Below are 72,089 nucleotides of genomic sequence, written 5' to 3'. Positions count from 1 at the left end.
CCTATCAGACAATCTAAATGGGGGTTGTGAGGATTTATACAACATATGAGACAGATTAACCAGATTGTAGATGCAGAGTTTCCTCTAGGTCCTAATCCAGCAATGATACTATGCAACATCCCGGTGGAAGCTTGATATTTCACTGTGATTGATTTAAAAAATGCATTTTTCTCGATCCTGTTTCACAAAGACTCACAAGACTTGACTTCCATTACGTTCCGCCAAACTCAACTAAAACATACTATGCTGCCCCAGGGATACTGCGAGTCACCATTGATCTTTAACATAGTCCTACAGATGGATTTAGGCAATATTGATCTTAAGAGTGCAGTGATACAATACGTCAATGACATTTTAATTTGTAGAACCACGGAAGATGAGTGCAGACATGATTCTATTCAGTTGATGACTATTCTAGCAGCATAAGGTAGACAAGGAGAAGTTACAATATTGCAAAAAAGAGGTGTTGTACATAGGACAGCTGATTTCACATGTAGAAAAGAAGGTGACACCTGAAAGACATGAGGTGATTATGGAAACCTCAAAGCCAAATACAGTGAAACAGATGCAACAGTTTTTGTGGTTATGCAACTATGTTAGAGCCTGGGTGTTTGATTACAATACATTCACAAGACTCCTTTTGCAAGATTTAAAGAAAGCACAAGTGGGTAAAGTAAAAATAAAATGGACTGAAGAAATGGCGGAAGGGTTTGAGGACCTGAAAAGAACCATTTGTACAGAATTTAGGAATTCCCCATTATGCTGAGCAATTCCATTTGTTTTCGCACACAAATGGGACAGTCATGACAGCAGTCCTTATGCAGAGAACTACATTGGGGTAAAAGCTTTAGCATATTACAGTGGGATTTTAGACCCAGTTATGAGAGGACACTTTCCTTGGGAACAATCTTTGGCTGCTGCCTCGTTCGCAACTGAGAAGACTACAAGTATTGTTATGGCTGCTCCATGACCCTGTTCGTGGAGCATGCTCTATTTGCCATTTTAGAGAAACCCAAAGGCACATTGACATCCCAAAGAGCTTCATCTTATGACGTAATTATTTCTAATCCAATGATTAAGACTGTAAAGTGTAAAATATGATTCCTGCCATGTTTATAGCTGAGCCAATAGAAGAAGGCGATCATGTGCATGACTGTGCTAATTATGTTGAATTTTATGATGATATACCCAGAGTGACGGAGAATGCTTTGGTGGGAGGGGAAATTCTCTTTATTGATGGTGCTCTTGAAAATTGATCAGACTAGTGTGGAAAGGCATTCAGGTTCCTTGGTAGTGAGACACAGATTAAATGGAGAATTTGAAGTTGTAGCAAGTGCAAGGCTAACGTCTCACTTTTCAACGTAAGCAGCAGAATTAGTAGCACTCGAGAAACCTGAAGGGCATGAAGTGACAGTGTTTTGTGACTCCAACTACATGACATAAACCGTACATGCAGGATTAGCACATTGGAAAAAGAGGGGCTACCTCCATGCAGACGGATCTCCAGTGCAGCATGCATCCTTATTGGACAGGCTTATTGAGGCATTAAAACTCCCAGTGTCCATACCGGTCGTTAAAAGCACAGCGCATACTGAGCGAACAGATTTTATCTGTTTTAGGAATGAAGCCGCAGATGAAGAAGCCAAAAAGGTTGCATATTCCCCAGATATTTTGAGTTATGATTCTGAGAGTATTAAGGAATGAGTAGTTACAACCATGTTAGTGCAAGAAGGGTTTAATAAATTGTTGATAACACAACTAATGGAGATTCAAGGGAGTGCACCACAGGAAGAGCGGGAATTGTGGAAATGAAGGGGGTGTTCTTTATCCCCCACAGAAGCATTATGATGACAAGACAGCACTGGAAAGCTAGGGAGAGTCTTGCTGCTACAATTAAAGTCTGGTTAATTCTGAGTATGTTGGAGCACGTTGCACTATTTATAGTAAACTGCATTGTGTCTCAAAAATGTACTGCTGTTCATACACTGAGAACAATTAGAGGGGTAATGCCTCGACCAAATTGTTTGTTGCAGCATGTACATATCGACCATGTCGATAAGTTGTAAGTTTGTAATGGATATAGGTATCTATCAGTGGTGGTGAGTCCCTTCTCTCGGTGGATCGAGGCAGGTCTGTGTACACACCCTGATGCAACTTGCGCAGCAAAGCTTTTAGTGTGCAAAGTCTTCCCGAGATGGGGCGTGTGTCCGACAATGGGCCACTTTTTGTTAATGAGCTATTTGAACAAATAGGGCTTCTTTTGAATATAAAGCACACATTTTCTTCTGCTTATCACCTGCAAGTGAACAGGATATGTGAGAGACTCAACGACCTCCTTAAAGAAAGGATTGCCAAGATACAATTGACTTTGAAGAAGAATGGCTGTATTGCCTACTCCTAGCTTTATGAGCCCTCAGAATAAGCCAGGATCTGACCACACCTCACCCTGCATGAACTAGTGACAGGGCATCGAATGAGAACGCCCCTTAAGCCTCCATCTAGGAGTATAAATGATGCCCAGAGTGTAGCTAAAATTTTAGTTGATGAATTGCACAACTATATGACATGTATGACATATAGCGTCTCTCTCATTTCAGATGAAGTCAAGCACAACAGAGGTTGGTTTCAGAACACAGAAGACGACAATTCAGCAACCAACCCAATTCAACTACTATTGACACCTAAGTTATATGTTGGAGACCTGGTTCTCATTAAAAGCTTTCCTAGAAAGTGGCATGAGCCATGATTCAATGGTCCCTTTTACGCTGAGAATATAACCCCTTCAGCTGTAAAGGTCCAAGGAAGACAAGCTTGACTTCACCTGAGAAACACCCTCCCACCGTTGCTGATCCAGAAGTAAGGCAAGAAGAAGAATGTCAGCGTGTGCAGATTCAATTGATGACAAAGAAGGATGAGGAAGCAATCAGCTGATAATACAGATTTTGTATTGAAGTGAGATTCAGTGGATACTCCTTATTGATATTTTAGCAGGAGTGCAAAGACTTGCCGATAATTTCAGGAATTTTGGAAATGAACTTTTCAAAACATATTAAAGCCTCAAAATTATGCCTAATAGTCAGTTCTTGATCACAAATTGGAAATGAGATCAGTACCCAGATTCAATTTGTGGTGAATACCTGTTCTAAGCAGTTAAACATATGGTTCTTACTGACAGTGATCTTCATTGGCTTATGCTTGCTGTCTTTGTGTTCATACTGTAAGCTTATCCTGCTCTTAACAGAAGAGACGCTGATATTCACACTTTTTTACAGGATCCTAAAAATGGCCCAATGATAGGAGGCTTCTCATTGCGAAAATTGAGCAGATTTTACAGTAGCACCTATAAAGAAATTTGATGATTGTATTAAAGATGAAAAATGTAGAAGCCGGCACGGTTCTAGAGAATGAACAAGTGCAACAAGTACCAGGATGCCTATGTTTTTGTGCATAATATATACCTGTACGATTACTCTCTTTGTCTTTCTGTTCCTCATTTTTCACAGTCGCTCTCATGTTAGTATTTCCACTGAGGTAGAGGTTCCTGTGGTTCGTCCTACTATGGGAATTTCCTTTAATATACTTCATGAATGTTACAAGGCTTCTAAAAGACATAGGAGAGATGCAGAGGAAGATAATGAGGGGATACATACCTATCTAGATAATGCAGCACACTTGGGTAATAACATGTGGTGCCAGCACATGAGGGAAGTCAGGGAATAAACATCTAAGGAGAATTGCTACATCTGCGTGCTCATCCCCTATGCAATGAAAACAGTGCAGACTTTTATCTCCAGAGAAGTCCCAGAACACGATGCCAGGTGCCTCATTCCTCTTACAGCATGTATGACTAGAGGACAATTTCAGGGAAGTTGGACCACTTAACGATGGAGATCGAAATGGCTGTTTCTACTCCAGGATGATTAAATCCAGGCTACACAGATGGAAAGAGAACCTGGATGGGAGAGCAAGATGCTTGTGTGTTCTGCAACAGGACAGGAAGAAGTAGTCATTGAATACATGAAGAGAATGGATTGCCCTGATGTAACAGAAATAGCTGGATCATCTGGATGTTTGAGAAAACTAAAAAAAAATGGTGCACTGTGTTACTGTGGTGCATTTGAGAAACTACAGCAAAATTGATATGCTATGTAACAAACAAACAAACCATGAAAGGACACTAAAAATAAGACACAAAAAGAAACAGTAATCAGTTCAATTCATAACATAATACACTTTATTCATGCCTTGCATTGCATGACACTAATTACAGCAAATTACTACATAAGCGAGCAAATCAGCGCTCCTTAAGCATAAATGCAAATCTACTGCAACTTCCCCAGCCCTTCCAGCCTGTCTCCAGATCAAGCTATCAGACCAGCTGAGCCTAACCTACTGCATCTCTAGCATCATAGCAAAACCCCTACTAGTTCTCAGCATTTCCCTCTCCCCACACACAAGCTCTTTCAACTCCTCATGAGACCGCTCCATTCCCCACTAGCTATCCCTAACAGCAGTTCCACAGCCACACACATCAGACTACTCCCCTTCTCTTGTAGCCGTCTCTAATGCAGAGCTAATGCTGTGTCCCTCATGCAGTGTCCCCATGCAGTCTGCGGCAGCGTCTGCAGGCTCCCAACTGGTGCGCCAATGCAGTATCCTAAAGCCTAACAGAAAAGCTACTGTTTATACATTTCAATGACACACTTATTTCTATGGCTACGTATGTAATACATAAGATTTCACCAGCTTTGCACATATTTTGCAACAATCTGACATGACATTTAGAACAGGACATAACATCATATTGTCCAAGAACCCTGTTTTTTGCATGAGACATGGAGACTTTCTATTTGCAAACCCAAAACAATCGTTCTCCGCAGTCAGCCTTTCAAACCGAAAATCACATTCTCTCCTCCCAGCTCTCTGCCAGCAAAGGCCATTCTGTCTGGGCCAAAGAGTTACTGGCAAAGACAATTGTTATCATTCAATTCCACACTGTGTGATAAAAAATCCTCTGCGCACAGCAAAGCGGCTTCAGAATGGACAGAGAGAGAACACATTCTCTCTAGCGCCCAAAAGCACATAAAAGCACCTAAAAGCACTCATTGTGCTATACTAAAATGACAAGTGTATTTAAATCATATGGCTTTCAGCAAACATGGAACCATTATAGCTTAAGCAAATCCCGTAGTGTTAATATGGCCTATTTCTAGATTAATGCAGAATTAATGCATAAACAAATGCATGACAAATGAAATGTATGGCTTATTCTCATGATAACACACCATAGATCAAATTAGGGTTTGACATGTTGGGAACAAAGTCAAGTCTTAGTCTATGGATGAGTGAAGTCCAAGAAGTGATTGGAAGGTGGACTGATGTCCTGTGCAGCTCATCTACTGAAGTCAGAATATGTGCAAGAGGTGCAGAGAGTGAACTATGGATGGGTTAAACATGCCAAACTACTGACATGGGTAGAAGATGAATCAGGTGAAATGGTTGTGATCCCATTGGTGAATGCAACATTCTGCTTCCAAAGACACAGAAAGAATCATAAGGGAGATAACAAAGACTGCAAAACTACAGTTGACATTTCCATTATGGGAGAAGGGATATTGTGCTTGTGGCCCTAGGGCCTACATGAAGTTGCCCAAGGATTGGGGTTGAGTATGCTTCTTGGTGATCATCCATGTTCCAGCATTAGTGATACCTTAGAGTGACCTGAACATGATAGAATGTCCAAAAGAAGATCCCCTTTTGAGAAAAAGATTGCTTGAATTTCTTAATCGGACTAGAAGAGAAAATTAGTTCTCAGCCAAGTCAATTGAAGTATGTGACTCAATTTCTTATGAACCAAAGTAAAAATGCTTCAAGATTTACAACTATATTCATGCCTGGGATCCAGACAATGGCCAATGCCAAGTGGTTGCAGATTGCGAGATGGGATCTTCTGCAGACAATGAAGACCACCATAAAGGGATTCAATGGTATCTAGGAAGAGCTGTGGGCGATACGACTAATTACCCTGTAGAAGCGATATGTCCTTGATTTGATAACAGCGATGGAAGGAGTTTGCGCCAAAATCAGGCCATCATGTGGCACATTCACACCTTCTCATGATGACAAGAATGGGACCTTGACAGAGGCCATAACGTTGCTAACGAACCTGAATAACAAGATTGAAAGCGAGACAGAGGATGTTACAGTTGGTTTGCTTCCATATTCTAATGGATTCCGCAGTGGATGGCAAACATCTTCAAGTTTCTTGGAGCAATATTGGTGATGGTGAAGTTTGGATTCTGTGTAATCAGGATAGTGATTGCCCAATGCAAGAAGACGGCAAAGAAAGCAGTAGGAATGAAGATCATTATCATTGTCAAATCTGTGTTTGGACCCCAGGAATTGACTGATGGAGATGTCAGAAAATACACAGAGGCCAGCATTGTAGCACCTGAAGGAACGATGTTCTTGTATCTAAAGAGTCATAAGTAATACGTGGGTCGATGGGTCTATTGTAATCCAAATGGACAGTGCAACTACATGACCCGGAGTGTAGATGAGCATGTCAAATCATCCGGCACCCTGAGGGGGGTGATGAAGATCTGGACTCTGAAAAAGCACTTTTTCAAGAGAAAATATCAAGATGTGGAGGCAATTGAGGAGGTGGTCGAGGACTCGACCAGAGGGGGGAATGTAGAGGAGCAGTTACATGCCTTTGCAGGAAATCCTGCCCCTCACGTCCTATATGTTGGAAGCCTGATATTTTTGTGATGCTTAACACCAGCAGTTGTGACCATACCACAGCAAGTATTCGAAAGAAGGTTCCCACTGAGACAGTCCTATCGAATGTGTTCCCGAAAAGATGATAACCTGAGGGAGGAACTCCCTGAAGGAAGATGAAAAGGAGCAGATAGAGGAGCTGGTGATGTCACAAAAGACGAGAGTGATGCCCTGAGCTTACTATCTGAAGAGAATGCATAGATCTTACAGAAACTGATGACGATGTTAAGAATCAAGTAAACTTTCATATGCAAAAAGAAGGCTGCATGTGTACAAAACTGCAGAAAATGCAAGCCATTCAATAACTGTACAGATGCTGTAATGCAAGTCGATTAAGTAATCTTAGAAGCGGGCTAGATGTAGTAAATAGATTGCAGGCAAAGTCACCATTGTATAGAAACTTGACATTGATGTCATGAATTGTGTAAGCCCGGACCTATGGAGAGAAAAGGCGAGAACTGTTTAGCAGCAAGAATAAGCTGAGATCGTGGAAACGAATGGTGAGGCTGGCTGGCCTGGTATCAAACCTGAAGCAGCCAACGTTGGTTATCGATTCTTGAAGGCAGTGAACGTGCAAAGCTAAATCATCTAGGGTTAAGGTGCAAACAACGAACACCAAGCATGCCAGGTTTTTTTCATTTAAAACATTTAAATGCTGCAAAATGGACCAAATCATGGTCTCCTGTAACGTGAGCCAAGGATGGAAATAGAGTTGAGGATGGAGTCCTAGAACAACGATAGTGAGTGCTCGTCCCCCCATATAATCCCAGAGACATGAACACTTTGCAAGGCCAAGTACAAAGACAATCTTCATGGCAGAAGGTATGGGTGATGAAAGGTGTTGGGCTAGTTGGGTGGAGAGGTAAAGTCAAGTCCACCTCCTGGCACTTGGGTCTTAGCTTACATGCTGCTATGTGAACCAAATGCTCCAGACATGGCATGAGTGTGCCAACCAATTATAGAAGGCTGTATAACGAAAGCCTTTATAGTTTAAAGGGCAATGATGAACTGTGCACTTATCAGTGGTGAAGAATACCTGTTTTTAGAGGTAGGCATAAGTTGTCCACCTGACAGTGGGCAGACAAATCCCAATCCCAGCCTTTATATACAGTATAGCTAGATGTTCCCCTTGAACGTATCACAATCCCTCATAGGTTTTTCTTATTTGGCACGTAGTATGACATCATGTCTGATGTATTTTTCGCATATAAGGATGTTTTTATGAGAAATTCACTGAGAGCTAAGCGCTTGAGCAAAATGTCGGTTGATGTCAATTGTAACTCCCGGTTTTAGATAATTGTTAATAAAACAGCATCTTCCTGAGTTGGTTTGATTATTTGGCGGTCCTTATCTGAGTGACCCTGTTTGAGGCAGGCGGAAAGATTGGGGAAGATCTCCATGCCAAACAATCTGAAATATCGCCAACATATCTAGGTAAATAGGACGTTAAGTAAGGGGTTGCTGTTTTGAATGAGGTCAGGTAGTCAAGATTAATTAGGTTACTTAATATTAGGTGCTGTCTATTTTTAATGTGCATGTTATCCTTCATTTATGTTTTGAAAAGTCTGTGTTTTTTTAAAGTGTATTTATTTTGCCAAATTCCACATTTCCAAGCACAGTTGGCAAGACTTGGCACAGATAAAACACTGAAAGCTATTGAAAAGTATTCACACCGTGAAATACAATCTGAGCATAATTGTTATACTGTGTAACTTTCATATTTCTATTTTACGATAAAAAAGCAGGTTTCAAAGTAACTTTTAGTCTTATTACATTTATTTTGCATTTAATCCCTTTTATTTGAGATGCATAAAAAGACTGAAGTGTGGTAAGAGATACCACAAAATAAAGTAGCTGCAGTGAGCTGTTTAACTAGAGAGATTGCATGAATGTGCAGTATTTCAACTGCATGCTTTAAAATTGTTGAAAATCAGTCAAAAGGGCATAGTGTGGTATTGTACATAAATTACCACAAGGGGGCATAAACCATTCATCCAGAGTGTATCAGGTTCAATATTTTGCTTGTTGTTAATGACCCTCGTAAAAACAATTATTAAGAACTATATGCTGAAATCAGTCTCACCAGCGTAAAAGTACCCCAACGAGTTACCACAATATATTACCAAGAATTATAACATACCACCAAATGCCACCTTAATAAAATACCACGAAGTCATTCATGGCAATGCACAGAGCACATGATTGAAAATGGCACGTGATTTCATTGCTGGAGAGCAAAAAGATGCATCTCTTCTTGAGCTTCCTGCTCTAATAAAATGCCCTTTTTTGAGTCGAATGGATCTCCATATTTTTTTAGTTTATCACCCAGTGCAAATAGACAGCATGTTTAGTTTCCCATTTCCAGAGTATCATGCATTTTCTCAACCTGCATTCAGCTTATTTCATAATTAACTAATTTGCACTAAATGTTATTAATCGATTCAGTTCCATGTTAACTGGGATTGGGTTAGATTAGTATGTTAATTTATATTAGTATTATGTTACGTGCAGCTCAGTCCATTGAAATATCATCCTGAAGCAATGTGCAATTTCAATCACGTGCTCTTTGCATTGGCATCTATTTAATTCTGTCTGAGACTCACACTCTTGAGTCCAGAAATGAGTATCACCCGCTGGGCCCCTATTGCACTTCAAACCCACGCTAACATGAGTATGCTGAAATAATGAACCTAACCATTAAAATTCAGAACCCCTACTCATACATACCTCATAGCCATCGTACTCTTAACTGCTTTTTATCTGATGCAGTGCTGCTGCTGTTCGCATCAATAGCTCTATGGGGCATACAGAAAGTAGTTTTTGCTGCTTGAATCTCCGGATCAAACACGTTTTCATGCTGCTTTAAAGAATTACATGAGCCAGTTCATGAACAGCGACAGGTCCTAGTTATTATTCATAGGCCAATTAACCATAGATTCTTTGTTATTATATATGAAATTACTCATTTTAAGAATGCTCTTGTCATTCATTGAGATACGATTTCATGTGGGATTTACATTCACCTGGCAATTGATTTTATTAACCTTATACGGATTTGATAGCTTAAGTGTGCATGTCATGAGAGTGGTCACTCAGGGTGGTAGGGAAGATCACAAACTTTTTAGATACCTCTTGTGCACTCCTGTCAACAAAACCCATAATCAAGACAAGACCTACTAGTGTCATTTGACCAGGTTTGTAGTCCTATACCCATACCCTGTGCAATCCTATTGAGACAGACAAAATCGTTCTCAAAGAACAACCTGGCCCAGGCGCCACCCCTGCCCTTTACTATGGCCGGGGTTCACCTGCAAATTCATCATTGACAAGGTTACATTTATAAATCATTACTTGGAGCATTTACATCACTGCTACAATTACCCTTCCAGCAGTGTTTTTTTCATACCAGTTATTTAATATCATTTGCAATACAATTATGTCCTCCATGCATCCCTCCGTAACTGAAAATCATTCCCTTCTTTAGACTTTCTGATGGGGAGGATGGCAGGTGAGGTCAATGCTTGAAAGAGAACTCCCACATGATGGATACCTGGTTGAAGAAGCTGGTGTTTTCCCAAGACCTCGTACTTTGTGACAGAATGTTTCTTTAGATATACTTCCATTTCATGGGATACTATTCTATTTCTGAAAGAGGTAGATGGTAAATACTGGTTATTATCTTGGCATGTTACACATGTCTGCATGAAAGTGTCAATATCAATATGAATTCCTGCCCAGTAAAACTTTCCATTATAAGGAATGGCCACTAGATATCTCATCAACCTCCCTAAAACCCTGGATTCCCTCTTCGATATGGTCCACCCTCAATGTGGGAAGCACGCTCTCTCAATTTTCCCTTGAGCTATTGTGTGGCCCTGTAAACTTGAAATGGGTTTCGTCAGTGGCTTTGTAACAACACCTTGAAATTACCTCAGACATTTGGGTTTGTCACCCGCGACAAAATATCAATCCCGAATCTCCATCCTAAATCTAATTTGGCTGCATCTATCTGGGATGGGATCAATACCAAGTCAGTGGGCATTAGTCTTCATTTACCTGGAGGAATGATCTCATCCCTACTGCTACAGATATCAAAAGCAATAGAGCCTGTGGTGGCCACTCTGGGGTCTAACGCTCTGATATAAAAAATGTTCAAACTGTAGGATTCCCCCACTTGTATCAGTAGAGCCGCACCCCACTTCTAACACCATCTGTGAAAGCATCATGAAGCAAGACACAGACAACAGACATGAAGTGCAAATAAAAGATATTTATTAACTTGAAAGTGGGGATGGAACTTGCCCTTTGCTAAGGTGGGATTTCCCTACCTGAACGAAAATAAGGAAAGTCTGAGTCAACGAGTTCTACTTAATAGTCCCTGTGTGTGAAACCTATTCATGCCCTCAGAACTTGAACAAATAAATGTGTAGGCATGTCAAGCCAAAATAAACAGTGTTCAACTTAAATGTCTGATCTTCTTCCAGCTCACAGCTTCCTCTCAGCTCCCCTTCCCCAACCACAAGAAAGTTCCATGAAAAAGAGCCTTGAAATGTACCTTTGTTCAAAAGTAATGTAGTTCAGAATCAATCTTGGGGTTCCCTTCCCTAAGTTTACTTTCTCCAGTTCAAAAGTAATGTAGTTCTGAATTACTCCTGGGGTTCCCTTCCCCAAGTTACAAATACACAATCCAAACAAACGGAGTGTGGGGGGTCTTGAGACTCTAATCCCAAGACAACTCATGTAAACTTGCCAAGCCTCAGGGTTCCCTTACCCAAGACTTTGATGTCTCACACAGGTTCCTTGGTCCTTGCTCCTGTGCATCAAGTTACCTTCAATCGCTTCCCTTTATTGCTTTCGGGATGTAAGGTGTGCTCTTTAGGCTCCTCTGGTTTCTTTTTGGCTATCCCGTGGCTCTATCATCATGTGTCGCAGACCCCTTTTTAAATGGCAGCCTTGTCATACTTCATTTTCTCCTTAAGGTTCACTGTTTAGGCTTTCTTTATTGTGCAGCAATCTTTCAATGTTATTCAATTGCAGTTCAGAGTTTAATTCAGTCTTATGTTGCTTAATTATATTCAGCATCAGGGTTTGAGTTTGCTCGTTGTGCAACATACATTTAGTATTCAGCGTTTACTAGTTTACTTCAATGTTAAACTTCCCTTCTGGTTTAGTATTCAATAGGCCTCATTACAAGTTTGTCGGTCCGGTAACAATGGTGCAGGTAAGCTACTGGCACCGTTGTTACCGGACCGGCAAACTACGAGGTCTGCGGGCTGGTGCCTTTGCACCGGCACCATTCATGAATGGTGCCGGTTCATCCATCCTCCCCGTTTCCATTCTGTCCAATGGGACTCGAATGGGGAGTCATTTTTTCCAGCGCCCGGCATTTGAGAATTAGCAGGACTGCCGGGGCTGTAATGCCCCTGTAGGTCTCCATTGCCGGGCACCGAAAAAAAAATTACTCAGGCGGCACCACAGACTCATAATGAGGCCCAATATGCATTTACTTCTGAGTTCATTTGATATGCACCATGGATGCAGCATTAAACGTTTTACTGGGCTGGTTGAATATCAAACTTCCCTTTTAGTTCAGTATTCAATGTGCGTTGTTTTTCAATACTTTTCTTCCTCTGTTGAAGATTTTTTAAAAATGTTCCTTTAATGTCTGTCACCCGTTCAACAAACTTAATAAGTTCGAATGGAAAGAATTCATAATGTTCAGAGACTTTTGACAACGTCCTTGTTTCTTTAACAAGATACAGGACCACTCAATTACCTCATTGACAATAGCAGTTCAGGACTCACGTTTACAGTATCACAGGGTTTCTCGCACTGAAAAACTCACCGGCTCACTTTGAAGTCCTCTTCTATATCGCACAGGCCACAAACTCTGCAGCTTCCTTCCAGGCAGTCTTTCTCGGCCCCTGAGACACTCTTGCGCTCTTGCAGTGACAGAGGAGAAAGAGTAGTCCTTTAATGGAAATAGAGCACGACCCCTCATTTGGTCTCCTTCCTTTTCCGCACGTCTGTGCCACAGAGCTCCAGCTCCCACTTCACACTCTCCCGGACCCTCGACTGCTTCGGTCCTCGGTGTGCTTCTACGGCTACTTCACGGCTCACACTGAGTTGGGTAAAGGGTTTGCAGGTGGGTATACTTTCCATTAATTGCCTGACTATCGTTAGGCTTGTTAGCAAGACATGCCTAGTCTTTGCAATGGTACTCTTCTGAGCCCTCTTCCTCGTCTCAGTACCAATGTGGTCCATGTTGGTGTGCATAACTCTTAGTCGCCTCGTAATTGTAGACCATAAACTCAAAGTAGGGTTATGTTTGTCATCAATGGGAAAAGGGCAATACCATGTCTCGCCCAAGGGTTCCCCAATCTCAATCCTCAAGGACCCTCCACCCAGGTTATCCTCCCTCGCTTCTCCACCCCCAGGGTCAGGATCCAAGAGCGATGGCCTTTCCCTGGCCACCTGCACAGGGGATCCAAGGTGAGTGAGAATCCCTTTGGGTTTATCACAGTACCTTGGGCAGGTAAGTCAAAGGCACTCAGGGTGGCACTTGTGCTGTCGTTGAAGGCTAGGGTCTGGCACTGTGTGAGGTTCTTATTCTTTTCCCTGTACTAAGGTGATAGGGTCCAGCTGCATGGGTGCATGTGACACATGGTGATGGTAGGCTGATGTGTCTATGCATGCTGTTTTATCAAGGCACTCAGGGTGGCATTGGTTGTGGGGTGATTGTTGTGAGGGAGGCTGTCACTGTAGGGCCTTTATTAGTGAGTGCCAGGTCAGACTGTTTGTGTGCTGGGACACATGGTATGGCGAGTGTTTCCTTGCAGTTTTTGCATGTGTCTTGCCTGCCGCGTGGCATCCTGTTCACTGAGCTTTTCTAGTCATGTCTACCCACACTGGGAGTCCACACTTGGTCCTTCTGCCCCTTCTGGGGGTGCTGTCCCGAGACAAATCCACACACAGTACAACATTGATGGCAATTTGAGGGATGTCATGTTCACCACATACACCAGACAAACATCATTGGCCAGGTATTGTTATTTGCCATGGTGAACATGTACCATACACAGTACATCAGCAGCTATTTTGCAGCTTGTGGACAGCTGTTCAGTGCATCTCACCCCTCCCTTCAGTTTCACGCACATTGATCTCCGTTCAATCCAGTACCTGTGAAGTCTACCTTCCCTTCCTCTTGCCTGTTGCATGCTCCCTTTTGTGGGACAGAGTTCTTGGCCTCTGTTTCTCATTTCTTTCTCATGTCTTTAATGCCAGTTCCATCTGTGCCCTGCCTTCCTGTATCTGCCTCTGTGGACAGCTACCTTCTGCTGGATCCTGTCTTCAATGCAATTCCTGATATGTTTGCATCCACCGTCTTGGGCTTTACATCATCGGCTCCCCTGCCAGTGTTTACTGCACTGGCCTGCTGCCACGTTAATCAGGGGATGCGATTTCATGGCATTGGGAGTACTTCCAAGGAAATCCTGTGTTTACAACCTCTCAGTGATCTCTTTTTCGGAGTCTTTTCAGTGTCATACTGACCCTGGCCGGATCAGAGTTTTCACAATGTCCCATCACCATGACAAGGGGTAAGTGGTACCTGGTCCATCACTGCATGGCACACTGGGGGGAAGGCAGTGTAGTTGTTGTGGGTGGGTAAGGTGTCACAGTGTGGGTTGTTTTGATATGATATGATAATTTATTTATATTGCGCTCATACCCAAGCGTTTCATTGCATTGGCGTGAGGTGGGCGGATCTGGCTGCATGGATGCAGGGTCACATCGTGATGTTTGCATCACATGGGTGAAGACTGCAAAATGAAGCTTTTCTTTTTGCAATTAGTGAGGATTTATTCTGCTATTATGCAGGTGGCTCCCAGTCCCTGAAGCCAGGAATGTTCTGCTCATCTGTGGCCTTGGCTAAGAGCACCAGCTCTGGACAGTGTGCTGCAAAATCTGTTTTCCTTCATCCCATATTCTGAGGCCTGTGGCTTCATGTAATTCTACTATAGTTATGCTATGATTTCTAAATGTCTACATTGTATTATTTTCCTTATGGGTTAGTGGTACTTGGTTCTTCCAGGTTCCTTATACGACCCTGTAGTTCCATAGGGTCAGTTGCAATGGGCAGCTGCAAGTTTTCTCTGCATCTCTTGCTTTCTTGCATTTCTGCATTTCTACATTTGCTAATGAAAAGGAAAGGCTTTTGACAGCATGTATATCTATCTGTCTTCTATCTACAGAACTGTGTAAGCATGGTCTTCATGTGTGCACGTGTGTGTCCGTGTAACTTTGTGCAGGGATACAAGCTTGCTTTGTGGCTAACGTTACTATGTTGTGGTGTCTCTAATGACGTCAGCACAGCTGGGTATTTATCATTAGTCGTCCCGTTCCAGTGTTGAGGGACCTGTATCCATGAAGATGTCAGCTGCATAGGGTTTTAAGGGTTGTATGGGAGAGTATCTGTTTGCATATGTAGATGTCACTGGCCCTCCTGGGGGCTGGCCAAACAGTGACTGCCATCTGGGGCATTCCAGGGAACCTCTCTTCAATGGCACTCAGGAGGGCACATATTGCAGTGTAATTGGGTGAAAGGATGTGTTTCCTGCCCTGACCTGGTGGTGTTTTTCTCTACAGAGGCATTCTGCTAAGGGAAGATGGTTGCTGCAATTGAAGGGGACATTGCTGTTGTTTGCATGTACAGAACGCATCATCCGAGTTGGATGGTTTGCAGGTCTACATAGGAGGGCACCCATGCATTCCAGGGTACAGCATATGCAGGCTCACAAGGGAAAAGGTGTGAAGTTAGATGGTCATCCTTAATGCATGACTATTTTGATGTGAATGTGTACTGTGAGCATACTTGTTGTCAGCCAATGGGTTGGCAACTAGACCTGTATATTGTTGTAGACAGTGGCATATTTTAGGCATTGGGCCCAGTGAGCAAAAATGACAGAGGTCCCCAGGAGGACGGTTCATGGAGGCGGAGCCTAGAGAGGGTAGAGTTGCGTAATGATGAACCTGTGTTTTGTTTTTACAGTTTTTTGTGTTTGGGGGTCGGACTCTATCCAGCAATATCTGGACCTCCTCGCCAGGTTTTGCTGTCAATAGTGGTAATATTGAATGATGAAGCCTGGGGCTAATGTTGGAAAGGATAGGGTTCAAGGCAATGGGAAATGGGAAGGGCCCTTGCAGGAGGAGATATCACTGGTTAATTGCTACAACATGCAGAACCATGTTGTGCATGTCCCCAGTGGTCTTAACCCACACACACACACATTAGAAATGTCAGTAAAGGTCGCAAACTTAAAGGAGTTCACCTTTTAATCTTAAAACATACCAGGGATTACTTTTTTTGTGGGTACTGCTTTTGGCACTTGAAAGACCCCTTAACGCCAACCCACCACCTCCATATCTCTTTCAGCTCCACAGGGCCCTGCTGCAATGGAGAAGGAATAAGGGCAGGATATAAAGGGAGAAAAGTGGAGAAGGTGCAGGTAGCATGAACGCTGAGGGGACAGGAGAGTGGAGAATGAAGGAGGGCAGAAGTGTGAGGGCGAGATTGAGAGTAAGAGAAGGAAGGAGATAAGGTGATTGAAGGAAACCAGGTCAAGGTAAAAGGGTGAATGGGTACAGAGAATGAACGAGGGCAGGAGGATGGGGCAATAGTTAATGAGGCACAAGAGTGAGGGAAATGCAGGGCAAAGAGGATTAAAGGGAGGGGAAATAGAGAGCAGGGGGTTCAGAGGTGTGAGGAGAATGGTGAATAATGGAGGTCTAACGAGTCAGGGAGAAATGAAGAGTGAGGCAGGGAAGGAGAAAGGGAGAGAAGGGATGCAAGTGAGTGAGGAATGTGGGGTGGAGGGGCAGCAATGTAAAAGCAAATGATGTGTGACATGGATATACGAGGGAGGGCAACATGGAGTGAAGGAAAGCAGTTGATTATGACAATAGCAGCAAAATGAGGAAGAGAGCAGGATCTTTATAACACAGAACCTTTGGCGGAAACGGAGAAAGAAAAAGGCAGGAGGATTAAGGAAATGAGGCAGGAACAGGGGATGATGTAGGGCCTGATTCACCTGCACGTTTTGTAATGGTGCAATCCCATTGGAACATACTCTGTGAATCAGGCCCATAGTGTTCAAAAAGAGCAGGATAGAGTAGTATAGTAGAGAGGAAACTGGTGAGGAAAAAAGAGGGTGCAAAACGAATGCTGTATAGGAGAAAAATGAAGCAGGAAGGAAGGGATTAAAATGGGTGCCTATTTGTGATGTGAGGTGAGAGGTGCCTGCCCTCGCTGCCCACCTACATGCAGTCACTGCTACAGTAGATAAATGAAGTGGGAACAAATTCAAATGCAGCACCTTGGATCAGGTTCTATTGAAATGGGCTAAAGAGATCCACATGGTTGATGAAAATCCCTTTTGGGCAAGCTCTGCATATTCACCTTATACCAAGTTGGCAGCTATAACAAGCCCAGACAACACCCAGGTTTGTGGAACAGGGCTGGGGCTGGGTTTGTATGTCGAGTGGCCAACCATCCAGCATTTTGCAGGACAGTCCCAATTTCATGGGCCATGTCCCATGCCTCGCACACAGTCAGCTCGGGCCAGGAATAAGGCCTGATTTTTCTCCTCTGAAGCAGGAGCAGCTGTCCAAAGTCTTCCCAGCTCACACTTTCCATGTGATAGTTAAAAGCGCAGGGTAGCACAGTGCCGTTCCCACTGCTCCCCCAGGTTCAGCTCGTGTCAACCTCATTTCAATAATCCAATTAGAGTTTGATTACCCAGAAACAGGGAGCCTGGGTAATGACTGTTGTCCCTTAGAAGGGGCAATTGTTGGGTTATAGTAAATGGAAGGGGAGTCTAGCGCTGCATGATGTGTAAAATAATGGCTCAAGCAGATTACCTTATATTACATTCTCTTTCACTGTGAATACGTTTTTTAAAACAAAATGATATTGTTTTTAGGTCCACATTCCTTTGCAGGCTGCTACTGCAATCATGTATTCAGGGTGGCTTTTATAAAGTTATGCATGTCTTTTTGCTTGACCTATTCAAATAACAATGTATATAATGTCAGATTGGATTCTTATGTGATTTGTGTACTTTTCAAGGCATTGATAGAAATACTAATTATTTCATTATTGGAAATCCAACCTTAAAAAATATGTGTGACCTACCACTGGGAAGATATGCAGTGAAGTGCTTAAATCACACGCTTGGTCCAAAAACTGATTTCACCACTTTAACAAAATGTGTGATCCTGGCCAAAACATTTATTCTCACTGTGCCTGATCAGCTGACATTGGGTATCTCAAGAAGTCATTTAGTTTGCAATGGTTCCCATAAAGAAAAACCCTCATGGTTTATTATACTCTTGAGTTGTTGCATATAAATAATAGTGAATATTTATATATTGCACAGCACATTAGTCTCTTGGATCACACGTGAAAACATCTTTAATGTCTTTACCAATGGTGTCATAGAGTACTGAAGGCTCATGACACTGCTTTTAATGTTGCTTCTGATCATGTCAATCCATATCGTGACAATTAGGGTTCTGTATAGCTTGCTGGACAGGTGTGGAAGAAATTCGAAAGGTACCCAGTGATTTCATCACTAAAAAAACATTGAAGGCCACTTGATATTTCTTTTAACCTACTATCCAAAACTTTCACCAAATGGAGTTTGTTTATATAAATGCACCACTCTTAAAATACATTGAGAAGGGTGTTTAGCGGGTTAAAAAAAATATTGAGTACCCCTCAATGTTTTTTCCCAGCGATGAAATCAAATATAACCATTAGAACATATCACTGCATTGTATGCCTAAAAGTCCCACAGTGTTGTGCTTTTGTTCTGTGTATGTGTTCAAGAGCCTTGGGGAAGGAGTGGGGTGGGGAGCAAGCAGCAGCACATATTTTGGATTCTACACAGCAACATATTTCTTACTTTCATGGCATTAAATGCACACTTTCCCTTGTGTGCATGTTACAGGCTGCCCTTTGCTAGCCGCTGTCACCTTAACTGAAGACTGTACATGTGCACTTTGCAGCAGGTTACAGACTGGCTTTGATAGCATCCAGCAGTGTTATCACCTCTTTTACTCTGGTTTCATCTGTGTTAGCACCTTGTTGACAGAGCCATTACAATCTTTTTGTAGTGGCAGTTTAGTGTTTCAGTTCCAGTCTGGCTGCAGCTCCTTGAGATCAAACAACATTCATTTTTAAGGAACCCAAGAGTGCTACACACTGTGTCCCCCCTCCCCCACCTGTAAGATGAAATGAGCCCCCTTGAGCCCTAACAAAAAGTTAGCCAGCCACTGTGAGCAAGTGCTAAAGCTGATCTTTGTTATTCCAATTTGCCTGATTGCCAGCAAGGAGGGAGGAGGGTTTGTGTGTTGTGGAGAGTATGAAAAGATTTGGAAGGTGTCACCAGGACAGGGCAGGGACTACTCGCTCTGTGTCTATCATATAAGTGCTAAATCTGCCTTTTGTTGTGGAACACGCATAGGGGGTCCAGGACACGTCTCACACGTGTTAGCTGCTCATTTCCATTTTGTACTGTGCTTTCTTACTTGTGTTCTCATCTGTATAGTTTGGGGACTGCATGCAGAATCGTGGTTGGTGTCCATGAGATGATCGTCAGGGACTTTGTTGCTTGTGCTGTCTGCTTTTGGGTGGACTACATGGACACTCTTGGTTCCAGTTGCTATGCCTGTGTTGGTGATTTGTGCAGAGCCCTGCAGATAAGGGGTTTATCAGCCACTTTCACTCGCTAGAAATTGGCAAATACTAAAAATAAAAATAGTGAGTAAAAATACTCCCAACCAAAAATATGAAAAAGATATGTGGAATCTTGCACCCCTGCTTTCACCCTCACAGCTATATGGATATGTTTGGCCCGTTAGTGCACATAGTACCACAGGTGGACAATACTATTCTAAAAGCCTGATTGGAAGAAGTAAACATGTATCTTTTGATGAGCATATATGACCAAAGAAAAGCAGTTTTTCAGTCAAAACATATTTTTACTCACTTATGAATTACTCTCATTGGGAATTGGAATTACATTTTTACTCCCTGAGAAATCATTTTGCTCCCAACTTCAAAAAATAGGGAGCAAAATACTCCTACTTACACATCGTATTGAGAGCACCTTTTGTGCATGTTATTTTATGTCTAATGGACGCACAGAAATTGCCTCTTTCAGACACACATTCTCGGGGTGTTGTTATCGCCATGGAGGATAGGCCCCTCCTTGAATGGCATCTGGGATTTGGCCTCACTGTGTGTGCTGCACACAGGCAGGTTTTTAGGTGAAGTATGTTTGACCAGCTGGGTGCGTGCAGCCTCTCCACGTACCCTTTGGCCAACCAAGGGCAACGGGGGTGCTTGTGGCTGAGGGTGGTGTCCCACCTGCATTTCCACTGGTATGCCACATGTGGTGACATTGTGCAGTACACATGCTGTCACTATGATTTTACAGACTACTGGTGGGGTATATAGCAAAACCCCACCAGAGTGGTCAGGGGAGTGGAACCGTGACCTAAGCACCCGAATGGGTGCTTCACTATGGCCCTAGTGACTATGGCCCTCATTACGACCTCAGCGGTAGCCATGCCGCTATTGGCGGCATGGCAGCCGCCGAAATCACGTCCAGGTCCAGGTCCTCAGAATGAGGAATTTCCTGGCCATTCCGAGTTCGGAAGGCCCGGTAATTCCTCCCTCCAAGGACCCGGACCCGGTCCTTCCCCATTCCCATTTCAGCCACATAGGGCTGAATGGGAATGGGAGAGGGAGCAAACAACGGGCCATTACGAGTTGGCCCGTTGTTTGCTCCCTCTTCCCCTCGCGGGACCCGGTAAACACGCCTGGTGTGACCAGGCGTTACTTCCTGGGTCCCGCGAGGGGACCTCGTAATGAGGCGGTACGGGGTAAATGGCGCCGGCACCTTTTACGACGCCGTTAACCCCGTACCGCCAGGGTCGTAATGAGGCCCTATATGTGTTAGTTGCTCCTAGTTGCTCAAAACAGGTAAGGAGTAAGCTAAATCAGGCATTTGCAAGTTTCAAACTGAATGATTGTTCCGTCCAAATGGTTGAAAAAATAAAAACACTTGGCACAGTATTGGAGGCATCCCTCAGCTCTGACGCTCACATCAATAATGTTGCTAAAAATGCTCACTACCATCTTAGAATCCTGCAGCAAATGAATCTGCTTGTTTCACGAAAGAATTGTAAAACTTTAGTCAGAGCTCTAATAATTCCCCGGCTGGATTACTGCAACGCTCTACTTAGTGGAGCCAGCAAGGAAAATGTTCATAAACTACATATTATCCAGAATGACGCCATCAGGATAATATACATTTCTAAAAAGAACACATCAGTACATTCCGGAAAGAGGATTCAATTTAAAACCTTAACCTTGGCTCACAAGTGCGTATATGGTAATGCCCCTGACTATCTCAACCACACTCTGGCATGACATAACCCTAGCAGGACTTTGCGACGGGTCAGCAAATTTTCTTACCATTCCACATGCTAAACAAGTCGAGGAAAGGATAAATCCTTCCCTCTTAGAGCTGCCAGTGCATGGAACACCCTCCCTGTGTATATGCTTTCTGAAGAAAAATGTAGTGCCTTCCAACACTTGTGTATAGGCGCGTTACAAATGCCATATCATATCAAATCATAAAAGATGTAAAAATGCTACTCTTTGAATACATTCCCATGCCTTACCTTCTCTCTGTCCGGTCTTGAGCTGTAATGTACTTGTGTACTTGTGTATTTGTGTGCCCTGATGCCTGAGGGCTATGGGGCTTTAGAAATAAATAAATCCATTTTTAAAAAAATGTGCTGAATTGTATTTTACCTCAGCTGGTGTGGCAGGATTCTGGTATGGCGTCATGTTTGGTGATAGCAGGTAGGCACAGTCCCCTGTCAATGTGTACATGGTTGTTATTGGCATTTATTGTCATGGTCCGTTGTTCAGTGTGTCACGTGAATGCATGTGTGTGACAGTTCATACTCAGTGATGAGCCAGGTGTTGCCATATTTTCAAGATGCCAGTGCCTGGTGGAGTGGTGAGTGGCGTGTCTTCATATGGGCAAAATCTTCCTCGGGGCCAGCCCTTTGAGAGCAAAAAATACCCAATTCAGCCCAAAATACAGGTTCTATTGTGCTGAGCAGTGATCTCATGCTAGTGACAAATGACACCTTCAATAAGTTTTAGTATTTATTCTAAACAGTGAATTTCATATACATTTGGGATTCAAGTTAGAGAAGATTACAAAGCACAAAACTTAGAGAAATGCAAAATATAGAGAAACATAGAACTTAGATAAACATAGAGAAACATAGAGAAACACAGTCTTACGCCCCTTCAATCAGCACTGGGAGACCCTGGCCCTCATAAGCTAGCTGTAACAAGCCCCGCTCAGAGGACAGCGCTGTCAGGATGCCGTCAGAGTTCCAAATTCCGGGCACTTGATCTTGCTCGAACCAAGTCCACAGGACGATCTCCCACCCGAGTCATGTGAGCATGTGTATTTTATAATCTCGTGCTGCCCGTCCGTGACGCACAGTTCCAGAACTTTCCCTGTGCAAAATATAGGCTGGCTCATGGAAAAAACCCAACTCTGTTAATTTCCACTGCTCCTTCTTCTGAGCCCCTCCCTGGCTCCCTGGAGCCCATCTGCCAAAGCTCAGGAATGTCTTATCAGTGCCTTCCCAGAGAAAAGGAGATTAGCTTGGGGCCATGCAGGGCTACCGTTGGTGAGGCAGAATATTCTAAGGGAAGCAGGGATGTATTAACCCCATCTGCAAGCTCTAAAAGGCATGCACTCATAGCTTAGTGTTTATAGCGCTTAAGACTGGCTATCTAAGCGCTATATAGGTGCCATAATGTTCCAAACACTCCAAAAATACCTATTAGCTACAGAGCTAGGGCCCTCTCCCTGCCTGTCTATCAACAATGCATAATGTGACCTATCACTCATACTAGGCCTGCATATTCCTTGTAGCTCACTACTGCATAATGGAAGTGCTACAACAGACTACTGTCAGCATTTTTAGCACATACTTTGAATACACTATTGGCTTTCAGCGGCTAATGCTGTCATCTAAAGCCCTGATTGGCAAGGTTGCAATTTTGTGTATCACTACATGGCGGTAGATGTAGCTATCATGCGTGCTGCCAGGAATTTGGCATACACTTCCATGTTCAGTTCATTAGCATCACAGACGACCTGCACGTTAATGGAATGCCAGTGCTTTGTCAATCGGAGGGGCATAGCACAACATGTGCACAGTCAATTACTCCTAGTAAAAAAGGAAAGTGTGCTACTGCATAGAATTCCTGGCACACTCCCTGCCTTTCCTCCGGTGTTCTGGGTATATATATGTGCAAATAACAATATTGGAAAAAACATCTGACCGTACAATTATTACAAGGGAAAAAAATGCGAAACAAACACAAGGACAATATGCCTATGTAACACCTACTGGAACCCATGTGCAATTAACGACAATGGGGGTCATTACAAGTTTGCCGTCCGGTAACTACGAGTTCTGCTCGTGTGTGCCATTACGGCAGCCAGGTCTGTCCTGGCCTGTAAGTCGTATCGGCACCCGCACGCAGAGTATGTCGGATGTACCGCCACCATGCTCAATGGTGCCGGTGCATCCAACCTCCCCATTCCCATTGAGCCCGACGGGGCTCAAATAGGAATGGGGAACATTTCATTCTGGTGCCCGCAAATGGGCAATTACCGGGTCCGGCAGGGCCGTAATGACCCGGTAATTGCCCATTCGCGGGTGCCAGAATTTTTCGAAAGTTTGGGATAGTCTGCCGGTTTTATCGGCAAGGCTGCCACCATACTTGTAATGAGGCCCATAATGTATTCATCGATGCAATCTTTACAAAACTAGATGAAATAAAAGTCAACTATCCTAAAACGGAGACAATTATATGTGGCAACCTCAATATCCATCTATTTACAGAGGCGGGCATTAAAACGCAACTGTGGAACAATGAATGCTCAACGAGAGACATAGGGCCTCATTATAAGCTTGAATGACGGACTGGCAAACTACGAGTTCTGCTCACGGGTGGCATTATGGCCGCCAGGTCTGTCCTAGCGGCTGTACCGGCACCCGCGAGCAGAGCAACGTCGGATGCACCGGCACCATTCTAAATGGTGCCGGTGCATCCAACTTCCCCATTCCCATTCAGCCCTATGGGGCTCAAATGGGACTGGGAGTAAAAGGTTCCAGCCCCCGGCAATGGGGAAATACAGGGTCTGCCAGGGTTGTAATAACCCTGTACTTCCCCATTGCCAGAGGCTGGAAAAATGTGCAAGTTTGGCGGTAGCCTGCCCGTTTTACCAGCAAGGCTACCGCCAAACTTGTAATGAGGCCCATAGTCCTTGTAAATGGACATATACAAGGAGATACTCCAGCACGAGCAAACTTGGCGGATCGGAAACACAGTTGGAAATTTAGATTTCATCTTTATCACACGTTCGCTGATGACTGAACTCGAAGCTTTAGAGATCACTGATAAGTCCACCAGTAATCACAACATAATAACACTAACTTGGAAAGGATCTAAAAAATGGCCACACATTAAGTCAACCGTGCCTCTGGAATTAAACCATCCGTCTACGGATATCGGAGGAACAGATCCAACATCTACCGACAATCTTTCAAAATACAGACATACCAGTGAAGGACAAGATCGATTATGGATAGCTCTTTCAGGCTTACAAAGGTCGTATATTGAAACAAAGAATGGACCTCTCACAACATGCCCATGCATATACCCAGGAAAGAGCCCCTAGGAAAAAAAAACAGAGTTAAGATCTGAATGGCACAGAAGTTAAACTTAAAAGAAAGAAAGACGGTCATCAATAAACACATACAAGAATACAGAAACTGGCAAAAGAGTTCCCACGCCATGCGGATACAAAATGACACCGAAACAATGCTGGCTCCCCTAAATTAACGTAACACTAGAGAATCGTGGAACCTAATAAATAACAATACCCAAAATAAGGAGATGTTAATAGCAGATGTAATCGAGGCAGTCTGGTCAGAACATTTCACTAAAATCTAAAGATGAATCAAAAGCATCGAATGAGCAATGGGAGATCGAATGGTCCTACCACAAAATGTTGCCGATAATTCCACGGCTAAACACCTATAGGGTTCCTGACCCTAATGGACTGTGCAACCAGATTCTGAAAATAAATCCAGAAGTGTGGTCAAAAGTCTGCAAACTCTTGTTCCACCTCATAACAAAGAACAAACAAATTCCAAATACATTGAAAACTGCAACTCTAATTCCGATTTACAAAAAAGGGGACCGGAAGCAACCAACTAACTATCAACCAATAGCACTTCTGGGTCCCCTAGGAAAACTGCTTGCCACCATACTACAATGCTGCTTGCTTAACTGGTTAACAAGCAACAATAACCCTGACGAAAGACAAACAGGCTTCGTAAGAGGATTAGGGACAAACATCAACCTCCTCATATTAAACCTACTGAAACTCAAAACCATGCAGACTAAGACACAGACACTTGCAATATTTATCGACTTTCAAATGGCATTCGATAGCGTAACTCGAGACAAACTATGAAGTGCCCTACAGACCCTCTGCAACCAATAATAGCTCTCTATTTAGTTGCTAGTGTTTGAGTTAGGTTATCACACTCAGGCGCTGTGTCAGAAATGATCACGGCATGGAACGGCTTCAAACAGAGTTGTCCGTTAGCTGCTACACTCTTCAGACTTTATCTCTCAGACTTTGAATTACATCAAAAAGCTCTTATTACTAACCCGCCAATTTTGAACAGAACACCTATAAAGTGGGTATTGTACGTGGATGACTTAGTCCTGTTTGACAAAACACTAACAGGCATGCAAAAAAGAGTAAATGCACTCTCCATATATGCAGAAAATAACGACTTAAGTTTCAGCTTAGCAAAATCACATCTCATGCCCGTAACAAAAAAAATAATTGGAAAAAAAGAATGAGTCAACTGTTTATTTACAACACACAAAACTCAAAACTGTAAAGTCAACAAAATACCTGGGAGTATGGATTGATCAAAGCATCGAAGGAAATTTATGGAAAGACCATCTCATTCTAGCTAGACAAGGAATGATTCTTCACAAGAAATACGGAGCATTCTCCTGCAAACCCTTCACCGTGTTCTACTGCCAAAAAAAGTGACGGCTGTAGTAGCATATGGAAGTGAATCTCTATTAAATTTAAGTTGGCAAGCTTGAGATATGCTTGAAGGCAGGTTTTGGCGAAAAGTACTATCCCTTCCACCCTCCTTCCCAGTGGAGTGAATTAGATTTGAGCTAGGACTACAATCGCTAGAATCTATAATAACTTGGAAAATACTTGATTTATATACAAAAACCTTGGTAAATGAGGACATATCGTCTGTGCGGCTACTACGAACCCGCACCAATACCAACAACAACGTAATCCTTAATGCCTTGAAAGGTGCATGTAAACAACAGATGATAACCCCCGGCATCACTGAAGAAACACTTACATGCAGACCATATGAGGCCAAGAGAAAAATCCAGCAAAAAGATTGGACTGATACCATAGATAAAAAAGCTGAATATAAACTTTCGCTCAACTGCATGTTAGATTGTCAAAAACTGAACCAATTCCCGAAATATCTAGAGCTCTTTCCATGTTAAAAAACAAGAGACACTTTGCTTAGGCTTCTGCTGAATCTTCTCCCAATGAGGGAGGTTTCAACAAAAACAAAACAAATAACAATCGATTGGAACTTTTGTTGATTCTGCAAAAATGAGAAACAGCCAGAAACATCTTCTCACATCTTTATGGAGTGTGTAACTCTGGATACAGAAAGGAAAACGTTTTCCACTATGCTACCTTTGGAAAATTGTAGCAACTCGCAAGAGGAACGATGGGAAACAATAGTAGTGGCCAACTACAAGAGTTTGACTTTCTGAGTGGTGCAATATTGGAACGAGATAATCGGAAAAGCAAATTGCGAACAACCGAAAGGCAATAAAACAAGCAACCCCTCCAACCAAAGAATAACTGGAATCACTTTTTACCAAGATTGTACCTTTTGCTTTCCTTTTTTACGAATATTTTTTGGAGTAAGTGATCTGATATCGACATCAACATCATGGAAAGTAAACTGAATGGAAATGTAAAAGTTATTGGGCCTGACCTGGCGGGTTTAACACCACCTGCCTGCAGGCGGACGTGGAAACACCAGCACCATCACGAGATGGTGCAGGTGTTTTCACTTCCCCATTCCCATTGAGTCCTTTGGGACATTATGGGAATGGGGATTTACCGAATCCCGGGACACCGGGGTCGTAATGCCACGGTAATTCCGGGAATCACGGAGGTGCAATGGTAAGACGAGTCCAGCGGTAACCGAGCGGGAAAAACCGGCAGGTTACCGCCAGACTCGTAATGGGGCCCATAATTTAATAACTAAAACATTAAATACAATATATATATATATATCTATGTGCCTGTGCACACACAAACACATGCTTTTATGCAGCAGGCCAATACCTGCTGGAGACAGTGGGACTGTGTGGCCTGCAATATCCCACCAACTATGGCTGTGGTACACTAGAAGGAGCCAGAAGCAAGGAAATGTAGTGCAGTCAGGATTTTTTCAAGGGGGTAAGGGCCCGGGAGTAGATGGTGGGTGATGCGAGACCTTGCTCCCACTCCCTGACAATTTCTTGGATAACATGGGGGGGAACCGGTATGTAGCATTGACCAGGTCATCAGGCATTCCAAACACTGGCCCTCATTACGACCCTGGCGGATTTTTTCCGCCATCGACGGACTTTCCGGCCATGGCGTAAAGTCCGTTTACGCCATGGCGGATGGTGGACTTACCGCCCCATTCCGAGGTTGGCGGGGCGGTAAGTCCCCATTGACCCATTTACCCTTCCCCATTCCCATTTCGGCCCCATAGGGTATAATGGGAGTGGGGAAGGAGTTAATTACGCCACCGTAAATTACGGTGGCGTAATTAACACCAAGGTCCCATAGCGCCATGGATTTTTACGCCCGCAAAAAGCGGGCGGAAAAATGACCATGGCGCTATGGGAACTCGTAGTTGGCGGTAAGGGGTCGGCGCAGCTAACGCTGGCGCAAACCCCTTAGCGCCAGGGTCCTAATGAGGGCCACTGTGGTGCAAATCCCGGCCCTTGGGATCCTCCTCCTTCTGTATTCATGTGCGATAGCTCCTGCTATTGTGGGGTTCATCGTAACTGTTTGACGTTAGTTTCGTGTTCATTGCATGCTTTATACACATTGTATCCTTTCCGCATTGACCTTTACACCTGCTATCATGGGCCTGATGGATCACAGGGTTTGCATGTGACTTTTCCTGACACAAGGTTGCGTGTTGAAATCCATGAATTTGGTTGGGTTTGCGGTGGATGGGCGTGTGATTGGATAGATTGGGTGGTCCTCAACATGCCCACATTTTCCTTTGGTCTTCCTAACTCTTCATGTTTTGTGCCCCCTATTTGGATCTCTGTGTAGGCCCAGCCCACACTCTGCAAGGAGTCTCGCACAAGGCACTCGACCACTCGCAGAGATGTGCTGAGTCTGTGCGAAGTCCTTACCAAGCCAGGAAAAGTCCTGTAAAGTCGATTACATGAATCGTGATGGGGGTTTGCACGCAGAATGGCACGCAAAGTCCAGATTCTCCTTGCAATAAATTCCATGAATCCGCCCTCAGAGCTTTGGAATTATATTTAGATTATATAACCAGGGTTTTGATAGTGAAACAACAGAAGCATAAAAGCTGCGTGGGAATCCCTGAGCCTTTTATCATTGTGGCTTGGTCTTACTATCTGTATTCTTTTAGGGGCACATCCATCAGTAGGAATTATTTGGATGAAAATCAGTCTCCTTTCCGGTCACTTTTATTTTATTAATTCATAAAGCGCTTACCCCTAAGCACTAAGCAATAGTCTAAAAACGGTACAATTTCAAATTAAGGAAAAGCTTAACAAAAATACATGTTTAGGCTGCTAAAGAGAAGAGATGAGATGGTATTTTAGAAGAGAATAAAAAAGAGGAAAAGATGAAGATGAATGAATGGAGAAAGGAGGGGAATTCCAGTGCTTAGAAATGAGGGGTGCAAAAGAACAATAATAAGATTGAGCACAGGGTGGTTTGGGTACAGCCAGAAGAAAAAGAGATTGCGAGGGAAGAGAACGAGGCAGAGAATAGCAAGAGGAGAGTCAAGAAGGACAGGGTGGTCCGAGGCCGTGTAGACATTTGAACGTTAAACAGAGAAAATAAAAACAGAAGGCGAGCTTCAAAGGAGAGCCAGGATAGAGAGTGGAGAGCAGATGAAATAGATGATCACGAAGGTAGAAACAGAATAACACAGATCGATTGGTTATAGATTGGATGGAGAGGAGCCAGATGATATGTCGGAAGACCAATCAGAAGAGACGAGCAGTACAATAGCCAAGAGAAGAGCCGAGACAAGAATCTTGGCAGCAGAAGAAGAAAGAGAAGGCTGGATTTTACGGATGTTAAATAATTGGCAGTAGCAGTTTCGAGAAATAGAAGATGTATGAGCAGTAAAGTTAAGAGTGAAGTCGAAGATCCCCCCAATCGTACGTGCAGTGGCAGAAAAGGGGAGATTCACGGGGGAGGCAAAGGAAGGCTAGTGGGGAGAAGGGGAAATAGATGAGGGTGGGGAGAAAAGAACATATGTGTTAGAGGTGTTAAAGTCCCAGAAACACAAGTGCAACCATTGTTGAATATCAAACAGACAGGCAGAAAGAGAAGAGTGAAGAATGTCAGAGAAGTTAGAAAATGAAAGAAACCGTATTGCAAGAAGCACCTAAAACAGACAGCAGAGAAGCACCACCATCGCCATCTCATCTGCTCATGACATCCGGTATGAATCATTCGCAGGAGATCTTGGGGATGGCCTCCTTCAATTTAGGGTTTCCGAGGATGAGGATCAGAGAGTTAACCAAGGGATACAACAACATTATGCTTTTGTAAATATAGAATGCAGCAGTTTCTTCAAACCATGAATCATCTGTAATGCCCATCATCAAACACACATAAAAGCAGACATATAGTGCCAGGAGGGACAGGATGGTTTTGGCTGCCCTAATGTGGGCCTCCATGCTGGGCCCTCCATTAAACCCTGATGTGTTCTGCTGCATCCTCTGGGTGTGTCTGTACAGGGATGTTAGAACCAGCACAGCTGACACTAGTATCAGGACCATTGGCACAACACATCCCATGACGGACATCAGCAGCTTATGGGAAAGGCTCATTCTAATCACTGTGCCTGTCAAGCTGCTGTTGGTACTTGTGGAGTTTACTGTGAATTGGTCCTCGTGAAGAGACAAGATTGTTGGGATGATGGTGCAGAAAGATGCCAGTATGGACCACGTTAGGAGCAAGGGAACCATCCCGGAGATCCCCTGCTTCAGGCGGGCAAGCAGGGAATGGCAGATGTTGATGATCTTGACACAGTAGAAGACACAGAGCCAGGTGTTGATCCAGAAGGTGGAGTACGTAAACAGGGGCCCAAGGATGAAGAAGATTTTAAAGACTCTGTTGTACATCTCTCTCCATAGGATGCGGCTCAGACTTTCTGCAGACATGCTGAACAGCAGAAGAATGTTGACTAGCGCCAGGGAGAGTAGCAAGAGATTGGATGCAGTTGGCGGGTGCCCGTTCCCAACCCATTCAGTTGAGATCACAGCTGTTATGAAGGTGTTGGTAGTGAAGCCCATTAGCACTTGAACTCCATTTATTACCAGGAATACAATCTGAAATGGATGCATACTGTTCATCTTCCTTGGTCCCTTGGTCTCTGCCTTTTGGTGGGCTCTGCTGTTGAGAAAGGGATGTGCTTGCAAACACTGTTCAAGCTTGTGGTTGTTTGAGAATCCAGCCGATCCTGTATTTTCCCCAATTACCTTGTTTTATGACAACCTGATAATGGGTCCTTTTAGAAGAAACTGTGTGTTTGCGAATAATGTGACATCAAGTTTAGTGATCTTCAATCCAAGAAAATGTGGAAGCAATCAGTGAGCCACTACAGCACCAAAGACAGTGGAAAACTGTGCACACTGCCGACGCGTCTGCTTTTTAGAAGAGTCCCAATGGATCGCACCCTTACTGGACCCTCTTGTGAAGCAACTGGAGGAAGGAACATTCCCTTAACAGAGGAGGAGGATTGCTCCTCCCAAAAAGGTTTCTTGAAGGATATGCACACTCGCGTTATCTAAAGATGACAGGCTGCTTTCTCTCCAAGAGGCGGCACTTAGGGTGTGTCTACGATTACAGGTGAGGCCCTTTCTAGTTTGTGTCTCCTCCCCTCCATTAGATTATCGTTCCCTCCAATCTCCTTCCTTTCGTGTGATTCTCCAATCCCCTCTTGAGCTTGTCTGTTGTGCCCAACCCTGTCTTTTTGCACTTTTCTCCATTGCCCAACCCATGTCTACTCCATCTCACATCATCAGAGCTCTCTGCTTTTGGCAATACCTAGAAACTCACAAGGTGCATGGGTCCTGGCTGTAACGACTACACACGAAGAACACAATCCATTCGTACTCCACTAAAATCCAGACACACTCTACTAGAGTCAAGCTGCACTCCTCTGCGTTGGTCAATTCTTTGTGTTTCTAGCTGAAAATGACAACCAATTGAGAACCCACATTTGGAATAAATATAGTTTGCAATGTCCTGTGCGCAACAACAAACAGTCCCTCTTATGTTCGTGCATGCACAGGGTGTGGTGGAGGAGTAAGGCGCCCCTTTATTTCACCAACCACCGGTGATACCATTAATTGAAAAACAAATTGTTTAAAAAAAGTTGTTTAAAATTCCTTCTAAGTGTTCTATTGTTTCCATGAAGTCAGCAGTTGGCGTGATATAGCATCAGTGTTGGGAAAGTTCATGTGAAAGCCTCCCTAATGAGTCTGCACATGGTGGATAGATCTCAAAGCCTCCCTAATGATTCTGCACATTGTGGATAGATCTCAAAGCATCCCTAATGAGTCTGCACATGGTGGATAGATCTCAAAGCCTCCCTAATGAGCCTGCACATGGTGGATAGATCTCAAAGCCTCCCTAATGAGCCTGCACATGGTGGATAGATCTCAAAGCCTCCTTAATGGGTCATCAAATGGTGGATAGATCTCAAAGCCTCCATAATGATTCTGCACATGGTGAATAGATCAAAAGACATCCCTAATGAATCTGCACATGGTGGATAGATCTCAAAAGCCTCCTACTGGGTCTGCACATGGTGGATAGATCTCAAAGCCTCCCTAATGAGTCTGCACATGGTGCGTAGAGGCAGGACCTTATTATTAGTTTGACAGAATTGCGACAAACTCATTTACCAATCCAGCCACTTGTTTTGGAGGCAAATCCACCATATTGCGAGTGTCAGGATGGAAGGCATGTTATTCCCCTTTATGGACGCATGTTATTCCCCATTATGGAGTCCAATTGGAGATTGGAGGAATTATCACTTGCGATAAATCTGATGGCAATAATTGCAGCATTCTTTTTTATAGAGGAACTACCTTTTTTAGAGGTCTTTCCTTTAAGTCACCACCAAACTTGGAATGTGGCAGCATGGTAAAAGTAGCAATAAAACCGTTCATTAGGCCTCATTACAAGTTCAGCGGTAGTCTTGCTGGTAAAACCGGCAGGCTGCCACCGAACTCGTGAATTTTTCTGGCACCTGGCAATGGGGAAATAGAGGGTCATTACAGCCCTGGCATACCTTGTATTTTCCCATTGGCAGGCGTCGGAATGCATTACTCCCCATTCCCATTCCAGTCCCATAGGGCTCAATGGGAATGGGGATGCCGGATGCACCTGCACCATTCGGAATGGTGCCGGTGCATCCGACATGGTCTGCTCGCGGGTGCTGGTACGCCCGTCACGTCTGACCTGGTGGGCGGGAAGGCACCCGCGAGCAGAACTTGTAGTTTGCCGGTTCGGTAACAATGGTACCAGCAAGCTTACTGGTACCGTTGTTACCGGACCGGCAAACTTATAATGAGGCCCATTGTCTACTGTATACACCTTACTTATAATGGTGCCTATATGGTGAGTGTAAACTGACTGTAATAAGTAGACGAGAAACATCAGCAGCAGTCCATTAACACTCAGTGGATCTGTTAAATGTTAAAGGTATTTATACCCTGCACCGTCACCAATGGAATTGGTCCCCAAGCACTCAGGTAGATCTGTAAAACACGAAGGCGGGCGGGATCGGTTAGTCGGTGAAGACGGAGTAGGAAAGTGAGAGAAAAGGTGTCCTGTTGCCGGCTTCAGTTCGGCTTCCACCATGCGCTGAGCTTCGGTGTGAGTATCGGACTAATGCGAGACCTCATGTGCTGTTGGTGCGGTTTATGGATTGTTTGTTTGTTGCGGTGTGGTGAAGTGCGTGCGGATAGCTGGGCGAAAAAATGGTTGTGTGGATTCTCGGGTTAATTAGTTATGCAGAGATTTGAGAAAAAAAAAACCTTCTCTACCTCGAGCAGGTGGCGAAAGTAGGAAAACCCTCACATTTGATATAGAAAAATAGAAACTTGCCCGCAAGATTTCTAAAAGAGAGTATTTTACTCTATTTATGAAGGGGAGAGTAAAAATGATTTGGGGATAAAATTCCCAATACCCAGTGCCAATTGTTGTATTTTGTTAATGTTTTTAAATTTTAACAAGACATCTTTTTTTAAGTCCTACTTCTTTGAACCTAGTAATTAAGTTCCTCTTCAGATCATAATATTAGTGCTGCTTCCTTTGTTATTGATCTGCCGGTACCACAGTTCCAAACACATTTCTGGAGCTGTGTTGGTAGAAAATTTGTATTTTGTTGGAAATATTTGTACCCTCTATTTTCTTTTGTTGGGAGAATTTGCCTGTTTTTAGGGCATAAAGGTGGCTGGTTGAAGGTTTATCTGTACGGTTATATACCTACACACACTGTTGTGAATGCTTAGCAAAGGTCCTTTCTGGAAATAATACACAAAGCAAAAAATCCAGCCGCATTCCATTAAAATACAGTTGCACTGCTGTTGTTCTTTTCTTCACTTGCTTCGGCAATAACTCAACATGGACTTTTTCACACTCCCAGAATGCTGTGGGGCCGCATGAAATATGTACATATTTTAATTGCATTTTCTCAATTGGTTGCCACTTTAATCTAGTGGATTTACCAACACGGGGAGGCCGGATAGATTGTTTTCTTCTGGCGACAGACCTATCACTCCTCCTTGCAGCTGGGTAATTGGAGGAAGGAAATTGAAGTTTCCAATTGTTTCAGAGAGATGCTCAGTTCCCCAAGTACAGGTGTGATGGCGCACAAGGATAGGACATATTGAAATCTTGTTTATCAGTGTGGTAAGAGTGCCTGTGTGTGGGATGCAGTAAGATAACGGTTTGCAGATGCTGTGTGGAGATGGGTCAGAATTGTGAGACCACCTTCTATTGTATCATTGTGTGATTTTGATAGCCTGCCATTAAATCTTTCATCCCTATCTATGATTCCATGTTTGAGTGCAGTTAATATACCCTCTATGCAGGGATCTGATGCCTTAGGCTCACTACATGTTTTGGACTATAAATCCCATAGACCCTAACCAGCATAATTCGTGGTGAGGGAACATGGAAGTCGTAGTCCAAAACACCTATCGAGTCGCAGGTCGCAGATCCCTGCTCTAAAGTTAAACATTACAACCCAAAAGAGAGAGGAAGCTTACGCTTATGTCTTTCACAATTTCATTTAAGCACAACCCAGCACTCTTCTGGCCACCTACGTAGTCATTGTTCAAAATCTCTCTGCAACGATATACCTATCCCTCATGGAGTGATGGTCACATCATAGCCTACCCTTCATCTCCGTCATGGTGTAACTATGTGCATCGAAACACATCATCATTCTTTATATCCTTCATGGAGTGATCGTCACATCAGAGCCTACCCTTAATCTCCATCACATCAAAGCCTACCCTTAATATCTGTCACATCATAGCCTACCCTTCATCTCCGTCATGGTGTAACTATGTGCATCGAAACACATCACGATTCTTTAACCCCGGCTCAGTGCATTTATCTTTATAAGACACTCCATCCCAGTATCCCTTCAGTGCCTCTCGATTCCTCCTCTGTTAAACATCATTCCATCATCATTATGTTCAAATTAAATAAATTAGCATACCAATATGGACACGCTGCTGAACATGTGTGGTGAACCCTCTGCTCGGTTGCTTCCCCAACCCTGAGGTGAACCCTCTGCTCCCCCAACCCTTAGGTGACCCCTCCAGGTCTGAGGATGACAAGGACATGTGATCTTCAATGCAAGCTAGGACTGCTGGGTACTGTCTGAAAGAGAGGCGGACAGCGCCACTTACCTCCCAGATGCAGGCTCTGACTCCCAGTGAGGGTCCTCCGAGTCATTTCTGAGGGAATGCTGAGATGTTATATTCCTTAGTGATGACCTCAATGGGCATGTGAAAGTTTACCCTAAGACAGTCGCACTGATGTAAGTACGAGTCCTTCGAGGGCTGCTCCAGTCCGTAACACATTGGAGCACGTCAATAGCAGGGGCACCTGCTATTTTTTTAGTTAAAGAAATGAGGTGTATAATGTGTCATGAAAATCGAGCTGGCAAGACTTTGGCCATAGCACCGCCTCATATGCAACCTGCTATGCGTAACCGTATCGCTTGGACATTTGCATAACGCCAAAGCAGCATGTGTCTTGAGAGGGAGGGTGCCTCCCTGCCTCCGCCCTCCCCTGCCTCAGCTGATATTTCAGGACCATCATACCTCGTTGGATGTGCTTGAACTTGGTGAGGGGTCCATGGAAGACTGAACCCCCCCTAGTTATGAAGTGCTCCTGATGAGCCCCAAAGAAGTCTTCAGACAGCGCCCCTGCAATCGGGCGCAGGTGTCAGCAGCTTTTTGACACCTGCACCGTTTTTGTTATCTTACAAAAAGATGGTGCTGTGTATGCAGGGCTCTAGGGAGCAGAGGAACTGTGCCTGCTGCCTTCCACCGCACGGTGGCAATCTACTCTCTCCCTTTCCTGCCCCTCAGTCGCTAGAATCGACCTCCATGTTATCATTTATTGTTAACCACAAAGCGAATTTTAGCTTTGTATTCAAATGTTTTCCTCCAAACAGATTGTGCACCCCACCAGATGACCATCGCTACCCGAAAATTATAGAGGATAAGATCAACGCAGCCGTTGAAGCAGCACATAAAATACAACATGGGAGTGATCCAAAATGCAGAGTCCCCACACAATCTCCACCAGATGCTCCTTGGTTCCCTAAAACCATAGCGGATAAGACCAATGGTAGTGTGGGGATATCAGCAGGCATTAATAGGAATATATGTTATGTTATATTATGTTATAGTGTATTTGTATGGTGCTGTATGTACCATTGGTATGATCTCAAAGCGCTGTGGGTTGAAGATTGAGCATATTGATAGGAATGTGTGTCTGTGGTTATCGATGGGTGCCTTCCTTACTTGGGATGCTTTTGGAGCTCAGTGTGCCAGCCGTGTCTGTCCTGGTGGTTCGTGGTAGTGGCGGGTGATGGTATGTTGTGTTATCTCGGTTGGTGGGTCCTTTTCCATACGCTCTGTAGTGTGAATAGGAGGACCCATTTTCCAGGCCACTGGAACAATTTTATGCTGGGTTGCTCACGCTTCTTGGTTTATAGTATGATTCGCCAGACAGTTTAGCCAAGCATAGTTGCTTCTGTGCCTCTGGTGCAGGCTTCTAGGTTCCTATTCCTAGGTAGCCAGGGGTTACCTCTACTGATCATATAATATCAGCTATGCTTTGGCGGTTGAGCTAGGTGCCTGCGGTCTGCAGAAGCCTAGGCCGGAAGTCTTTTGGTCTGTAGGCTTACTTCCGAGCTCTGGTTGTCCTTGATTTTCTGGGGTGAGGTGATTCATTAATTGGTCAGTCCTCTTCTGTGGCTCTTCTTTTGTGTTTCAGGTTGGTGCTGATTCTCACAGCACTTTGTCCATTGGGAGGTGGGTTTATGGCCTAAGGCGGACTCTTTCAGGGATTTGGGAAAAGCCATGTTTTTACTGCTTTATGAAAGGCCATGTAGTACTGGTTGTGTCGAATATGGAGAGGTAGTGAATTCCATAGAGTTGGTGGCAGGGTAGAGTAGGGTGGCCCTCCAAGTCTGGCTGAATTGGAGGCTGGAAACATTAGTAGGAGGGCCGTGCTTGACCTTAGGGTACATGATGGGTGGTAGCGTATAGTCTTCTCTTGAAGGTATGTCGGGTCGCCTTGTGCACTGCTTGGTGGGTGATGAACAGGATTTTGAAAGTGGCCCTTTGTCCAATAGGTAGCCAGTGGAGTGTGCGGAGGGCAGGTGAGATGTGGTTCCTTCGTCCTAGTGCAAGGAGGAGTTTAGCAGCTGAGTTTTGGACTGTTTGAAGTTTGTTAAGTTGGTTTTCCGGAGCACCCAAGTACAAGAGTTCGCATTGTCCAGTCTGGACATGACAATTGATATAATAGAAGTCAATCTGTTGGGGACGGTGAGATAAGGGAAGATGCTTCTCAGCAGCCCGAGGTGGTAGGGACAGGATTTGGATACATTATTGAGCTAGTGGCACAGGGTTAGGCCTGAGTCCAATGTGCAACCAAGGTTTTTGACTGTGTTGGAGGTGGCGGTGGAGTGCCAAGTGGGGGATGTTCAGAGCTTGTCTTGGGGATTACCAGGATCATTTGGGTGTCATCAGCATAATTGTAGCAGGTGAGGTTGTGCAAGCGGATGATCCCTGGTAGTGAGGTCATGTAGAGGTTAAAAGAAGGAGCCTTGGGGTACTCCGTTGTTCACTGGGCGAGCTGCGGAGGTAAAGGGGGGGGTAGTGATTTGTTTCCTGTTGTTAAGGAACGAGGCAATCCATGTGAGTTCCAAGTCTCAGATTCCAAGTGAGTGGGAGTAGGTTGAGACCTGCCTTTTTCAGCAGGGGTTTGACGTGTGCTACTTTGAAGGGTTCTGGGATGGAGCCAGAAGTGAAGGAGTCATTGAGTATGGACCTGGCATGTTCTCCTGCACAGGTAGAGGAGAATATCTCTTCAAGGAGAGATGCGGGCAAGGGTCAAGGGGGGACCCGGAGCGTCTGCTGTTGGACAATAGTTTGAGGCATTCCTCACTCGAGGTTGGCTGGAAGGAGTTGAAAGTCAGCACTGCGGGAGGGGGGATTCTGAGCAGCAGGGGTTGGGCAGCGGGTGAGGTTGGAGAGTTTGGAATTAAGGGTGGTCGTCCTGTCCAGTGCTGTTATGTTGAATTGATGGGAGAGGGAGTTGCAGAGCACCTGTGTGGGCGTGTTAGGGGCAGAGGTGCAAGTGGGCTTCACGAATTCCAAGATGATACTGTGGAGCGCTTTACTACCGCCGCAGCAGTTCAGGATTCTTTTATTATAGTTGTTTTTTTTGGCCCTTCGGATCTCGGATTTGTAGTTACGGTGATGGTGGGCGAGCAGGGATTTTGCTAAGGGGAGGTTTTGATGCTCACCATTTGCGCTCGATGGAGCGGTTATGGTTTTTGACAGTTTTCGGGTGGGACATGAACCATTTGTGGTTTGTTCCTTTGCGGGTGCGAGTAGGGGGTGAGAGGGATGTGTGAGTTGTTGTGCCAAGAGTCAGAGGATTTGATAGGTAGAGGTCTGTCTGTGGTTGGGAGTGAGTGTAGCAAGGCTTCAGCCAGGTCGGGCAAAACCTTGCCCGCCGATACTCATGAGAGACGACTAACAATGAGATAAGTAGCCCAGGGTAGCACATGCCCATCATTAAGTAATCACTGCCACTCTTAACCTGCATCGCTCACTCAGGGAAGCTCTCAACACTATCAATCTCCCACTACAAATGTATTGCCAAATCTAGGTACAACAAACCATCAATGACTGTCAACTTACAGAAACCTACTGAACTATTGCCTTGAGAAGCCCTAGGCCCCTTCCCCCCACCATGCTGAATTCTCGAATTTAGGTGAAGCATCCTCCTTTTGTTTATTGTATGATGAGGGCTACTTTTTTTTTTTAACCCTAGGCTTCCGACCCACTGTACAGGGGTCTCAAATATAGGTGTAGCCTCCATCTTTTTATACTGTCTTTTTATACTGTATGATGAAACCTACTGCATTGTGATACCTAGCGCTCTCTCCCACTATACAGGATTCTCAAATCTAGGCGTAGCCTCCATCTTTGTTTACCATATGCTTAAACTTACTGCACTGTGGAACATAGGCCTTTCTCCCACTATACAGGATTCTCAAATCTAGATGTAGCCTCCATCTTTGTTTAATATACGTGGATACTGACTATAGTATGAAACCTAGGCCCATTGGTATAGGACTCTCAATTACAAACCTGGATAAATATTGCCCCAGCCGAGCAATCTCACAGCCTATTGTACCTATATCTCACACCACTAGTGTGGACACAGGCCGCCGGGACGGCCAATCATCCATGCACGATACAATACGGCTACGGCTAAGCACATCTGGTCTAGTTTGAACATAGCCGTCCAGACTGAAACACCTGACGTACCTCAACACCTCTGCCACTAGCATACAGCGACCACCACCCAAAAGGAACCCGGTATAGCTGGCCTCACATAGACTCTCTCAACAATAGCAATCTATTTCTAACCCCCAACAGCATCCACTCATGTGTCTGACCTCTCTTGGGCTGCTTAGTTTAGCCTTGCCAGCCACCAAAGTCCTAGAACGGCGACATGCACACATGCATCTCCTTAGCTAAACCCACTAGAATTTCCAACCACATCGACTACGGTCAACAAGGACGTTCTAATCAAGGGAAAAAAAGCACATTGAAGCCACACAAGTGGGGAAATAGTGCTATATAAATAACCAAATACAATACGTGCTGAGGTGCAATGGTTTTTTAAGGTGTCCCAGTGTTTTTAAAAATAGGGCAAACATTGCACTTGCTGCGGTGCACAGTTTCTGTAATCTGGCCCCAGGTGACCAGATGAGAAGATTTTTGGGGTGGAATTCTGAAAGTCCATGGCCCACAAAACCATACACTTATTGGTGAGGCGTCTCTTTCAATACGTAGAGCACAATGGATTTTCTGACCTTCCTTTCTTCTTGCAGGCTGAAGACCTGGATAGGCATGATAGCCACTGCCTTTGATGAGCACCCACTCAGGCTTACCTGTATAAAACTATTGCTGAATATCAAAACCCTGCAAATCCTAATAATGTGTTCCCAAAAATTCTTTAAAATAAGGACTAGTTCTGCATTAACTAAAACATGCTCAGGTTACCCTCTTTTGGGCAAGCCTTAGATGGACCCCAATGAGTTTGAGCCATTATTTGTCATTCTCTGGTTTTTCTTATTTAGCAATCCTTGTGGGCAGAGCGGATGTCCGCCAGCTACAGGATTATTGCAAATTATTGGCCATATTTTATACTGTCCAGCTGGCCTTCCTCCGTGCAAGGGGTTCTTCTCCATGGCATTGTCCCTGACTTGCTTGCTTGGTGACATATTGTGATGTTGAATTTCTATCCACGCCCCAGTCTTACAAATGTGGTGCCCCCAGGGCTCTGCCAGGAAGCCACCTCTTGTCATTGTGAATCTCTGCATGCCTAATTAGGTGGTTTGCCCTGGTATGCTGAATTACGTGGCAGATTCACACATTCTACGGTTCTTCCATTCATCCGCCTCGACCTATGCCACATCTCATTCCACCTGCATCCTTCTTGTCCAAAAGTAGATGGACCACAGTTAAATTCAGCGAAGACTGAGGTCCTCTTAAAAGGCTAGTCAGACTATTCAATCTGGAAGGATTCTGGCCATTAGGTCTTCAGCCTCGTCGATTCCCACCAACAGAGTAAAGCACCCGGGCATCTTTCTCAATAGTTCCATTTTATGACATGTCCTGGAACCTGGTTTCTTTCATGCTGGCCCAGTGAAATGGCTTTTCTTGCATCTAGTTTCACCTTATGTCCTGGAAACTCTGTTACTGCTGCTTGCCATTTGTAGGGTGGCCATCTGCCATTGGGATGGCCTTGTTGCACGGTGGGTAGTAATGTTATCCAGAACTGCACGGTTCTGAGTTTTCAAGGGACTGTTGTCTAACATTGCATGACCAGAGAAATAGCAGATCATGCACACATTGCGAGGATTGCCGTATATCACTGTGCCTTGAGCTAACGAGGGCATTAACAAAATATTGCCTGCAGCACTTGTATATTAGAAACAATATGCTGATCTGTTCCTTGCTAGACATTGTCATGTTGTGAAGACAGGGCCATGTGCCCTCCCACATCGTTGTGTGGGAAGTTGTAGAGATTAGTTCTTGCCAAAGATGACTCTGACATCTTGGGATGTACCAGTAACTTCTTTAATATGTTCCCTGTACATTACATCCAGTTCATTATGTCAGGTTTATCAAGTAGGAACATCATAGGAACAACAACAAGCACCGGCATCCTCTCTCAGGGGTCTACATCTCCAACTGCCTCTCCCAGGACACACTTATACAGTAACATTCTCTCAGCTTGCATTCTCTGTCTCTCACTCCAACATTCCATGCATTCTATTAAGAGTCCAGGTGAGGCGTAGTCTCTATAGAAGGCCCTCTTTTGGGCTGAGTTCAGGGAAATGACGTTGGGTTAGGGAGGGGGTGGGAGCATGTCAGCAAGTTCTGATGTCAGTGGTTGTGATGTGGCCATGTTTGGTGATGTCATTTGCTAATGTCGGATGGGCGTCTACCCGAATTGTGTGAGATTGAGTGGTTCTGTGGTTAGAGCACCACATTTAATTCTTGGGGGATCATTCTGAGTATGGCAGTAGGGAGTGAATGGCACTGGTAAGGATGGCGGTGCTGTTAACCTCCTACTGCCGCATTCCGAGGTCCCTTAGCAGGTCCACTAGGGCCAGCTGGTTTTACCAGCCGCCCTTAGCGGGACCAGTTAAGAGACCATGGAGCTAATAATGGGCCTGCAATTTGCGGGCCCGTTATTAGCTCCTTCCCCATTCCCATTGAGCCCTATGGGGGCCCTATGGGGGCTCAATGGGAATGGGGAATGGTTTTCTAAATGGGGACTTACCGGGTCCGCATAGGTCGGAATGTCCTGGTAAGTCCCCATTCCGACTACCCGGACCCGAGTTTAGGGGCAGCCATGGTGCTAATAGCACCATGGCTGCCTCCAAATTCGGAATGACCCCCTTGGTCTCTTGTTCTGATGCAAACGATCTTCCACTTCTTGGTACATGTAATTAATGCACAATCTGTTTGGATGAAAACATTCAAATGCACAGCTAAAAGTCACTTTGTGATTAACAATAAGCGATGATAACATGGAGGTAGTTTCTAGCTGTTCGACTGAGAAGCAGGAGTGGGAGCGAGTACATCGCCACTGTGTGGTGGAAGGCAGCAGGCACAGTTCCTCTGCACGCTAAAGCCAAGCATACACGACACCATGTTTTTGTAAGATAACAAAAACGGTGCAGGTGTCAAAAAGCTGCTGACACCTGTGCCCAATTGCAAGGGCGCTGTCTGAGGACTGCTTTGGGGATCATCAGGAGCCCTTCATGACTAGGGAGGCTCAGTCTTCCATGGACCCTTCACCAAGTGTAAGCACATCCAACGAGGTATGATGGTCCTGAAAAATCAGCTGCGGCGGGGGAGGCACGAAGACACATGCTGCTCTGGCGTTATGCAAATATCCAAGCGATACGGTTACGCTTAGCAGGTTGCATATGAGGTGGTGCTGTGGCCAAAGTCTTGCCAGGTCGATTTTCATGCCACATGATACAGCTCATTTCTTGAACTAAAAGAAATAGCAGGTGCCCCTGCTATTGACGTGCTCCAGTGTGTTACGGACTGGAGCAGCCCTCAAAGGACTCGTACTTACATCAGTGCGACTGCCTTAGGGTAAGCTTTCACATGCCCATTGAGATCATCACTAAGGCACACAACATCTCAGACATTCCCACAGAAATGACTCCCAGGACCCTCACTGGTATTCAGAGTCAGCATCTAGGAGGTTAGTGGCGCCGTCCGCCTCTCTTTCAGACAGTACCCAAGAGGCCTAGTTTGCATTGAAGATCACATTTCCTTGTCATCCTCGACTCGGAGGGTTCAGCTCAGGGTCGGGTAGCAAATGAGCAGAGGGTTCACAACTCATGTTCAGCAGCATGTCTATATTGGTGTGCTAATTTATTTAATTTTAACATAATGGTGATGGAATGATGTTTAACAAAGCAGGAATCGAGAGACACTTAAGGGATAGTGGGATGGAGTGTTTTTTAAAGATAAATGCACTGAGCTAGGGTCAAAGAATGGTAATTTGTTGAGATGCAAATGGTTATACCATGATGGAGATGAGGGTAGGCTATGATGTGACGAAGATGAAGGGTAGGCTACAATGTGACAGATATTAAGTTTAGGCTTTGATGTGATGGAGATTAAGGGTAGGCTCTGATGTGACGATCACTCCATGAAGGATATAAAGAATGGTGATGTGTTCAGATGCAAATGGCTACACCATGATGGAGATTAAGGGTTGGCTATGATGTGACTATCACTCCATGAAGGATATAAAAAATGGCGATGTGTTGAGATGCAAATGGTTACACCATGACAGAGATTAAGGGTAGGCTATGATGTGAGGATCACTCCATGAAGGAAAGATATATCGTTGTAGAGAGATTTAGAACAATGACCACATAGGTGGCCAGAAGAGTGCTGGGTGGTGCTTAAAAGAAATTGTGTAATGACATAAGTGTAAGCTTCCTCTCTCTTGTGGGTCGCAATGTTTACCTTTAGAGCATGGATCTGCAATCTGCAGCTCTATAAATGTGTTGGACTCGAATGTTCCCTCACCACTTGCTAGGCCATAAAGACTGCATATGGAAACTAAGGCACAATAACCATATACTAAAACGACAGGTCAGACACGAGGTTCATTTTCCAAACAAATCTGGTTTATTTCAAAGTATTCTCAGTCAGCGGAATGGGTCTCATCGCCTCACGACGTGTGTTCTCAAACACTGTGAGATGCGAGAGAGAGCAAACAGCGCTCAAGCAGAAATATATATACATTAGACATAACCTTTGCTAAGGTAGTTCGACCCCCCCACATACATGTCATACAGGCTAGGGTTCAGTGATTGACAATTATGGCACGTTATGACAAGTCTTCATTCAGCCTAAACATCGTTATTTTAGCAAAGGCAGCAGGACAGCTTTCTGTTATGGGGAAAATGGAGCTTCTGGCTCAGCGAGGATATCGTGTTCTTAGCAGGGAGACATTCCTTACTTCGTTATCTGTGTGTTTTGGCTCATGAGCTAAGGGTCAGATAGTCCTGAAGCAGAAAATACCACTCTCCAGGAAGGAACACCGCTAGGAGAATATAATTCATGTTTAACTGCCTTTTACAGCAGCTCTTGCAAGACAAACCGGCACCTGGTCTGATGATTAGATGCGGCTTCTGCTCGACTTCAAGGACATAGTGAAAGAGAAAAAACAATGTATTTCTGCACAGTTTGACATTCTTGTCTGTGTTCGTGTTTCAGCGTTCAAGCCGTGGCCTCGCACGGTGTGCGAGTCTAAAGCATAGAATACATTTTGCAAAGCGTTTTGACAGAAAAGAAAAAAGCAAATGGCCGACATTTCACAAAATGGACGCCCTATGGTTACATTGACAATTCTTTGATCGCGATGTTTGTCATATGATGCGATTGGCTTCTGGCCAACATATTATACGTATCATTCGACTATATGGTTACCTTTCTGGTCCTACACACTGACTACGCTTGTTAGGGTATATGGGATTTATAGTTCAAAACATGTGGAGAGCCTAAGTCGTCAGACCCCTGCATAGAGGGGACATTGCCTACACTCAAACATGGAATCTTAAATGATAAGGATGAAAGGTTTAATGGCAAGCTATCAACAACGCAGAATGATAAAATAGAAGGTGATCTCACAATTTTGACCCATCTCCATGCCGCCTCCGCAAACCATGCTCTTACTGCATCCCAAACACAGAGGCCCTCATTCCGAGTTTGGAGGTAACCATGGAGCTATTGGCTCCATGGTTGCCTCCCAACTCGTCCCAAATCCGGCCTGGTGGATGGAGTGATTACCGGTCCATTCCAAGGTTGGCCCCATAGGGCTCAATGGGAATGGGGAAGGAGGTAATTACGGTACCCTAAATTACGGTGCTGTAATAACCTTCAAAGTCACTTTGCGGGTTCGTTTTTTAACACCTGCTAAAAGCAGGCATTAAGTACCAAACCGCAAAGGGAAATTGGAATTGGGCGCTAAGGGTTTAACGGCACTGGTCTCGTTACCGGTGACCGTTAACCCTTACCGCCCTACTCGGAATGACCCCCAGACACCCTTACCACACTGATAAACAAGATTTCAATATGTCGTATCCTTGTGCGCCTCCTGTGTGCACCATCACGCCTGTACTTGGGGAACGGAGCATCTCTCTGAAACAATTGGAAACTTCAATTTCCTTCCTCCAATTGCCCAGCTGCAAGGAGGAGTGATAGGTCTGTCGCCAGAAGAAAACAAATCTAGCCACACTCCTCGTGTTGGGAAATCCATTAGATTAAAGTGACAACCAATTGACAACATGCAATTAGAATATGTACATATTTAATGCAGCCCCAAAGCATTCTGGGAGTATACAAATGTCCATCTTAAATTATTGCAGAAGCAAATGAAGAAAAGAACAACAGCAGTGCAGCTGCATTTTAGTGGAATGCAGCTGGATTTTGTTATTTGTGTATTATTTCCAGAAAGCACCTTTGCTAAGCATTCACAGCAGTGTTTATAGATATACAACCGTACAGATAAACATTCAACCAGCCACCTGTATGCCCTAAAAACAGGCACATTCACAGAAACAAAAGAAAATAGAGAATACAAATATTTCCCACAAAATACAAACTTCCACCAACACAGCTCCACAAATGTGTTTGGAACTGTGGTACCGGCAGATCAATAACATAGGAAGCAGCACTAATATTATGATCTGACGAGGAACTTAATTACTAGGTGCAGAGAAGTAGGACTTACAAAAAGATGTCTTGTTTATATTTAAAAACATTAACTAAATACAACAATTAGGACATGGTATTGGGAATGTAATCCTCCAAAATCATTTTACTCTCCCCTTCAAAAAATAGAGTGAAATACTCTCATTTGGAAATCTTGCAGGTAAGTTTCTGCATTTCTATATCAAATGTCAGGGTTTCCTGCTTTTTGCCGCCTGCTCGAGGTAAAGAAGGTTTTTTTCGCAACAGATACTTTGAGCGTTAATGGAACGCTGCTGACGTTTTCCGTCTAATTCTTACAGTCAGTTTACACTTACCATATAGGCACCATTATAAGTAATTCATATACAGAAGGCCTCATTATGATACTGGTGGTAGCTGGGCCGGTATCATTTTTTTTCCGCCGCCCGTGAATGGGCAATTACGGCTCTGAGGGCCTGATTCGTGGAATTTATTGCAGGGAGAATTGGGACTTTGCATGCTATTCTGCACGCAAAACCCCATCCCGATTCATGGAATTGACTTTGCAGGAATTAACCGGGCCTGGCAGGGACTTCACGCAGACTTGGCACGTCTCTACGAGTGGTCGAGCGCCTTGCACGAGACTCCACACACAGTGTGGGCTGTGCCTATGCAGAGATCCAAACAGGGGGCGCAACATGCAGAATTAGAAAGAACAAGGGAACATTTGGGCATGTTGAGGGACACCCACTCTAAGGAATCACACGCCCAGTCTATCGCAAACTCAACCGAATTCATGGATTTCGACCTTGTTTGGGGAAAGTCACTCGCAAACACTGTGATCCATGGGGCCACATGCTAGCAGGCGTAAAGGTCAATGCGAAGGAGGAAGAGGATGCCCAGGGCACGGATTTTAACACAATGCACCACAGTGTTTGGGATGCCTGATAACCTGGTGAATGCTACATACAGCTTGCCCCCATGTTATCCTAGACATTGTCAGGGGGTGGGAGTAAGGCCCAGCATCACCATCATATGCTCCCAGGCCCTACCTCCCTTGAAAGTAGGGACAGAGGAGGCATTAGCTTGCACAATTAGTGTCTCTTTTTAAATAGAATAGACTAGGTGACAGGTAGGCATGTACCAAGGATGAGGGACTCATAACACTATTAGGGCAGCATTTCTATAGGTAGGAAAGAGGTTGCAGCGTACCCATGTAGAAATGTGTGCCAGACATGTACCGGGACTCTGTAAACAGCAAATAAATGCAGATCAAATGTGTCTTGCAGAAGAAGCATAACGTGCAACTTTAAAAAATTGCACCAGCAGAGACTTCAGCTTTGCAACTTTAAGAAAAGCCCAATTCAGCACACTTGAACAAATCAGGAAATATGCTGTAGCCGTCTAGATGGTGGCTACCCAAAGGAATGTCAAGGCCGAGCCTTTGCAGGGAGTGTACATGGCGTAAGAAGATATTATTGTGTTCGGTCAGCTGTCAGAAAAATCAAGTTGCAAAGACACAGCAAACCACTTCAAGTTTATGGGACGAACTGGGCATCCCAGGAAATCAGAAGAAGTTGGCAGATTAATGTATTCTGTAACCGGCAAGGCATGAAGTAAGGACGCAAGCAGCTAAAGAAAAAACTAAATGCAGTGTTGAACTCTTAGCAGGGTAAGAGCAGGATGACTCACAAAAATAATTATTCGTAAATCTGCCAAGAGCAGGGTGGCGATCACCGATTGCAAACAAGGCCTTGAGCCTCAGTGACTCATGGCATGGGAGGTAAACATAGGCTATTTGATTTAATTAAAATAAGGCAATATGCTTCTCTCGCTCTCTCTCTCTCTCTCTCTCTCTCTCTCTCTCTCTCTCTCTCTCTCTCTATCTCATCGACGCAAACATGTCAGCATGCAGCCAGTTCATAGACAGTGTAACTGTCAGTTAAACTGATGAGCTCATGTCTTTTTTTCACTACAGAAGTAGTTCAGTGCCTACCAATAATCAAATGTGATCAGTAACACACTGTTTTAGGAGAAGGTTCATGGGTGGGATCTTAGATAATGATTGTCCAATCCCTAGTTGTGCACATATAGGTTCCATATGTAGTTTAGTAGAGGGAGCCAATGATTGGGAGCGATAGGTTTTCATAACTGTGACATCACAATGACTCATTCATGTTATATAACCCCATGTCTTCTGTTCAAAGGTTGGAGAATTCTGGGGTGAGAGCTTGGCTTTTAATTTAGATTTTTTCCCCAGTCTATTGCAATAAACTGGTTACCCTGTATTTAGCATACCACAACCACTCTGTGTTGTCTCTTTTTTGGCAAATACCATTTAGAGGGCAATCTGGCTTTTGTGACCCTCTAATCATCTGGTAGCAGAGTCCGGTCAAGGGCTGTTGATTTTTTGGGGTGCTCTACCACACTCCTTTTGAGCAGCGGATCGGTCAGGGGAGCAGATTTTCTTTTGTGCACAACTCAACAGGAAGTATCAAACAGAGGTCATGTCAACCGGAACAAAACTCAAATGAATACATTAATGTTAAACAGACTTCAATGGAACAGGAAAGGAAAAAAACACAGTCAAATCCAAACAAACAAACATATTAATAACAAATTCTTACATTTTATTATTATTCACAGATGTATAAAAATATATTAAATCTGTATTAGCCCATAATGCATATTTGGTCTTTGCAAAAAGAATAAAGTGCAACTAAGTTAAAGTGTTAATAACGCCTTGTGTAAACCACATAAGGTCCATGCACACACACAGTTGGGAGACCGAAAGCCCTGATCGGGTGTAGGGGATCACATGAGAGGGGACCGGTACTCACAAGTGTGAACGCTAGAAAACTTTCACAAATATACATGAAATATATTCAATCCATTGTTATAGAGTCTCAAATGCGAAGATTGTTTTCCAATTTAATAAAGTGGGGTGCCATTCGTCAACTACACTGACCTAGGGACTACAAGATAGTTTTTAAATCACAAGAGTCAACCTAAAAAGGCTTTATGCATAACATTGGTAGTTTTGACGGAGTAATGTTCCAAACTGGATTCCAGTTGATGCCCGCGCTCCATTTTGTTGAATGTCACGTCATGTAAATAGGTTCAAGTATAAATATCATTTCTAAAACCAACAAAAATAATCCATGGACAGGTGAGTTTGATGATATTCTTACCTACGGTTAGGTTAGGCTGGTCCCCAACTTCAGTGAATGAGCAGTCGGTTCAGTTCATGTCTGTAAATTAAGGAATCTTGTTTTCCCAGTTTAATTAAATGTCCTTGTGTTTTGTCTCCACAGAGTCACTATTTAGAGTCTGCTTGCTGTATGGTTGACACGTCACTAGAAGCAAATACAAGACGTTAGTGCCAGTTTGTTTGGTTGAGAAAATGGTAATTATTATTCTCTCCAATGATGTTTTTCTGAATTTCGGTTTTGGAACATGTTTTTAGCGCTGGTTCATTTGGACCTTTTTAATTGGCATATTTTTTCTTTTGCCTTTGTTCTGTCTTTCATTATTTTTCTTAGGATTGACAATAGCCATGGATTATTATTGTTGGTTTGGTTGTTCTGGCAGCTGTCCCACCTCTACCAGTTGCCCCACCTCCTGCCCTTCTTTCTCCGCCGCCCTTGTCTCCAATAGACAAGTCTTCGGCAGAGCCAGACGTGATGCAGGCCGATCCGGACGCCTTGTATGACGGGCAAGGGGATCAGGATAGAGACGACCAGCTCCACTCTGTTAGGGCGTTCCATAGGGTACTGGGCATGATGACTCTTCTTCTGTTCTAGTACCTGAGCCACGTCTTCTGCAAGAAGGGGTGCTTTCAGGGGCATTCACCTTGTCTCCTCAGGAGCGCACCGGCTTGTTCTTTCAGAAGGATGTTTTGGCCGAGGTCTGCAAAGTCTGGGATAAGCCACACACTGGGCTGCATATTAACAAAAAGATTGACGCTCGTTATAGGCTTCATACCTCAGAGGAGGTAGCCTTAGTGTCTTGCCCACTTCCTTCCTCCACAGTGTTGGTGGCCGCTACACTTCAATCCAGACCGGCTTCAGCGTCATCTACACCGGAAGCACAGGTTCTGGCCAATGAGGACAAGTTGCTTGACTCTTTGGGGAGGAAGATCTTTGCTAATTCCAAGCGAACGCAGAGCTCATTTTAACAGGGGCAAATATGAAAATGTGGAAAGGAGTTCATTCCTGCAGACAAGCGGACAAGCTGGACGATTTTAAGGCTAGGTTGTCAGATGCCAGAGTCCTGGCACAGGATATGCTTGCGGCTGCGGCGCATCATGTCGACACCTCGGCTCAGGGCATCATTCTTGGCGTTGACACATCTCGTCAGGCTTGGCTTCACGCCATGAAGTTTTCCAAGGAGGTGTAGGATAAAGTTCTGGACCTGCCTTTTTGACGGCAAAGAACTGTTCCATTCGTCAACGGACATAGAGCTGACTAAAACTAAGGACAGAACTCAGACGGCCAGGTCTTTGTTCGTTCTGGTAAAACCACTTTTTAGGGCTCAGAGAACGCCTTCGCGGCCTCAATCTTCCTCTTGTTTTTGGGGGTTTCTAGATAGAAAAACACTGAGAGTTGATCCTCCAGCTGGAAACTCCCGTCGCCGTCAGCAGCAAGGCCGGTTTTTCTCTTGGTCCTTGGCCTCCTCCATAGGATCTGGGGGTCCCGCCTCTAAGAAGCATGCTAAATGAGGGTTTTGGCGCTTGCACGATACCCCGGTGGAAGGGCGCATTGCGTATAACTGGGAGGCTTCCGCTTGCCCCTTCCCCCTACCCCATCCATCAATCCTCCCTTCCAGCAGTTGGGGATGCCCTCCCTCAGAGCCAAAGTCCAGAAGCTTCTGGATCTCAAGGCGGTGGAACACGTTCCCCTAGGGAAGAGAGGGGAGGGCTTCTACCCCGTCTGTTCACGATGCCCAAACCCAACTAGGCTGGCCTGATCACCATCCTAGACCTTTCCCAGTTCAACCTTTCTCTCCTCCAAGAGAAATTCAAGATGATCCCCCGAGTCAGATAAAGTCATCTCTACAGAAGGGCGACTGGCTCAGCGCGGTGGACCTTCAGGATGCTTATATGCATATCCTCATTTTGAGCCCGCATTGGAAATACCTACGGTTTTCCATGGGGGATGAGCATTTCCAGTTTTGCGTGCTCCCGTTTGGTCTCAGCTCGGCACTGCGTGTCTTTACGAAGATGATGCCAGTCATCGCAGCTTATCTTCGGCTACATGGTATCCATGTGTATCCGTATTAGAACGATTGGCTGCTGCGCAGTCCCTGTACACTGAAAGCCTCGAGCAACCTTCAGTAGCTCCTGTTCCACCTTGGGCTGTCAGTGAACTGGCAGAAATCTTCCATGACGGTCTCTCAGGACTTGATTTTCTTGGGTTTTCGTTGAAACACAATCAATTGCAACGTATATCTGACTGGGGACAGAATGGCGGATCTGTTTGCCACGTGTCAGGTGTTTATGCAGTTGGAGAGCATGTCAGCCTGGTGGTTCCAGAGGCTTCTGAGCCTCATGGCTTTGTGCGTGCTGGCTCTTCCTCTTGGTCATCTCAAGATGAGGCGCACGCAGATGGCTCTTAGAAGCTCATGGCTTCAAGCAGTGGATCCAGATTCCAAAATGATATTGGTTCCATCTTTCATGAGGACGGACCTTTTGTGGTGGTCGTCTCTCAGCAATCTGTCATTGGGCGCTCCTTTCCAGGACCCTTGCCTGCTATTGACTGTCACTACGGACTCCTCCCTCCTGGGTTGGGGTGCGATGCTGGATCATCTTCAAGTTTCAGATCTTTGGTTGACACAGGACAGACAGCTTCATATAAATTATGTGGAGCTTCTGGCGATATTCCTTGTGCTGAAAGCGTTCAAACCAGGCATTGTCAACAAGGCAATCCGTGTCCGCACGACCAATGCAGTGTCCATGTTCTAAATCATTAAGCAGGGGGGTACCAGGTCTCCTCTTGTGGATCTTGCCATTCAGATTTGGGAATGGGCCCTTCAGCATGGTATCTGGCTGGTAGCAGTTCACATCCCGGCCCAGCTGAATGTCACGGCGGATGCCCTCAGCCGAAGAGTAATAGCTACGAGTGGGAACTGAACACAGAAATCTTCTTGGACATTTTTCGCTGTTGGGGCACTCCAGAAGTGGACCTCTTTGCGACATCTACAAACAAGAAGCTTCCCCTGTATGCCTCCAGGAACGGGCTTGGAGCCTCCTCACTCAGGAATGCTCTAGAGATTCCATGGCACAACATGAAGGCCTATGCTTTTCCACCTCCTCCTCTGATCCATCGGGTGCTTTGCAAGCTGAGGAACACGGCAAATTGCTACCTGCTGTTCATAGCCCCTTGGTGGATAGCCAGGTTTTGGTTTTCAGAGCTTCAGCATCTATCAGTGTGCCCTCCGCTCAAGCTTCCTCTGGTTCCCGACGTGCTTCACTAGAGCGATCAACCGTTGTGGCACCCCTCCCCACAATCGGTTCAGCTTGGCGGCTTGGTGTCTGAGTTCAGATCTTTAGAGTGCTTCAATTTGTCTGCGGATAACATGCGCATTATTCAAGCTTCTGTCACTGATGTTTGTCTAGTCAGCTAGACCCCAGGGAGGCTACTATCGACATCGTCCTGTCTTTTGTCTCACATCTGGCGTCCATGTTTTGTCCTGCAGGACATATTTATCGGCTGTTGCCGTTGCCTTCCAAAAATATGTTCCCTTGGAGACCATCCCGAAAGCCGCTACGTGGGCCTCCCCATCAGCTTTTTGTAAGCATTACTGTCTGGATCTGAGCTCCAGGGCGGATGCTCATTTTCTGTCAAGCTATGCTTAAGAACCTGTTTCAGTAAGCAGTTTCCATCCACCCGTAATTCCTGCGAGGAGTGCTTGGGAATCTCCCATAATTATGGAGGAATGTGGACGGGGCATAGGAGTATAATAAAGTTACTCACCGTAGTGACTACCTTACTCCCAGTCCATAGTCCCCTTTCCTCCATACGCCCGCCAGCCGTCCCCTCTAAAAAGGTTCCTCGGTTATTGCTTAAAGGTCATAGACCTGGCAATAGAAAAGGACTGATGGGCGATGCGCTGGGCGGAGGGCTGGGTTTATGGCCGCGTGCGGTATCCAGCGTAAAAAGAGAGGAAGGGCACTTTTTTGAAAAATGTGATGCTTTTTACAAAGTGCTCCGGTCCCGTCCCACAGGAGGAATGTCCCATAAGTATGGAGGAAAGGGGACTATGGACTAGGAGTAAGGTAGTCACTACGGTGAGTAACTTTATTATTATGGACGCATGTTATCCCCCATTATGAACGCATGTTATTCCCCATTATGGAGTCCGATTGGAGATTGGAGGAATTATCACTTGAGATATATCTGATGACAATAGTTGCACCATTCTTTATTATAGAGGAACTACCTTTTTAGAGGTCTTTCCTTTAAGTTACCACCAAATTTGGAATGAGGCAGCATGGTAAAAGTGGCAGTAAAACCGTTCATTGGGCCTCATTACAAGTTTCGACGGTATCCTTGCCGGTAAAACCCACAGGCTGCCGCCAAACTTGTGAATTTTTCCAGCGCCTGGCAATGGGGAACTACAGGGCCATTACAGCCCTGGCAGACCCTGTATTTCCCAATTTGGCAGGCGCCGGAATGCATTACTTCCCATTCCCATTTGATCCCCATAGGGCTCAATGGTTATGGGGAGGCTGGATGCACCGGCACCATTCTGAATGGTGCCGTTGCATCCGATATGGTCTGCTCACGGGTGCTGGTACGCTCGTCACGTCCGACCTGGCGGGCGGGAAGGCACCCGCGAGCAGAACTCGTAGTTTGCCGGTCTGGTAACAACAGTACTGGCAAGTTTACCGGTACCGTTATTACTGGACCAGCAAACTTATAATGAGGCCCAATTGTCTACTGCATACACCTTACTTATAATGGTGCCTGTATGGTGAGTGTAAACTGACTGTAATAAGTAGACGGAAAAAAAAACGTCAGCAGCAGTCCATTGACACTCAGTGGATCTGTTAAATGTTAAAGGTATTTATACCATGGACCGTTACCAATGGAATTGGTCCCCAGGCACCCAGGCGGATCTGTAAAACAAGAAGGCGGGCGGGTTCGGTTAGTCGGGTGAAGAGGGAGTGGAAAAGTGGGAGAAATGGCGTGCTGTTGCCGGCTTCAGATCGGTTTCCACTGTCCGCTGAGCCTTGCGGGGTGATTATCGGACTGATGTGAGACCGCATGTGCTGTTGGTACGGTTTATGTGCTGTTTGTTTGTTGTTGTTGCGGTGTGGTGGAATGCGTGCGGTTTGCTGGGCGAAAAAATGGTTGTGTGGATTCTCAGGTGAATTAGTTATGCAGAGATTTGAGCAAAAAACCTTCTCTACCTCGAGCAAGTGTAGAAAGTAGGAAAACCCTCACATTTGATATAGAAAAACAGAAACTTGCCCGCAAGATTTCAAAAATAGAGTATTTTACTCTATTTTTTGAAGGGGAGAGTAAAATGATTTGGGGATTACATTCCTAATACCCAGTGCCAATTGTTGTATTATTTTAATGTTTTTAAATCTTAACAAGGCATCTTTTTGTAAGTCCTACTTCTTTGAACCTAGTAAATAAGTTCCTCTTCAGCTCATACTATTAGCGCTGCTTCCTATGTTATTGATCTGCCGGTACCACAGTTCCAAACACATTTGTGGACCTGTGTTGGTAGAAGTTTGTATTTTGTTGGAAATATTTGTACCCTCTATTTTCTTTTGTTGGGAGAATTTGCCTGTTTTTAGGGCGTAAAGGTGGCTGGTTCAAGGTTTATCTGTAAGGCTGTATACCTATAGACACTGTTGTGAATGCTTAGCAAAGGTCCTCTCTGGAAATAATACACAAAGAACAAAATCCAGCCACATTCCACCAAAATGCAGCTGCACTGTTGTTCTTTTCTTCACTTGCTTCTGCAATAACTCAAGATGGACATTTTTATACTCCCTGAATGCTGTGGGGCCGCATGAAATATGTGCATATTCTAATTGCATGTTCTCAATTGGTTGCCACTTTAATCTAATGGATTTACCAACACGAGGAGTGTGGCTATATTTATTTTCTTCTGGCGACAGACCTATCACTCCTCCTTGCAGCTGGGCAGTTGGAGGAAGGAAATTGAAGTTTCCAATTGTTTCAGAGAGACGCTCCATTCCCCAAGTACAGGCGTGATGGTGCACAAGGATACGACATATTGAAATCTTGTTTATCAGTGTGGAAAGGGTGTCTGTGTGGGGGTTGCAGTAAGATAACGGTTTGCAGATGCTGTGAGGAGATGGGTCAGAATTGTGAGATCACCTTCTATTGTATCATTATGCGCTTTTGATAGCTTGCCATTAAATCTTTCATCCATATCATCTACGATTCCATGTTTGAGTGCAGTCAATATCCCCTATATGCAGGGGTCTGACGCCATAGGTTGTCCCATAGACCCTAACCAGCGTAGTCAGTGGTGAGGTCCAAAACATCTATAGAGCCGCAGGTCGCAGATCCCTGCTCTAAAGATAAACATTGCAACCCAAAAGAGAGAGGAAGCTTACGCATATGTCTTTACACGATTTATTTTGAGCACCATCCAGCACTCTTCTGGCCACCTACGTGGTCATTGTTCAAAATGTATCTTCATAGGCTACTCTTCATCTCTGTCATAGTGTAACCATGTGCATCGCAACACATCACGATTCTTTAACCCCGGCTCAGTGCATTTATCTTTAAAAGACACTCCATCCCACAATCCCTTCAGTGCCTCTCGATTCCTCCTTTGTTAAACATCATTCCATCACCATTATGTTCAAATTAAATAAATGAGAATACCAATATGGACACGCTGCTGAACATGTGTGCTGAACCCTCTGCCCAGCTGCTTCTGCAACCCTGAGGTGAGCCCTCTGCTCCCCCAACCCTCAAGTGACCCCTCCAGGTCTGAGGATGAGGAAATGTGATCTTCAATGCAAACTAGGCCTGCTGGGTACTGTCTGAGGCGGACAGCGCCACTTACCTCCCAGATGCAGGCCCTGAATCCAGTGAGGGTCCTGGGAGTCATTTCTGTGGGAATGCTGAGATGTTGTGTTCCTTAGTGATGATCTCAATGGGCATGTGAAAGCTTACCCTAAGGCAGTCGCACTGACTTAAGTACAAGTCCTTTGAGGGCTACTCCAGTCCGTAACACATTGGAGCACGTCAATAGCAGGAGCACCTGCTATTTTTTTAGTTAAAGAAATGAGGTGTATCATGTGTCATGAAAATTGAGCTGGCAAAACTTTGGCCAAAGCACCGCCTCATATGCAACCTGTAACCATATCGCTTGGACATTTGCATAACGCCAGAGCAGCGATTCCTAGTGATTGCATCGACAGCCAAAACATCGACACACCATACCATTGACAAAAAAGCATCTAAAAAAACATTGAATGCATTCTTTTATTTTATTATGGGGGGGTTTCCCCCAGCCCCTCTTTTTAAACCATTTTATACTAAACTAAACCCTTTACCATTGAAAAAAAATGTATTCAATGTTTTTTTTTCGACGCATTTTTGTCAATGGTATGGTGTGTCGCTTTGTATTCGATGCAATGACCGGATACCCAAAGCAGCATGTGTCTAGAGAGGGAGAATGCCTCCCTGCTTCCCCCCTCCACTGCCGCAGCTGATTTTTCTGGACCATCATACCTCGTTGGATGTGCTTGAACTTGGTGAAGGGTCCATGGAAGACTGAGCCCCCTAGTCATGAAGGGCTCCTGATGATTATTTTTAACCACAAAGCATTTTTTAGCTGTGTATCCAAATGTTTTCCTCCAAACAGATTGTGCACCCCACCAGATGACCATCGCTACCCGAAAATTATAGAGGATAAGGTCAACGCAGACGGTGGGGCAGCAAATAAAATACACCGGCCAGAGATCTAGCCCCGTTTATTTCGAAGCTCATAAACTCCTCCTTTAAATCTAACTCAGTACCTACTGATCTAAAAGAATCCTGGGTCCTCTCCTTACTTAAAAAACAAACTCTCGACCCTGCCATCCCCACTAACTATAGCCCCATCACCACCGTACCATTCCTTCTCAAAATCATTGACAGAGTAGCCTACTTACAAATTCAAGACTACTTGGAAGCTAATCACCTGTTAGGCTCCATGGTGCCGAAACAGCCTTGTTAGACCTTAAGACAAAAATTGAGGAGTTAAAGGATAGCGGGAAAACAGCCCCTGATATTGCTATTGGACATGTCAGCAGCCTTTGACTTGGTGGACCACGCAGTCTTATGCAGTCACCTTATGCTTGCTGCCAACTTCTCAGGAGAAGCCATAGCCTGGGTCCAATCCTTTCTAGCCAACCGGACTATGAGAGTCTTTTCGACCTCCACTTGCGCTGATCCCATCCAAATAACATGTGGAGTCCCACAAGGATCTTGTGTCTCACCTACCATGTATAACATTTTCACCAAGCCATTATTCGACTAGTTGGACAGCATAGGTCTCACCTACACTAACTATGCAGATGACACCCAGATCCTCATACCCCTTTCGGGCAACTATGAAGTGGACTTGGCCTTGGTCAATAAGATATAAATCCTCATTCAGGCATGGATGGCGACACATGGCCTCTGCCTGAATGACGATAAAACTGAGATTCTTCTTCTCAGATCTGAATCGAACCTAAAGAAATTAACCCCAAACTATACTTCCTTCAACATTGACAACAATATCATCAAGGTTATGCCTGAGGTTAAAACTATAGGATTATATTTGGACTCTTCTCTCACATTGAAGAAGCAAGTCAACTCCCTCTCCTCCTCAACAGCTTACACTTGCAAACTAATTCGCGCTGCTAGACCATTCCTCTCCAACGCTAGCTGTATCACTCTGGCCAATGCTCTTATCATGTCTAGACTAGACTATTGCAACGCCTTGTACTCAGGAGCCAATAAGTATGTCACTGACAAACTCCAAAGATTGCAAAATAACGCCCTCAGAGCAGCGTTGAACATCCCTTACAGAGAGCACATTTCTAAATTCCGGAAAGAAGCCCACTGGCTAAAAATAAAGGACAGAATACTCCTCAAACCCATATCCATTACCTCCAAATGCCTAAACAATCTAGCACCTCCCTACCTATCAGAAAAAATCTCTAGGAAACCCACAACCCGTCCACTGAGATCTGCCAACACATTTCTGCTCGAAATCCCTAGATTTAAACTAACTATGGCTGGAGGAACAAGCTTCCCAGTCAAAGCTGCACAATCTTGGAATACACTCCCAATAGACCTACAACGTCCCCTACCCTACACCAGATTTAGAATTAATGTTCTCAATTGGCTTAGCGCTAATGACCCTTAACCACTCCACCTGACAACACTGTACCTAATACTATTACTGCGACTTACCTGGCATGCATCTGATCAACTATACCTTTATTACTTACTAATGGCAAATGTCTTCACTGTATCATTTATTGTACTCACACTGTGTTCATTTGCATCCACGAATGACAAATGTATGTACTGTTAATTCCATTTGTATGACAAATGTCAACCTGCATCCACGAATGACAAATGTCTGTACTGTTAATTCCACTGTATTATATACTGTACTCACATGCATGTACCAACCTGCGACTGGCACTGTAACTAAGCTTTGAGACTTTTTGTACTGCTGCGCCTGGCTGCCCAAGGGCTTGGAGCGCATTATCAAATTAATAAGTAAACAAACAAACCATGGGAGTGATCCAAAATGCAGAGTCACCACACAAACTCCACCAGATGCACATTGGTAGCTCATAGAACACCTCTTTTTAGTTGCCTCCTGATGCCACCTGCTTCTGCTATCACTTGGCCTCTGGTCACTACCTTCATTGCCTGCCAGAGCATGCTCCACTTCTCGACCGACCCCTTATTGAGCCTCACGTATTCTTCCAGCCTTTCCCATAGGGTGTCCTTGAAGGAGGGGTCAGCCAGAGTTTCCGTGGGCATACGCCACATCGGGATGGGGGGCCTCGGGCCTTTCAGACTTAGTTGCATGAGCAAAGGGGAGTGATCCGAGATCGACCTGCCCAGGTAGTTAACGGAGTGCACCTGTGGGAGTAGTTCGCCGTTGACGAAAAAGTGGTCTATCCTGGTGTGGTGGCCATGTGGAGATGAGTAATATGAGTAGGATCTATCGGCTGGGTGTAGGTCTCTCCAGATGTCGACCAGTGCCAGGTCGTCCACTGCTTTGCAGAGTGCCCTCGAAGCGGAATTGTTGGAGGCTCGTGGCGTCCTGGACCTGTCCAGCTCTTCGTTCATGACGCAGTTGAAGTCTCCCCCCCATAGGAAGGTGTTGTTTCTGTGGTGCGCGATTCTGGCGCATAGCTGGTTCAAGTGGGAAGGCACGCCGTGCTGGGGGAAGTATGAGTTTACAATGCATATCCTTGTGTTCTCTATCATGCCCCACACCACTACGTATCTTCCGTCCTTATCCACATCTGTCCCCATGTGATGGAATGGTGTGTCTGGGCTCACCCATGTATACACTCCCCGTGCGAATTTGGAGTAAGATGCGCCGCAGCCTTGGCCCCCCCAGTAGTCTGCCAGTTTGTGTGTGGTGTCTGCCAGGAGGTGTGTCTCCTGGAGGAGCGCGATCGACACCCTCTTGCGCCTCAGGTATGAGTGGACACGGTTTCTCCTTACGTAGGATCCCATCCCCCTGACATTCCATGTGATTATGTTAAGTTGTGGTGCCATCCCTTGGGTGTGGTTGTCGTCGAGGTTGGCCCCTTGTCTCGCCCCCACAAGATCTCTTGCTACTGCGCATCATGTCTTGTTCTGCATTTGCAGCTCGGCCAGCCTCATTTCTCGGCGTCGGGTGCTCATTGATTGCTTGGGTGGTTCTGGGGAGAGGGACGGTTTCAACGGGAACACAGAAGAAAAGAAGGAGAAGAAAAAAAGAAAGAAAACAACTGTAACTGGTGCACCCAGCTCCTGCCGGTGAGGTGCAGTGCTCAGGTGCTCTCGCGCAGTCTGGCCCCATCAGGGTTTCCGGCGCGAGCAGGTTTGTGCTGGGCCCATGCCTGCACTGATCTTCCGGGGGTTGTTGTTGCGTGCCCATGTGTGGGAGGCCCGGCGGGCCACGTAATCTTGTTGCTATCTCTTATTATAGTGGTGTTCCAGCTTGTTTGTTGTACCCTTTTGCAATGAAATCCACTGTACGCGCCAGGAGAGAGGGGCTCCAGCGCCATGTTATCTATCTTTGCGGGTTACAGCGCGGTTCTCGGCGGTGGGTTCTTCGGGGACCTCGGCCAGGTTGTTATGTTCCATCCACATGGTGGCTGCGTCTGGAGTGTCAAGGAATATCGCTCTTCCCTTGTGGATCACTTTCAGCCTGGAGGGATACAGCAGCATGTACTTCAAGTTTAGCTGCCTCAGTCTGGCCTTTATCGGGATGAAGGAGTTCCATGCTCTCTGTACCGCTTGCGTGTAGTCCGGGTATATGGTGATTTTGGAGTTACTTCTGTCTATCACCCCACCCTCTCTCGAGAATTTCAGGATCACTTCCCTGTCTCGGAAGTTAAGGACCTTCGCGATGATGGGTCGGGGGTGGGAACCCCGAGGGGGCTTCTTCTGTAGTGATCTGTGGGCTCTCTCTATGGCGAAGCCCTGTGAGAGCTTCTCCGCCCCAATTTCCTGCTGAATTAAGGATTCCACATATGCTGTCGGGTCGGAAGTCTCTGTCCCCTCAGGGACACCGGGGATTCTGATGTTGTTGCGCCTGGCGCGTCCTTCCGCCTCCTCCGACCTTGCCTCCAGGATGCCCACCCTCCTCCTTAGGTCTACCACCTCAGCTTTAAGGTCATTCGTGTCTTCCATCGTTTCCTTCTGGGTGGTTTCTATATTGGTGACACGCTCTGTCAGGTTGCGGGCGTCTTGACGTATAAGCTGTATGTCGGCCTTTACCTCTCCTATCTTAGTGTCTATAAACTCCCTTAAGGCTGCTATTGCTTCCAGTACCTGACTGTCTTTGGGACTTTCCTCCTGGGTAGCCTGCTGCGTCGCGCCTTTTGGAGTGGATTGGGCGACTGGGGGGGCCCTGGTCGTGAGGAAAGGGTCCATCGTGGCGGTCTTGGCCTTGTTTCTCAGGGTGGACATTGCGGTGTTGCTTGAGCCTTCCGGTTGGTGCTGGCGGCTAGCTCGCCTCTTCAGGCCGGGTTTTTGTATAGGCCCGTCCAGGGCCACGTCCCACCCAAGCTCGTGGGGTGTATTGCTGTCCTCAGTGGAGCCCCGCCTTGGGTTGCCATGGTCCTGTGGCCAGAGAGACCCCGACAGGCGTGAGTTCCTGGGGGCTTATCCGCCCCGAGGGTGCAGGGCCCGCGTTCGTGGCGGGCAGAGGAGGCATCCCAGCGGGGCCGGGTAGGCGGTGCCGATGATGAAGGGTGCTTGGCACCTATTGCCGCAGCGTGCCGGTTAGCTTTGGGCCCTCGGGGGGGCAGTTCACCGGGTCCAGGCCGTCTGAGCCCAGCGAGTCAGGCAGTTCGTGACGTGCGCTCCCACAGCCCGGCGGCCTCCGGTCCAAGTCACCCAAGGCAGCTCCGCCTCCAAAGGGTCCCCCAGGCCCCCGGGTCTCCTCCGACTCTCCGGGCGGCTCCCACCGCGGGCTCCCCAGAGGGGGCTCCGCCCGCTGTCCGCCACCCGGGCGGTCCGGAGTGCGAGGTGCTTGTGGCGGTCTCCCCCCCGAGGCTGCCCGGACGCAGAACACCGCCTCTCCTCGGCCGACCGAGGACGCACCTCGGCTGGGTTTCGCGGCGCCGGACCAGCGCTTTCTTCGCCCCGCCGTGCTCCTCCAAGCGGCGGCCAAGGCAGGGTCTTAGTCGGCCGCTGCTGCTGACGGAGCGCCGCCTTCGCTGCTCGTGTTCCGTCTTATCAGGCGGTCATGGCGGCCATTTTGTGTATCTCGCCCAAGGCCGGGGGGGGGATGCCGAGTCGAGGCTTTGCACTCGGTCCCCAAGCTCCGATTCTCGTCGGGTGAACCTGGAAAGTAGGCAGATTCGCCCAGACTTCAGCTTGATCAGCTTGGTTTCGGCGCCACTGGTCGCAAGGATCGTTGTGCAGGATCGGATTACGGGCTCGTCCGGAGCTCGAGGTTTTAGCCTCCTCGCTCCATGAGCACCAGGCCACGCCCCCAAGGGGACCAACAATGTTGATGCCCACCCTCTCAAATGGTGTGCCCGCCACAGGCAATGTGTCATGGCCACAGAACACAAAAACCACACCATCTAGTGATGGGGGCAATGGGTCACTTGACTCACTTATGTCACTTTGGGACCCATAAACACAGGGGCCCTGGCTGGACTCAGTCCTGGTACCTTTGGCACCAGGCTCATATAGAGATGTGAGTAGGAATACTTTATTTCAGTGCAGGAGTGCTTTTATTTTACAAGAACTTTCCAGGAGCTGAAAGCCTTTATTCCAGAGAACATCCTCATGTGCTGACTCATCAGGTGTGGCTCCCTAGGTCTGGTCTTCTTTTGCTGACTCATCGGGTGTGGCAAGGCATGGCAGGCAGGCTGAACCTGGTGGGTGTGGCTTCAGAAGCTCAGCTATATAAGCTGCTCCATTCTTAAGGCCGGTGTTTCGGGTTACTGTGCACTCGCATGCAACGTGACACTCACCGCTGCTTGGACCAGTTTAGTTACCTTTGAAACCAGGCATTCTCCTGCATACTCACCTCCAAGAAACTGGTACTTCATCGCTTCATCTGCAGACTTATCTCCTGACATCCAGTTATCTTGATCCTGATGCCGCTGCACTGCATCCACGAACTCGGACCCTGTGAAGAAGAAGAAAGACAAGCTTAGAACATTGGGGGGCGTGGCTATCTAGCCATGGTGTAGGACATGCCTTGCTGAGCAGCTCCTGTGGATCTGACATTGATCCGGGAAACTACGCTTTAAGAATGACTTATATGCCTCAGGAAAGAAAGCACAGGCATGCAAACCGGTGCCCAGCAATGACTATGAAAAGCAAGTAAATTGGGTGTAATACCAGGCAGGAAATTGACTTTGAGGACTATGGCCGCACGGAGACAAAGTATCTAAGATGGCAGACAACAATGGGTTCGCAGCCGAGGCAGCGGGAGCCTTTGACGTGGTGAGCGGTGGCTGCTCACGTAAACACCAAGTCATTGTTTTGATATTCGGAGCGTCGAGCGGATCTGGGACATGAATACAGCGACCAATGCGCACGAGGGGCTGAGGACCGGCATCTAGCGCTTGCGTGGCCCCCAATCAGAGACAACTGGTCTTCACGTGTTCCCCCGCCGCCCTCACATGTATGCTCCTTGCTCCGCACAACTAATAAAGAACATTGGATTGTGTGCGGCGGAGGGGTCTTCACGCAGAACAGTAGCTGCGTGCAGGAGCTATTTACCAACGGTGAAGCCCTGAGCGTGTACTGAGCGTTCTACGTGCCCACAACTGTAACCACTCACGAAGCGCCGTCAAACAGAACCACTGCTATGTTGTATAATCGATGTGACGCAAGCCGTGCTGTGCGAGGAATCAACGTGGCTGGCAGGATACAGTTTCTGCTTACAGCGGCGGGCGGATGACTAAGTGAGACGACAGCTAGAGTGCTGCTCTACATAACGAAGTGCCATACTGGTGCATGAAAGACATTGGGCTTGGCAGGGGGAGTGCTCTTCTGTCTCGGTTGGGAGACACTGGTTCAGAGATCAGAGCTGAAGTGGCCATCCCTAAGAGTAGATGGGATTGATACAACAAAGTGGTACACGCTGCTATGCAAATGGAAGCATAGGAAGACATTAGCATCAGTTTACCTAAAAGGAGCAAGAACCCCCATCTATCCTGGACTGTTGCTGGTGACGGCATAATAAGCAGGAAGGCCCAAGCAGGCTGAATGCTGACGCTGCAGAAAGGTTCCCATTAGGATGAACACACAACACTAAGTGCCATATAGGCCTGCAGCATAGTGGCAGTGGAGTGGAGGGTGCATCTACAGATCCTCGAGAACATGCGAATAGAGTATCGATCACAATAGGCAGAAAAGGTACATGGGAGGACACAGCCCACTCGAAGCGTAACTTTGCACGCCACAATATACCGCAGCCCCCTGAGGACGACACTCCTGGGCCTGATTTCCCTGGGGGAGTCACAGTAACACCAGGAAATACAACTAGCACGATACAGGGGAGCTGGAACTGGATATGTATGCAGGATTGCATGATGTTGGTGAAAGGAGCGAGGGCCAAGAGCAAGCAACCCACAATGGAGACCTTCGCCAGGACGCAGCGGACTACTACTGCCTCGGCTCAAAGCGCAGCGGCGGCCTCTGTGGATGGTACCCCAGAAGGAGAAAACCACCTGGTTCTAGCAGCTATAACAGAGCTGAGGGCCACATGGGGGACAGTGATGGCGGATCTACGGACGGCCCTGGAGAATAAAATAGATGCAGTTGGAATTGAAGTCACTCTGCTGCGACAAGACATCAGAGCGCTGGCAGAAAAGACAAGTGGCTTGGAGAGTGCGGTAAAGACCAATACAGATATCAGCACAAGTAATACCGAAGGAGGTCCACATACTAAAGCAGCAGGTGGCTAATCTTGAGAACCGAGCAGAAGAAGCGGAAGGCAGGGCAAGACGAAACATCATCTGGGGGGTCGGCCTGCCGGAAGGGGAAGAAGGCCAGGACCCCACGGATTATGTGGATAATATGATCCTCCAAGAAATAGGAGCAAATGAGCTTTTGCAGGGGTTTACGGTTGAACGTGCACATCGGGCCCTGATGAGGAAACTACGACCTGGGGCCCCACCTCGATCGATAATTGCGAAGATCCTAAATTACAAAGACAGAGAGAAGATCCTGGAGTACTTTCACAAAGGTGGAACGATAGAAAGGGCATCTACCAAAATCACGGCGTACCCTGACTATACTATGTTGGTGCAAAGACAGCGGTACAGCTATGTTGTGGTCAAGAGGAGACTGCGCATGGCTGGTATCAAATACATGTTACTGTTCCCTGCAAAGCTAAAAGTCTTGCATAAAAGTAGAGCGTTTTTTTGTTATACCCCAGGGGAAGCGGCTGCGAAGGCCTGATCTTGCAATGCTCCAGGTTTAAACCTCCATTGGGGTCTATTTTTCTTGCATTTGTCTGGGATACATTCGAGGGTGACGGCGGCGTGGTCTGAAAGGGTCCTTGGTAGAATTTGGCATTGGCCCCATTGGAATTGGGCCTGTGCTGACACTAGGAGGTAGTCTAAGCGTGAGTCAGTATTGTGTACCAAGAGTGGAAGGAGTAGTCACGGGTCTCCGAATGGGTGTGTCTCCAGATGTCTATGAGGTTATAGGCGTTGCAGATTTCTTGAATTTGGAGACTGGCTTTGGAAGGCGAGGTCTTTACACTTTGTGACCTGTCTTTATGGGGGTTCAGTGGGGTGTTTCTGTTGCCACCCTAGATAATAGTGGCTGGTCCCGTGGTTTCCAAATGGGTCATCACCCAGTCGAAATTGTTAGCACTACCGGAGTTCAGTCCATACAGATTCACAATGACGACTTCCTTCCCCTCGAGGATTACACGTATGAGGAGTGCTCTGCCTTCCAGGTCTTTTTCAGAGGATAACAGTCTGAATTTTACTCTCTTGCTTATTAATATGGCGACTCCTCTCGCGAATGAGGATTATGATGAAAAGTACCAGTGACATCCCCAGTCTCGAGCCAAGCCATTTTCAAAGCGGGGGAGGAGGTGAGTCTCTTGGATCAGGGCTATGTCAATTTTGTGCCTCTGGAGCTTGCCTGGGAGGTAGGTCAGTGATGAAGATGAGGGAAAGAGTGTGCCATGGAGTGGGAGGAATGTCCAAAGGTTGCAGAAGAACGGATGGTTTTAGTTTTTGTGACTTATTTTGTGCACAGACTCCGCAGGACTGAATATATTGGATGACATCCTTACGCCAGGCAGGCCACCAGAAGTTCTGTTTTACCTTGGCTAGAGACTTGGTGATTTCAGGGTGCCCTTCGATCAGGGAATCGTGATAACCTGAAACGATTGCTTGTTGTAAGTCCTTGGTGGGTACATACAAACGATCCTTAAAAAAGGGGAAGTGATCTTTAATGGAATATTGTTCTCCTTGCGCTGGCCATGCGAGGAAGGCATCTGGGTTCATGGTTCGTTGAATCTTATCTCTCAGTTCTACTTGAGTAGAACTTGAGACCATGGAAGAGGAGATTAGACAACTGGAAAACAGCCCGACCCCAACCAGCGAGAAGGAACCTAAGCTGGCAGAAATCAGGGACGGGTGCCGTCTCGCCTGGGAGAGGCTATCCAAATTCGACTTCTCCACACGCACTGCACAGGCGCACAAGGAAGCGGATAAACCGGGCAGGATATTGGCCTGGCTGTGCAGGAAGGAGCACCCAAGGCACACTCCCAAGGAAATCAAGGACGAACACGGCGCAACCCAGAGGGCACAACAGGCGATCAACGATGTCTTCTCAAACTTCTATGCCAAGCTCTACGCTCATGATGAACAGGTCCCAGTAGAGGACATTCGGGACACCCTGGCTGAAGTAGGCCTCCCCAGACTGAGCTCGGAGCAACGAGAGATGCTGGGTGAGGCCATCACGACGGAGGATATCTCAGAGGCAATCAGGTCCCTCTCCACAAGCAAGACTCCCGGAACGGATGGCCTCACACCAGAATTTTACAAAGCCTATGAGGAGATCATAGCCCCGATACTCCACGGAGTGTATGAAGAAGCATATGAGAATGGCACACTACCTGGCACCATGAGAGAGACGCTTATTATCCAAATGCTTAAACCTGGAAAACCCGCTGATGAGTGCGACTCTTATCGCCCTCTGGCAATGCTGAACTATGACAGCAAAATCTTAATAACCATACTGGCGGAAAGGCTGTCCAGGGTGATGGGGTCTATAATACACGAGGACCAAAACGGCTTTGTCCCGGGACGCAGTACCACAGCCAACCTGAGGAGGCTCCAACATGTCATAGCTCAAACCGCAGAGAGTGAGGAGGAACTGTCAGTACTCTCGCTGGACGCCATTAAAGGATAGTTCCGGGACTTTTTTTTTATTGTCCCTACGGTTCGGCCATGTGTTTTTAAGAATAAATCGGTAGATCGTAGAAAACTTTCCTATGGACCTTACCCGACTTTTCGTCCATTAACGCACTCGAAATCAGCTGCCATTTTGTGATAATCCTATCACTTTCCGCATCGCCCTGGCTGACCTGCTTTTGCGGCACTAAATCAAACCCCCCACCCCTGAGCCTGACATCAGCAGACGCGTACCGCCCATTTCCCAACGCCAAAGCACGTTTCGTGTCAACAATCGCTGCGCCTCAGCTAATGGAGTGTCGCCATGGAAATGGCAGGACGCCTCTTTCCTCAATAAGCATAAACACACCGTTTCACAACATACAGCAGCCGATTTCCGATTCCATTCCTCTCTCTGTGTTACTTTGAGTATTCTGTGACTCGTTTCTGTGCTCTGGTCAGCTACCTTCGCCGCTTCTAGGCCTTGTGAACACATGTACCATCTCTGTAAATTATTTTACTTTCTTTACCACACAATGGCTACAATAATGCCGTATATGTACGAGCCCGAGTACACCGAGGAGGAACTACTGGAAAGGCAAGCACGCGAAAACGATGGGGATTCGGACGGCAGTTGGGAGGACCAGTCAACGGATGAAGAGCCTGGACCATGTCGCATGGACGGCGTCTCCACCTGGTGCACGTGCAATCGGTGCGAGCTAATGCCAACTGAGGAGGAGAACTGCTGCTGCCGTGAAAATTCCGGGTGCTTGGCCTACATTTCGGAAGGCGAGCCAAGTCCGCAATGCATCACCGAGCTGCCAGAGTTCGGGGAAGCCTGCCTCTCACGGACCGTGTTGAGGATGATGATGGTGCTTATGCACGAACTTCGCGGCACTGTTCGTCCGCGTAATCCGAGTAACGAGTAAGTATACTCTGGTTGTGATGTCAGTGATGCCACTACTATTTCATGGTCGTCTCCCACATATAAAATTACATCTACATATCATTCGAACGCATGTAAATTGGTTCCATTGCATCTTTCTTTTTCACAGGTGGTACAGGCTGGTGGCCTATCGTTGCTTCACTTGGTGGCTTCACGGGAGGCTCGGACACCGCGTTCGGAGAGTAATACCTGCCTGTGCGGTACTTGCCATTAGACAACATTTCCCCAGCGACAGTGGACAATACCGCGGATTTTCCCTGGATGTGCTGCAACCGGAACTTTACAATGTGTAATGTTTATTATTTATGTTCAATTGAAATTAATATCTAAAATAAAACCCAACATATATTTTAACAATGGTTGTTTTGATTTGATTTGATTTGGTATTTATAAACTCACCCCCCTGCCTTCCATGTACTAGATCCTGCAGCCTGCCTCTTACATGCAGTTAGATGGCCTCTCCTTGGTGAGGCCCTGCGGCAAACGAGTCTTGTCTGCACGACCACCGCCCCAATCCACCCCCCACCCTATCAAAGGCAATTCGCACCGGGGTACTTGCGCTGGCAAGTGGAGCTGTCAGGGAGCGATAAAGGCCAAGAGGTGCCGAAGACCATGTACACTTCAAAGTGGTCTATAGAGCATGGGTTGTTGTTCCCATGTCTACCTCCAGACCCCGTGTCTCCTGCCAAGCATCCCCCCTCACGCTGGATGCCCCCCTGCAATCCACATAAGTGTGTCTCCATTCACGAGTCTTCCTGTGTCTTGTCTGCACGACCACCGCCCCAATCCACCCCCCGCCCTATCAAAGGCAGTTCGCACCGGGGTACTTGCGCTGGCAAGTGGAGCTGTCAGAGAGCGATAAAGGCCAAGAGGTGCCAAAGACCATGTACACTTCAAAGTGGTCTATAGAGCATGGGTTGTTGTTCCCATGTCTACCTCCAGACCCCGTGTCTCCTGCCAAGCATCCCCCCTCACGCTGGACGCCCCCCTGCAATCCACATAAGTGTGTCTCCATTCACGAGTCTTCCTGTGTCTTGTCTGCACGACCACCGCCCCAATCCACCCCCCGCCCTACCAAAGGCAGTTCGCACCGGGGTACTTGCGCTGGCAAGTGGAGCTGTCAGGGAGCGATAAAGGCCAAGAGGTGCCAAAGACCATGTACACTTCAAAGTGGTCTATAGAGCATGGGTTGTTGTTCCCATGTCTACCTCCAGACCCCGTGTCTCCTGCCAAGCATCCCCCCTCACGCTGGACGCCCCCCTGCAATCCACATAAGTGTGTCTCCATTCACGACCACCGTCCCAATCCACCCCCCGCCCTATCAAAGGCAGTTCGCACCGGGGTACTTGCGCTGGCAAGTGGAGCTGTCAGGGAGCGATAAAGGCCAAGAGGTGCCAAAGACCATGTACACTTCAAAGTGGTCTATAGAGCATGGGTTGTTGTTCCCATGTCTACCTCCAGACCCCGTGTCTCCTGCCAAGCATCCCCCCTCACGCTGGACGCCCCCCTGCAATCCACATAAGTGTGTCTCCATTCACGAGTCTTCCTGTGTCTTGTCTGCACGACCACCGCCCCAATCCACCCCCCGCCCTATCAAAGGCAGTTCGCACCAGGGTACTTGCGCTGGCAAGTGGAGCTGTCAGGGAGCGATAAAGGCCAAGAGGTGCCAAAGACCATGTACACTTCAAAGTGGTCTATAGAGCAAGGGTTGTTGTTCCCATATCTACTTCCAGACCCCGTGTCTCCTGCCAAGCATCCCCCCTCACGCTGGACGCCCCCCTGCAAACCGCATAATGCCACGACATATACACGTCATTCATTCACAAACACACCCCTGTTTCGAATTCTTTATAACCCACTTCATATTTTGAATGAGAACTTCTTTGCGCTTTGCTAGTCAACCCGTGAAGGTGCTGGTTATCTGCTCTTCGTCTCGGTGAACTTCCGTGACCACTTCGAGCAAACTCGTCAGTTTGCAACCTGTGAACTGCTCCCTGTTCTACGACAAGAAACTACTCTGATCCCTGCATCTAACTGTTTGTTCGTCAAGGTAAGGCCATGTACCATAATCATTTTGCGTCCAATTTTTTAATTTATATCTATTTGCTAGTAGTCATCAAATTGCATCCATGTTTTCTTTTCGTTCAAGACAGTACATGCAAGGAACTAGTCACATGTTCTGAGTTTAGTCAAATTATTTTTCTATTTTTTTAAAGTTATTCAAATACTTATCCGCATGTGAATAAGGTGTATAGTTCCAAGAACCAAACCGAACCTTGCATTGGACCTTTTATGTGTCATTTAATTTTTTAACACATTGGTATTCATTGAGAATTGTTGATCTTTACTTTTCAGAACTTTCCACAATGCCTGCCTGTTCCATTGGCGGTTGCCCTTCGAAGACCCATAATAAATCTGAAGGTACTATAATGCATGTTTTCCCTAAGACAATAGATCAGATAAGAGAATGGGTCCGATATTGCGGATATCCACCGTCTGAGCTTGAAAGTAGAGTCCTAGAAGTCTTTGCGGACAAGAGGGGTGATAGATACCGCATCTGCAGCAGGCACTTTAGCTCAGACATGTACTCCACATCATTGCTAATAAAGAAGAAAACACCGCGAGCGAGGCGAAAATTGCTCTCAACCGCTATTCCCACTCTATTCGTCCACATCCCTCCACTGGTGAGTCAAGTTTACGGATCTAGCTCTCGGCCTTGCGGTAGTGTGTAGCATTAGCTAACAATAATTTCCCCATTTATGTATCCACTCAATATGAAGGCGGAAGATTCTCCATCCGTGTCGTTATTGCAGTCATCAGCCACTTCAAGCGCCTATCGGGTAATCTTACTTAGCTATTCTGCCACTGACTTGTTTTAGGCATGTAAATCAATACTTTTAATTTATCGTGTAATTATTTTACCTAATGGTACACCCTAGTACTCGTCCTCTAGTCTTTGTTTTCAATTATAATTATTGTTATCCAAAATAATGCAAGTACTGTCTTTCAGGGAGATGCTGAGGAGTCCAACGCATTGACGACAACCGTTGATGTCACTCAGATGCTCGAGGTACGTTTCCGGACAGTTCCATCGATGGAGATCATCAGATCTTGCATTCTTGTAGCGTGATTGTCACACACAATGTTTCTTTCGTTTTTAGCCATTGATATGTCCTTCTGTCGTCGCCCTCCTATGTGTCTTCTTTTTTCAATATTGTGTTCATTACTAATGAAAGTCCTATGTTTCAGGGAGTCGATGGAGCATTAGTCCAAGAAGATGGGGCAGCATGCAGTTACGGGTCGGCGCAACAGTTTGCAGAAGTGTGCACCGCAGTTACAGCGTCCCTTGATGTTCTTATGCATTTCGAGGTATGGATACTGACAGTTCGATCAAGCGAGATCATATGACGTGATTACATCCGCTATACTTCCTTCTTTATTAACGCAAGTACTATGTTTCAGGGAGATGACGGAGCTTCTTCTACAAGAACATCACCCCTAGTAGTTGATGCAGATCTCTGGGTGGTGACACTTCCAACGATCGAGCAAATCGAATCATATTTAGATATCCATTATTTATTTTTGACAACTGATCATTTGTGCAGGTCTATTTAGATGAGCCGTTGACGCCTGCACAAAGTTTATGTTCGATCTTGACAGTTCCATCTAACTAGATCAACAATGCGTGAATAATTGTCGTTTGAATGTTCTACACAATGCGTTCATTCGTGTTTTGCTATTGAGATGTACGTGGGTATTGGTCCCCAAGTACATTTTGTGTTTTCAATATTATTATACATACTAATGAAAGTTCTATGTTTCAGGGAGTCGATGGAGCGTCAGTGAGTGATGGATGTGCTTATCGTGAAAATATAGTCGTTGCATCGCAAGAGGAAGTGGAGACATGCACACACGAGTCGGAGCAACAGCGTCCAGATGTTGAAGTTCGAGGCAAGAAAGTTTCAAAGAAAAGAAAGCAAAAGAAGGTTAGTGTCCTGGTCACTATATTATGTTGTTTTTGACTGTTAATAGTTCAATACTTTAAGTTGTGTTTAAACTGAACATCCCTTTTCCAATCTGTCCTCTAGTTGCGAGTGGGTGTACGAACTAGATCTACACAGACAGTGAAGCGAACGAGAGATGTTGCTTGTCAAACCTTTTGGCAGGGACTTGAG

General features: G+C 45.8%; 1 protein-coding gene across 1 annotated transcript; it reads right to left on the bottom strand.

The window, feature by feature from the left end:
• Positions 1-29,755: 29,755 nt before the first annotated feature.
• LOC138579842 (taste receptor type 2 member 40-like) lies at positions 29,756-51,106 on the bottom strand. Its single transcript, XM_069650074.1, has 3 exons — positions 51,009-51,106; positions 39,631-39,726; positions 29,756-30,704 (listed from the first exon to the last, which is right to left on the bottom strand). The coding sequence occupies exons 1-3, from the start codon at positions 51,104-51,106 to the stop codon at positions 29,756-29,758; spliced, it is 1,143 nt and encodes a 380-aa protein (XP_069506175.1).
• Positions 51,107-72,089: the final 20,983 nt, after the last annotated feature.

The sequence above is a fragment of the Ambystoma mexicanum genome, chromosome 3p (assembly GCF_040938575.1).
Source record: "Ambystoma mexicanum isolate Mex_15411 chromosome 3p, UKY_AmexF1_1, whole genome shotgun sequence".
Lineage (NCBI taxonomy): Eukaryota > Metazoa > Chordata > Amphibia > Caudata > Ambystomatidae > Ambystoma > Ambystoma mexicanum.
The sequence above is the reverse complement of the archived record's forward strand: the minus strand, read 5'-3'. Positions and strand labels throughout refer to the sequence as shown.

Coding starts and splice junctions, on each gene's coding strand:
- LOC138579842 (XM_069650074.1), bottom strand. CDS start 51,106: ATGACTGGCATCATCTTCGTAAAGACACGCAGTGCCGAGCTGAGACCA. Junction 39,727..51,008: donor TCCCCCATGGAAAACCGTAG/GTATTTCCAATG, acceptor TTATTTATATAG/CACTATTTCCCCACTTGTGT. Junction 30,705..39,630: donor GTGGTTGGAAATTCTAGTGG/GTTTAGCTAAGG, acceptor CTTTCTCAACAG/CAGAGCCCACCAAAAGGCAG.